Source organism: Patagioenas fasciata, chromosome 13 (assembly GCF_037038585.1).
Source record: "Patagioenas fasciata isolate bPatFas1 chromosome 13, bPatFas1.hap1, whole genome shotgun sequence".
Lineage (NCBI taxonomy): Eukaryota > Metazoa > Chordata > Aves > Columbiformes > Columbidae > Patagioenas > Patagioenas fasciata.
In genome coordinates, this window is record NC_092532.1 from 7,957,478 (window position 1) to 8,029,566 (window position 72,089).

The 72,089-nt window shown below is 44.9% G+C and overlaps 1 protein-coding gene across 3 annotated transcripts; it reads left to right on the forward strand.

The window, feature by feature from the left end:
* Positions 1-10,317: 10,317 nt before the first annotated feature.
* On the forward strand, positions 10,318-15,532 carry IRX6 (iroquois homeobox 6). 3 transcript variants are annotated; one of them, XM_071814494.1, is made up of 8 exons: positions 10,318-11,133; positions 12,242-12,487; positions 12,727-12,836; positions 13,094-13,177; positions 13,286-13,404; positions 13,512-13,991; positions 14,229-14,325; positions 14,503-15,532. In XM_071814494.1, exons 1-8 carry the CDS (start codon positions 11,089-11,091, stop codon positions 14,564-14,566), a joined length of 1,245 nt encoding a protein of 414 aa, XP_071670595.1. In that variant the 5' UTR covers positions 10,318-11,088; the 3' UTR covers positions 14,567-15,532. The 3 variants fall into 3 exon arrangements, with proteins under 3 accessions (XP_071670595.1, XP_071670594.1, XP_071670596.1); XM_071814493.1 differs by having other exon boundaries at positions 10,330-11,133; positions 13,094-13,404; XM_071814495.1 differs by having other exon boundaries at positions 10,331-11,133; positions 11,937-12,487; positions 13,094-13,404.
* Positions 15,533-72,089: the final 56,557 nt, after the last annotated feature.

Below are 72,089 nucleotides of genomic sequence, written 5' to 3' on the forward strand. Positions count from 1 at the left end.
CACTTCACCACTGAGTTAATGGTAAAGCTTTCAATTAACAGAAGCAGTTTTAGGCTAATGCTAAACCAATGAATCTTAGTCACCCGCTCTGCTTCCTTCTACCTTTCCCAAAACACTCTTTGTTTTCTGGTTTAATAATTGAATGTATCCAGGCCTTTATGAAGACTCTGAAGAGAAACCAGGCTGACTGGGGCTTGGTGAGAACAGGTAGCGTTTGTAAGGAAACACTGAGCAGAGGAGAAAGAAAAATATTTTGGAGCAGTCATGACTTGTATTGAACACTAACAGAACTCTTCAAAGTCATCACACCAAACACAGGCAGAGATGGGTCTCTGCTGGGTTGTGTCACTCCATCTGCAGGAAAGCACATCGTGGTGACAGGAACGGCCGATACCCGAGAGCCACAACAGCATCTCCAAGGCAATGGGTCAATAAACAGCCTAATGAAATCTGACAGTAACTTCATTTATGAAATATACGCTAAAGCTATCAGGGCAAAAGTGCTAATAGCAAGGGCAACATTTGCATAATTACACTGACTTTAAGGCTATGGTTTTAAATTCACCTAACAAGTGGGCTCCGCTGTGAGGAGGCAGCACGTTGCCCTGGGTTCTACTGCTCACCACGCCGGGTCACCCGCCCTTGGCTGCCACAGAGCAGAGACTTCCAGTACTGGGGTGTATGGAAACACAGATATAACACTGGGCACTAGGGAGCAAATCTGGTTTATGAAGAATACTGGGTTTTTATATTTTCTGCATCTCTTTGGTGCCCACAATCTTCCAAATAACCCTCACTGCTACCCCTCATCCTCACAGCTCTGCTTCAGCACCACACCATACAGATCAAGCTGGAAGGACAAACACGGAACAAATTAGCAGCCCAGAAGGAATATCAGAGCAGACTAAAGACACAATGTCTTCAAAAAATAACCGTCCTTTGGCTCCACTGGACTTCCGCACCACACCAGTTTGAACCCTTCCCTGTGGGGTTAACTCTCTATACCTACAAACAGTATGGACTTCTTTTTACAAGTTTTTACAATTAATACTAGAGAGTCTAGTTGTGTACAGTCCATATGTGGCACTTAGTCATTCAGAAGGGAATTAATATTTATTAAATAAAACTATATTCCTATCATGGTACATGTTCAACTGAGATTGCCCAGGGCTTGTTTGTCACACATGACCAAGCCAAAGGCACAGAGGAGACAGGAGGCAGCTGCTACAGTCATGGTGCTACCCAGTCCCAAACCAGTGACCTTCTTAGAGGGAGAGACACACACAGCCCCACACACAAGCTGTTTGCGAGTGGAAGCTGCCTGGCCAGGGCTGTAAGGCAGATTTAGGGAGGCTGTTTCCCACTTGTGCCCAGAGTTGTGATGCTCAGGGCACCTCAGGCTCTGCCTGTTCTGTCCCCCCTGAGCACACCAGGCAAGGAGGGCACTCAGTTCTTGCTGCAGTGAAACCCTGTAACAGTCAGGCTACAAGCCATGGAAGGAGGCTGAATAAATATTTAAGTACAACAGAAGACTATGGGTTAAAACTATTTATGGGGCAACATTTTTATTGAACTATTTTGCAGAGTAAAGCTACCCAGAAAGGGATGAGGAGCACAAGCAAGCAGGGCAAGGACCTCACAGCAAGGCTATTCCAATGCTGCTGAGTGCCCACTGCATATTTACTCAGGCTTTTTCTAGCTCTGCATAATCAAAGAGGCACTGGGAGTTGATGCACAAGGAAAAAGAAAACAAGCAGAGGAACAAGCCTCTGGCCATCATTTCGGGTTCAGCCTTGTGAGAGCCTGTGCTTTTACATGCAACTTTGGAGAAGCAGCAGCTCCCAGGGTCACCTTGGGGAGACACTCAGGACACCCACCGCTCACTGCATCAGTAGTTGTTACAACTGACTTACCTTTCCTCCTCAGCAACAGCCAGTTAAATATATACAAGTGTCTCTTCCACCACTACACAGCTCTGGTGCTAAACCCATCCACCCAAAAACCAGTACATATTTCACAAAGATGAAAAGACAAAAATACACAAAATGGCCAAGGTAGCTAGAGCACTTTCCTAGTAGGTACTAAAACATCAGAGGACACCATCCTTACATTAAACTCTTTCTTGAAAATAATATACATTGCAGATCCCCATTCAACCTTGGTTACATTTTGGTCTTCTTTGCTTCACCACCCATTTACAAATCAGGAAGAATTCAGAGATGAATAATAGACTGAGAATAATATGTGCATACTTATAAAAAAACATAAAACCAAGCAGCAGCTAAGAAGAGGATAAACCCTTCCCAGGCACAGTAAATTGATGACTAAAGTAATAAAACTATAATAAAAAAAAAAAAATCAAACTGGTATTGTTAAGTGTTTAAAACCTTTTCCAGTTTCTCTGATGAGCAGTCAGTACTCTGTTCCAGTATAAAGCATGTCATTTCATTGTCCATAGACCCTTCCCATGATATACAAATGAATCATTTTCTCCCCTTTGTCTCCAGAGAATTTATAACACTTTATATTTAGTTCCTATATCTCCTCCAAGATTATATGCTACTCCAGTTACACACTGCTGTGTGCCTGGACCAAAGGAAGAGGTAACTCCCGCGTCTGCTACTGAGTTACTCTGCAGGCTCAGGAAAGCACCTCACCTCTTTGCAGCCCACTCACCACCACCCCAGAAGAGCCTGGGCAGGCACAGCCTCTCCCAAGGTGCCCCCCAGACCCAGCACCAGTGCAGCTGAAGACACAAGCGCAGCAGGGACAGCAGCACATCACTTACCCACCTCAGGCAGTCCTGGTCCATCAGCCGTACAGCCCCCACTCCTGCTCCCAGCCATGTTTCACCCCAAAGCGTGGCCCAGCTCACACCACCCTCCTGCCACAGGTGTAACAAATCCTCTTAACCAAAGCCTTACCAAGCAGTCCTTAATTGGGGCTGCAATTGCTCCCACCTGTGGGCAATCCCCAGTTGAAGTGACAGTGAGCAGGGCTGGCTCCCAGACCCACCTGTGGCTGCCATCACCCACACCAAGACCCGCGTTTTAATATTATTTATAAAATCCACATTATTTATAAAGTGTGATGGATCCTCCAAAGCACACGTCTCAGGTTTTTACTCAGCCCTACTTGGGAGACCAGTTACTGACCCTCCTCCTTAGGTCCTCTCCTTCTTTTTCTTTACCAGCACATTTGAAGAGATGATCGCCACCTGAGAGGTGTGTAGGACCAAGGAATACAAATCCCATTTTCAAAAGTAAAGTAGGTCCCTGGTGTGCAAATTCAATGGACTTCCAGCAAATCTCACACCGTTCGGTCACCCATGGAATGAAACCACCTCAATGATAGGCTTGCTAAAAAATGTTATTCACATTTGGGTTTGTTTTGCTTTGCTTTTTTTTTTTTTAAAGTTCATTGCTGATTATTACTTCCTAGTAGAAATAATAGTGCCTTCTCATTTTGAATGTCCATCAGTGAAAACATATACCTTTTTATGAGTTAAATTGTTTGGAATAACTTTCGAACAATTACTTGACTCCTCTGAAATTTCTTTCATGGGATTGAAGGTTTTTCCTGTATCAAATTATCTGGATTTCTCATGGGTTATGCATTTCTCAAAAACTCACTGTTTGCAGATTAAAGAGAGAAAGGCAAGTTAGAAAGGACACAATAGAAAAAAGATCAGTAAAGAAAAATATTTTAAATATTAATGACCAAGGGGGAAATGGAAACACATTAAAGGCAAATGTGAGAGCTTTTAAATATGTTATTAAAATTGATTTATAAATGAGACTCTTCTTTAACCAAGTGCTTTAGCCTTCACTACTTATTTCCTTCTGCTGTCTCCCCAAGCATTGGTGTCACCACACAAAGCTCATGGCGTTAAGGAAAGATATCAAAAAAATAATTAGGCTGGCAATGACTATGGGCTGTTCACACAGGAAAATGTAATTATATGAAGATATGAATACGAGATGAGAAGTTGGCTATTTGCAAGCACTGCCAAAGCCCAGGCAGGTTCAGGACATCTGTCCCAGGCAGGACAGGCAGAGTGAGGAGGAAAGAGGGACCAGCCAAGTCCACAAATGCAGACACTAATTATTTACACAGGTGGAAAAAGACATTTCCAATTTCTACCCTCCTCCTCACCCTGCCTCTGCACAGACCCCAGCATGGCTGCGCGCCGGCCCAGCCCAGCTCCCAGAGCTCAGCCACACACCGGGAAAACCGAAGCAGCATTTCCATGGAGAAGTGTCTGCAGCTGATGGAGAAGGGCTGGAGACGCACATCATGTGCAGCCTGGCTGGGAACCCGCGCGCAGCGTACAACGTGCCACAATCCCCTTGCTTCCTTCTGCACCGACCTCAAGTACGAATCGATTCCCCCAGGAGGCTGCATTTGTGGGATGTGTCTTCTAGAGTGTCTTCTTCCAGCCTTTAAAACCTTTCCAGCGACGCACCCCGCGACGCAGCGCCCCGTGCACTGCTGGCCTGGCGAAGCACAAGCCCTGCAGCTTCCCAAGGGGGTTCCGCAAACCCAGCCATGGGCAGGACATGAGGCCGCATGACTCCTGGGTCACCTTTTATCAAACGGCACAGTAGCAGACATGTATTGCACAAACTACCCAACTGACGTATCCAAAATTGGGAAATTTATCCTTGAAAGGAACACATTTGGGGCACGAATTTTCATAAATACACAAAATGTGCTAGTACATGTTTAACAAATAAGTCTCATTTTTAGTTTAGATATGCAAAATGTTTTCTTTTAAAGCCGCTATCTGTCAAAAACCACAATAACACTATAGGTAAAAACTCCAAACAGAAATATAAAACACCGCTGAGAACTATAGATCTCATACATTGGATTTTGTGGCGAGAATGGTCCACAAAACTCATTCTGAATGTCCTCATAAGATCCTTTTTATAGCAGGTTATGAATCACCACATGATATCTTTAAATGGATGATCAATACTGTATTTTCCCATAAAACGTTTGGTTTGAAATCCGATTTTAAGTGCATTAGAGTTTTTGTGCACTGAATAAATGAGTGTCATAATAAATTGTCATCAAATATGAAAGAAATACAGCTTATATTAATTGCCATATTTATTTATGAGTCTATAAAATACATTGTGAAAGTCCTGGCACATTTTTGGGATACCAGCTTGAACTTTCAAGAAAGTTAAAAGCATTAAAAGAGACTGAAAGTAGATTTATTATTGGAATGTTTTTAATTGCAGTTTCAACCAGACACAGGTATTAGAATGGCTGTGCCCTTAATGGCCACGTCTCATGTGTTTTTTCTTTTAAAATGATATACTTTCCATATTTTTATTGATTTTGTAAGATTTATTGTAGATTAGTGCTGCTTGTGTGTGAAATCACAAGTGGTCCCAGGTTCCCCAGAGTGGGGGCTGCAGATGGCCCAGCACCGCGGCCCCCCCCAGCACTCGGTGCTGCCTGCAACACCGGCGGGAGGAAAGACCAGAGAAAAACCTGAATTACCTGAAGGAGGAGCAGCAGGAAGACCCTCCAAAACTGCCCAGTGGGTCTTGTTCTGCACTCGTGTCTACAAATGCAAAATGGGCTTAATTCAGACAGGATTTGGAGGGGGGAGGCAAGCTGAGGCCCTTCGTTACTCAGTTGTTAACTAATGAAGAGGCTCAAGGCCAACTGACTTGATGGGGCTGGGACTGACTTGGGTTAAGTATTTTCTGGTTTTGGAATACCCTATAAACTCACTGTGTTTCTAATGTACAACAAACACAACTGGGTTTCTGTAAGTTACAAATGAAAGTAAGGAAGGAAGCAGTTCTGATATCCGTGTTTAATAGTGCACATAACCTGGTGATAACTCTAGGAAAGTAAGACACTGTTGCACATAACCAGCACGCTAATTAAAATACAGATCCCGGAAAGTACAGCAAGCAGACTAGGTAATGGAATAATACTGTAATTTGCTGCTACAGAACAAAAATGAGAGACTATACCTAAGGTGATATTAAATTTGAAACCTTTGGCTTGGCAGCCAAATGACTCCTTCCCACCAGCTGCCCATCAGCTGATCCAAAGGCCATGAGAGCACAGACACAGCCTGGTGGTTAATGGTACCTGGGGAGCCCAACATCCTGCTCAAGTTGTGTCACAAAAGCTATCACTTTTCAACAAAAATAATTATTCAAAAATATTTCTATTGATTTTACTGAATCCACAGAGGGGTCAGCGTGAATGAGAGCTGTGACACTGCCCTGACCCCGCCGCTGTAATCAGCCCAAACCTCAGCAGAGCACAAACAAGTCCTCAGAGGGGAAGTTCTCATGAGTTTTTGTGTAGACATGTCTTCACTAGACGAACTCACATTTTATAGAATCATCTACAGATAACCTTAAGAAAGCTGGTACAGAAGTGTTGGGTTACCTCTTTTAAAAGTACTTATATCATTGGCCAGATATGGTTTCTGAAGTTGGGTTTAGTGATGGCCTCAGATCCACGGGAAGATTCCACCCATGAGCATGGGGAAGTGCCACATCCAGCTTCCACCCACTTGACCACCTCCAAGTACAGAATGGTCCACATTAAAGCCCCAGGTCCAACCATCCTCCAGCTCCAGGAACACTGGAACCCAACTGCAGATTTTACAGCCATATCCTAGAACTTAATCACAGCAAACACAGTGACAGTTCAGGAAAACCGCAGGTTTTGGGAGCCAAGGGAAGCTGCTGATCCCCAGGGCAGAGGCAGGAGGGTGAGGTGAAGGGTCAGGCCACCACAGAGGACTCTTAGGAAGAAGCATCTCATTGTCACATGAAGGAGTCCACACAGACGTGGTGCTTAGGGATCCCTGGGAGTATTATTATTACCCTCGTCTGTCTTTTAACTTCCAGATGAAATTTAGAATGGCTCTTATTTATGCGTCCATCTAAATGAGAGGGTCTGGAGAAGCAAAGTAAACGCCCACCCATCTATTTTTTTTCACTTTGCACATACCAAAGCCAGAGCAAAATTGTGCAGCTTCTTGGATTATCTACCCTACATCCATAACTCTCCAGAATTTCAGTGACATATTTTTTGGATGTTCCCTTTCAGAAGACAAGTGTTCAAAGGCAATTTAAGTTATTCCTGATGTATTTCAAAAGTGATCTAAACCAAAATCTACCTTCAGGTTTAGCCTTCAGCCGACAAGGAACCGCGCGTTATCTCAGCAGTTATACATATCTCTCACCTCCAAAATCAGGGTATGTCCCACGCTCCACTGTGCCAATTCTGCCCTCTGTCCTGAAGACAGTTCTTTCTATTTTCTGCTTGTATGTTAAGCAATTAAAATACTTCATATTCAGCAAGATATTAATCTTAATATTGTCCTAATTTGTTTTGTCTTTTTCTGCCTCTCATGCAGAAATCAGTCTTGACAATAGCCACTGAGATAAGGACAGTAACCAGCAAGCTTCACAATGAACCATCATATACACTATTTTAGTTTGTCAAAACAATTAGTGTTCAGTTTGGCTTTATTCAGTTAAATCTGCAGTGACTGATCAGTATAAATTATGTATTAGGCTGCCCAGCTGTACTTGTTTATTCATGCATGGACTTGAAGAATTTTCATTTTCTCAGTACAAAAAAGCAACCGCCAAAAAATCCCCCCGTGTTCTAAAATATAAAGGCACTTTCTTCTCAGCCACATTTCTGCTTCATGTTTTTGAAGTTGCTTTATCCTTACCCTTCTTAGAACATTATTCTTCTTTTCCAGAATGATACTCCAATGCTTATTTCAATTAACCTATTATTTCATTCGCAGTTATCGGCAGCTCCATTTGCATCGGTGGGAAGCACGTACTGTTACTTTCACCCCTTGCAATTACCTCTCGAGCAAAGCAATATCAGAGCTAAACCAAATGATGTTGATTTTAAAAGCATCCAAAATCCCATTGTAGGCTGCATTTGGACTCCTGCCTTGCTTGAAGAGGAGCTGCTCACAGAAATGTTTACAGTAAAGCCTCACACTCCTCACTCTCAAGAACAAAATTTGGTGAATCAAGAGAGATCGTTTTCCAGTTTTGCTCTTGTTTATAGTCATGCAGTCCTCGCTAGGATGACTGAAGGCAACATGCACCATGGGGGTGGGATGATCCACTTGTATGTGGGGAGAGAGATGACACAGATTTAGATAAAGAAAAGTCCTCAGTGACCACATACAGCATCAGTTGCACTTCTCCAAGATGCAGTGTATGAGCAAAGTGGAAATCTGGCTGTTGAAGCTGTTTGACTGTGATGAAAAGAATGGTAAATCACACACTCCTTCCCCAAAGTTGCCCTCCACCAAGCTGAGTTCAAGAACTTGTTAACAGAAGGTTTATGCCAACATTTACAAATGGCAGAAAGATGTTTCAGCAGCTTTCGCATGGCAAGTCCAGTCGCTCAGTGACAGTCTGACAAGGCAAACGGTGGCATTTCTTGGAAGAACACAAAGACCTAGAGTTTGTGTCCTCCCGGGGAGTTGGGGAGCAACGTAGAACTTGGATTTGTTAATGGGAACACCATTTAATATCCCATGTTATAAGGGCAGTTAAAAGGATCGTCTGGGTGGTTCTTGGGCACGTGTAGAACAAAGTATACTACAGAAACACCTCCACAGGGCCAAGTGTTGAAAGTGGAGAAAGAGCTGGGTCACAAAAGGGTATTTCTCAAAGTTGGGCTCAGCTACAAGGTACCTGACAGGTAACAGATTTGCTTTCATGTTGATTACACACGACAAAGATCGACAAACACAATGTTTGCATTGATCTGCATTATGTCAGTTATAAAAGTGTTTTTGCACAGTGAATTCTGCCGCAGTTTCAGCAGCCACTGTACTCGTCACATCAACGAGGAGGGCAAGAGCCCCATATGCAACTTGCCAGCATACACACAGTGCCAGCAAAAGCTCCCATGAGCAGGATGAGCACACAGCTACTCTTGTTTCTTTCATCAAATAACATAAGAAACGTTCTGGTGAAAAGACAAAATTTTGCTGAATTAAGTGCTTTAGAACAAGTGGGTTTATTACTTTATAATTAGCATAATTTCCCCCATAGGGATTCTTGCAATTAAATAATTAGTAGTAATGTTACCCAAAGGTGTTCTTTAATGAATTTTCTAAAGTTATTGCCCCCATTAGCGACAACAGAAACGGCTGTTTTACACCGCCTGAGCGCTCCTTCTCATCAGGCTCCGGGCGATGTTCGAGGCTTCTGACACCCGACCCGAGCTCCGGGCCACCCTGTCAGCCCGGCGGGGCGGGCACGGCTCGGCCGCCGCGCTGCCCTCCTCGGCCCGGATGCCCCGACGGCGCGGACAGCCCGCTCCGCTGCCGGCCCCGCCGGAGGGACCGCGGCCGAGGAGAAGCCCCGTAAGCGCCCTGCCCCGCCTCGGGCCGCTACATCCCCGAGCCGACCTCCTCCGGGATGTACCGGGGCCCGCCGGCTGGAGGCGGAGCGCGCAGGGGCCGCGGGGGCGGCACCGCGGGCCGGGCACCCCTGGGCCGCCGCGCAGCGCTCGCGGCTCGGCAGCGCCACCCGTCGGGGAGCGCGGCGGCGGGCAGCGGCGGAGCGGGGCCGCGCCGCGGGGATCGGGCAGCGCCACGGCCGCGGGGGCTGCCCGCCCCCCACCCGCCTCCGCAGGGCACAGCCCTGGCCTGCCCGGGACAAGTGCCGCCGGGCCGGGGGGAGTTGCTTTGTTTGTTTTCTTTCTTTTTTTACCCTTTTTTTTTTTCTTAACATTTTTAATTGCCACTGCCAGGATATCGCGGCCGGCCGGGCCCGGGAGAGCCACGGAAGCCCCCGCCGCGGGGGGGGGAAATCCCCATTTACCTCCCGGGGATCTCGCCTCAAAGGCAAATTCGCAATATGTAAGTCGCTGGTTAAACAAGGGCATTTCAATTTGTTAATTGATGCAATTATGCCGTAGCGGTAATGGGCAGGCCGTGCTGCAGGCAGCCATCCATCACCTCCCCACTGACCTGCCACGGCCCCGCCCCCCATCCTCTCCTGTTGGGACCATTTCGGGTCCAAGAGAGAAGAATGGATGCCCCGCTAGCGCTCGTTAGGGAAGGAGGCTGCCGGGCTGCCCGCCGGCGGCTCCCGGCCCGATCTCAGCCGTGCCCCTGCCCGGGTCGGCAGCGCGCTGCGCGGGGCGAGGCCTGACCGCGCTCCCGCGGCTCCGGGCCGCCGCGAAGGGCGAGGGACCCGATGGGCCAGCACAACTAATAGGGTCGATTGCAAAAGCGGTGCCGTGTTGTACAGCAGAGCCCGGCCCCGCGGGTGGGAGCCGTGGTCAGCGGGAAGGGCCGGGGGCTGCGCCGGCCCCGAGCGCTCCTGCCCCAGTGCGCCCAGCGCGGCCGCGGCCCCTGCCCTGCGTTCTGCAGGGCCCCGCACTCCGAGGGTCACACTGCCGATATCCCCTCCTGTTATTTTTTTTCCCTCTTAAGTCAAGATTGCGTTTAAAAAAGAGCGAGAGAGAGGGATGGGGAGAGAGACCAACCGCAACGCACCTCCGGTCCCTGCCTTTGACGTGCATCACAGCACAACATTAAAACAACATGAAACAAGTGCTGGGAGCGGGCGCGGGGCGCTGCCTGCTCCTGCCCGCCGCTGCCTGCTCCTGCCGGCAGGGCCGTGACGTCACCCCGCTCCTCGCCCACCGATGAACGCTAAAGACCTATAGAGCAGAAAATAATACAACAAGCAAGCTCCGTATCTTGCAAGCCCTACGTGATTTTCACCCCCCTCTTTGAAAAAGCCCCTTTGCACTTAAACTCTCTATACATGTGGGGTGGCTTTTTAAACTCTCTCTATACAAACATATTTATTAAGAGCGATGGGAAGTGGGGGGTAGCCTATTTTTTTAATCCAGGCACCAATCCCCCGCCTCAGATGTCTGGCTGCTTTTCTTAAGTGCAATCATCTATAATTGAGGGGGAAAAAAAAAAAAAAAGCCATACGTGGAAATGTGTGTGTGAGAAGGTGCATCCTGAAGCAGGGTTTAGTTACAATCGATCTTGGGGGGAAAATATTGCCTATGGTCCAAAAATAAGGAGCAACTATGTCCTTCTCTCAGTTCGGATACCCCTACAGCACCACTTCACAGGTAAGGCGAGTGAGCAGCACTCACTTTTGTTCAGATTCTGCTGCTGCTGTCCAGATGTCTGTTTCCCCTCCCTTTTTTTCTTCCCTTTCCCTTACTTGGAGTCTTTTTTTAAAAGGGCACATCTGGAGCCTTTTTTTAAAAAATGTGCGTGTGTGTTTATGTCTCGTTTGTGTCGTGTTAGGCTTAAACAAGTAACTCGCAGTGTGCACAGCAAAGGTGTTTAGGAAACCGGTAACTCCCCCTCCCCCCCACCCCTTTCCACTGTTCAAGTGCAACAAACAAATAAATACAAAAATCCCGGCTGCGACTGATCTCCAAGCCCGCGGAGCTGCCCCACGGAGCTGCCCGCGGAGCGGCCGCGCTGCCGCCACCCGAGCACCCGCGGACGGTGCGGGCAGGGGGGACCCGGCGGGCGAGGGATTTCACCAGCGCTTCTGTAGGACCGCGCTGTGCCATTTTCCCCACCCTTCCTTCCCGGGTCGATCCTTTTCCTGTGTTTTATTAAGATCTGTCGGGAGGTTTTTTCCCCCGTACGATTTCCGAAGGACACCCCCCACCCACACCGACACCAATGCACCCTATATTAACTAAGTCGTCGCTATACAGTACCTCGAGTCACGATTTATTTGGATGGAATTATTTATACACCGTAATCACTGCAAGATGTGCCTCCCTCGCTTAGGAAGTTAACTGTCCCCTTGAACTTATTGAAATCAAATGTCTTCGATTGCGTTAGCTGAAATATTTACTGCTTTGTCTATTGTCAAATTAACTGTAATCGCAACTTCTTGCCTTTAAATCAGCACAAGCGGACGGAGCAGGGGGAGAAGGAATGAGCCGTATGGATGGATCTTTTGTCATTTTCGAGAGCAACTATTTCCTTAAAGTTTTGCCTGCTTGATTAATCGTGCCCCCTTCCCAGGGGCTCCCGCTTCCCATTCTGTTTATTTCCCGGTTTCTATAATTAGTTGCTTCAGCCCGGGCTCCCTATTCCCCTCCTCACCCCTCCTCCCCCGCACACAGACAGACGCGCACACGCTCCTAAATTTCCCCCGATGGGGCTGCCTCGACAGTCACTCGGCGCCGTCCCGCTCTCTCTTCTCCGCAGTTTTTCGTGCCCGCCAGCCCCAGCACGACCTGCTGCGAGGCCGCCCCCCGCTCCGGGCCGGATGCCTCCTCGGCGCCGGCCGCCGCCTCCCTCTGCTGCGCCCCGTACGAGAGCCGGCTGCTGGCGCCCGCCCGCGCCGAGCTCAATGCGGCGCTGGGCATGTACGGAGCCCCGTACGCTACCGGCCAGGGCTACGGCAACTACCTGCCCTACAGCGCCGAGCCCGCCGCGCTCTACACCGCGCTGGTGAGTGCCCGCCGGCTGGGGCAGCGCACCGTGTGGGGGGAGAGGAGGGTGCAACAGGCGGCAAATGCTGTGGTTTAGCGGGCGGGACGGGGGGCGGCCGAGGGACGCGGAACCGGCGCCGTCCCCTTGTCGGGACGAGAAGGGACTTGGGTGCCACGGAGAGCCGGGGCGGCGGGAGGACGGTGGGGCGGCAGGGTACTCCTCCTGCTCGACGCCAAACGCTGCCGCTTCCCTTGCAGAGCCCCCAGTACGAGATCAAGGACGGCGCCGGCACGTTGCACTCGGGAATCGCGCAGCCCGGTGCCTACTACTCCTACGATCATTCCTTGGGGCAGTACCAGTACGACAGGTAAAACCCCTTTGATCAGCGCCCGGCAGCATTAGCATCCCCCTGCGAGGCGGCGGCCGACATCAAACGGCGAGGGGCGGGGGGGCTCCGACCTAACAAACGTTGTACAAAAGAAACGAGGCGCCCCGGGAGCACCAGTCAGCTGAAATCAAACTTCGGCGGGCAGGGGCAGGTGGGCAGGGCCACAACGGTCTGTGGCGGGACCAGGCCGGGCCGGGGGTCTCCCGCCGCCCCCCCCATTCCTAACCATCTCCCAGCAGGTACGGGACGGTGGATTTCAGTGGGTCAGCCAGACGCAAAAATGCAACGCGCGAGACGACGAGCACCCTCAAGACCTGGTTGTACGAGCACCGCAAAAACCCCTACCCCACCAAAGGAGAGAAAATCATGTTGGCCATCATCACCAAAATGACCCTGACGCAAGTGTCCACTTGGTTTGCTAACGCCAGACGGAGGCTCAAGAAAGAAAACAAAATGACCTGGTCTCCCAAGAACAAAGCGGGGGAAGAGAGGAAAGAAGAAACCCCACGGGAAGAGGAGGAATACGGCAGGGAGAGCGAAGGTAGAGGTAGGCGGGATGGGCACCTCGAAGTGGCAGCCAAGTGTGGGCCCCGCCAACTTTCCCGCACCCGCACTAACTCCCTGCCACCCCTTCCTCCCCGCTGTGTGTCCAAGTAGAGCAGAAGAGCTGCAAGGAGGACAAGGAGATGCGGTTCAGTGACCTGGACGACCTGGAGGAGGAAGAGGAGGAGGAGGCGGGGAAGCCAGAGAAGGGCCTCTCCAGCTCCCTGCAGGAAGCCCCCAGCCTCGGCGCGGCGCTGCCTGAGGCGCCGCGGAGCGACTGCAGCCTGCCCGACCCCTTCCGCACCTTTCCCTGCGCCAAGGCCGCCGCCGCGGACTTCGTCCCCGCCGCCCTGGCCGGCCCGCTGCCGCCCTACGCGCCCGCGGAGAAGCCGCGCATCTGGTCGCTGGCGCGCACCGCCGGGGCCAGCGCGGCGCGCAGGGGCAGCCCCGAGGGCCGCGGCGCGGAGGGGGAGCTGCCCCTGCCCGCCAAGGCCTTCCGGAGCTCTGCTTTCAATCTGCAGCCGCTCCCGCGGAGCTGCGCTTCCCACCGCGGCCTGGGGGAGTCGTGCCAATACGCGGCGGCGGGCGAAGGTACCCGCGGCGGTGGGGCCGCGGGAACGGGGGGAACCGCGGGCCGGGCCGGGAGACAGGGCACGGCGTGAGCCCGCGTTCGTGCTGACACCCCCCGCCGGGCCCAGGTGTCAGGCGGGCTGCGACTGTGCTGTGACCCCCTCGGCGATGTAGACGCTGAGGCTTCCCCGCTCGAGCGGAACGGGCAGGGGAGAGCGGCGGGGCCGGGCCCACCGCGAGGCGCTTCTGTCTGTGCAGGCTTCGGGGAGGGGGCCAAGGGCGGCCCGGGAGGCGCCGAGCTGGGCGGGACCTGCCTGGACAGGCTGCGGACGGCGTTCCGCCCGGTGATGCGGAGGTGAGGTAGGTGACGGGCCGGCTGCCGGGGCCGACCTCACACGAAACGCAAGCCCGCCCGCCCGGCCCGGGGAGACACCGGGGCGGCAGCACTGCACGACCCCGGGAACGGCCGGCGGGACACAGCGGCCCCGGAGCCCGCACGGGAAACGCTCAACACCGTTTCTCTTTCCCGCAGGGCCGCCCGCCTCTTCTTGAGCGCTGGCGACGGGGCTCCCGCTGCAGAGAGGCTGCCGGCTTGAAACAACGAAAGAAACCTCTCCCCTTCCCGGCGATGACCTCCCCGCCCCGCAGGCATCACCCGCCGCTCTGCTTTCCCTGCCCTCGCCGGGGAAACGTCCCACCGCGGCACAACGTGCTGCTCACATGGGAGCCGGCGGGCGCGGCGGGCGGAGCTGCCGTGCCCGCGGGACCGGAGTGCCCCCCGCCGCCCGTTGGCCATTTGTTCAACACCCCTCATTAACGGTTTTGCCAAAAAAGACTATTACTTGCTCCCGCCCCCCGTCGTGGTTTGTTTTTTCTTTTCCTCCACTCCGCGCCTGCTCCGCCAAGGTGCGTGGGTTCGCGATTGCTCCGCGCCGTCCCGACGAAGATGGAGGACGAAGAGGAGCGGCGCAGGTTACGCCAAGCTGTTTATTTCCCGTGGCTGTACATAGATCTCGCTGAAAGTATTTTTCAGTCTCTAATTAACACGGATGAGCTGAACGCCATGAAGCCGAACCGTGACCCCGGCAGCTCTCCAACTGGGAGCCAGCGCAGCCCGGCCCGCCCCGGGCACCCGCCGCCCGCCCCGGGGCACGGCCGGGGCACCCCCGGGCAGCGAGTGCCGACCGGGTGGCGACGTGGGACGTTGTTAGTGGGTCACCGCCGTCAGTCAGTGAAAAGAGCAGTGCTGCACTTTACAGGACAGACGAGAAAAGGAAACCGTTTCTCTGCATTATTTCTGTTTAATTAAAAGTGTCATCAAACACACTGTGTTCAGACTAATAAACCAAGCAGGGATGAGGAAAGAATGTTTCTTTGTTCCTGTTTCTAGAAGCAGTGGCAATAATTTAAATTAATAACTGTGGTAATTAAGAGGTCATCTATAGATCAACCCGATATCTGCTATTTCCAAGTTCACCAGGGTCAACATTTACATTAAGTCATTTGTGGTCAATAGAGTCCAATAAATTCTGCCTTAATAAATCAGGGAAATCAATCTTGAATATCGAGTAGACCTCTATATGTTTACCAAAGGCTACCAAGACAAGTGGGGCTGCAGAGCTGTGAGTCCTCTGGGCTTGCGACCCGTGCAGCAGCTCGCAGGGGAAAGGAGAGGCTGCAGGTCAACACGGAGAGAGGCGCGGGGACTGCGCCCGGCTTCGGCCCCGCCGACAGCCGCCACCCCTCCCGCGCTGGGAACAGGAGCGGAGCAGCCACGGGCTGCAGGGCACCTGGCAAAACAGGCAAACTTTGTCAGGCTTTGCAGGAGCCGGGCCGGGGTGGGGAGGGAAAAGGTGGTGGGAGGGCGTTAAGTGCACACGAGAGCCAACGGGTAACGGAGCGGCCGGGAGCGGAGCGGGGTCCGGCCAGGAGCGGGGCTGGGCGCTCGGGGGGCCCCGCCGCAGACGCCCGGCCACAGGGCTTTCCCGTGCTCCGGAGGGTCCTGGGCAAGCGGCAGTGCAGAAGCCGCTGTCTGTTGCAGTGACCCGCAGCTTAGAGTAGTGGAAATTAAGCTGCGAAAAGATAAACATTATTTCAAGTCGGATTTGAAGGATTAGGACTTGTAATAAAGAGTATTAGGCCCTTTCGAAAGGTTCTTGCAAGGCGACTTTCCCCCCGCTCCTCGCCCACAGCAGAGGACAGGTACGATCTGCTCCATCAACGGTGCACCAGACCCCCGCGCTTGTTCGCAGGGGCCGGGCCGACCCCGCTCCTGGCCGTGTCCCGGCAGCCTTCACCCAGCGCGCAGGGGAGCGACCCAGCTCCCTCCGGCACCGTCGGAAGAGGCTCCCAGGGGAGGCAGCTCTGCAGCGGCCTTCTGGGTTGCCCACGGGGGCCGAATCCTGCACGGCGCCGCGGCCGGGAGCTGCCCCGAACTGCTGGCTCTGACCCCGGTCCCGGGCCCCGCCGGCCTCCGCGGGAGCGTCCCGAAGAGCCGCGAAGCCCCCGGGGATGGGAGATGCAGGCTTCGGCGTGTTTTTTAAGGCAGGCAGGAAGGTAACCTCCAGCGAGTCTTAGAGACTTTTATTTTTTATTTATTACTTTTACTCCCTTTTTATTAAAGGTCAAGCGAGCGAGATGCAGATTATCCCGCTCGCCCAGGACTCCCCTGCAATCTGTCACGCCAGCAAGATACGTATCGCAAATCTCTCAAAATATAATCTCCGGGAATCATATTCCGAATACTGTTTTGATTAAAAACCAGAGCTGGGATTGATGGAAAACTAATACCGGGAGCGGAGCCTGCAAGCGCCCAGGCACAGAACTAAAATAACGGGCTCGCCCGGGTATCAGAGGAACAAATTCAGCTTCTCCAATGCCATAATAAACATATTTAAACCGTCTTTTGGCTGGGCATTGCTACGAGCTAGGCTTTTTAATGCCGCTGAGCTCGGGAAAGCGAACCCGGGTTGTCGGCCGGAGCGGAGTAGCCCGGCTCTGCGGGCCACCGTTCGCTGGGGAACTCGGAGCCTGCTCCCCGCGGCGGTTCGAGGGTCCCGCAGCCCGTCCCGCCGCAAGCACCAGCACCCCTCGCCCTCAGTCCAAGTCTCCCCCCTTCCCTCAGCCCGCTGGGCCGCGCCTGGCACCGGCTGCTTCCCCCCAGCAGCCCCGCATCGCCCCCCAATTAGCAGCGGCGGGGGCAGGCGGGGGCGGCTGATTGACGCGTCCCCTGCTGGGGTGGGAAGTTTCTCAAACCCCGTTGCCGGGCTAATGGCCCCGAGCGGCTCCGGCGGGGCCGCGCACACTCCACTGCGCCCGCTCAAAGGCAGCGCGACCGCGGGGCCGCCGCCGCTGCCGCCCCGCTCACTAATGAAGTTTTGTCAAAGACAATTACGAGCTCGGCGGGGGCAGGAGGCCGCGATGAAAAGGCGGCTTTGTGCGGCCGAGACGGCGCGGCTCCCCCGGCCACCCCCGGCCCTTCCTGCGCCCCCGCGGTGACCCCCGCGCCCGGTCCCGCTCCCCGCGGGGACAGCGGCCCCAGGGCCCGGCCCACAGGTAACCGCAGAGACGGCCTGGTGCCAGCAATAAGCCTCCCGGAGCTAGACTGTATCATCCTGACGAACGGAGGAGCGAAACAGCCCCAGAAAGCAGGGGGCAGAGACAAGGGGCATCCCCAGCCCGCCCCTCTGCACCCGCACAATTTCGAGTGATGGTTTTCTGCCTCCTCTTCCCTCTGCAGCCGGGCTGCTGCAGTGGATCCCTGCTTTAACATTATTGCATTCAGGAAATATAAGAATTCATTTGAAAACTGGCCACCGAGCTGGGAAAATCTGCTTAAAGACACACCGTGGGGACATGGAGATCTCAGGGGGTGGCTGCCTTCAGCTGCAGCTGTGTGGAAGAACTGGACAATAACCATCTTTCACCACCTTCCCCACACTCCCAACACCAGTGTTGTCCTCCATCTCTGGTCCTCAGTCACCCAGATCCAGCACTTCACCTCTGACCCATCCCCAGCTGACATGAGTGGCACGGAACATGCTGGTTCTCCTGGAGAGCATGGGGAACCATTTGGCAAGTCATGAAAAGGTCTGGACAGCACAAGTAACCACCCAGGTCAGTGCTTCCCAGCCCTCTGAACATGGCACAACCCTCCTGTCAGGGCACAGGACAGAGGAAACCTTCCTTTGGTCCCACACCAGCACATGAGGACCACAGAGTGGCTGTGACACTGAAATGGTTTGGGACCCCTCACCCCCAGCTGGCTGGTACGTGACTGTCCCCTCAGACAGATGGTCTTGTCCCCCTCCAGGCTACCCATCCCACATTAAGGGGATTATTTTTATTGGCCTTGCAGCAACAAAAGCCTTGGAGATCCCTATTTAAAAGTGGGTACCGCATTACTTTTAGCATTACGTGGCTATTGAGATTATGAACCAATGGATTGGAACAATTAATTCAAAATAATTTCAAAGCTGTACGAGCAGCTCTGTGGGCCAGGTGTCATGTCAGGATCAAAGCATCTGTTAGGGGAAAATCATTTTTGCCATTGTAGTGCCTTTTTTTTTTTTTTTTTTTACCTACTGTTCATCTGAAAAGAAATTACAGGCCAGAACAGGTGGATAACATTCTGGAATGATTTAATGATTTATTTAATCTGGATTCTCTTTCAATCTACTTAGCAGGATGAATAATTTTTTTTTTCTTTTTTTTTTTTTTTAAGTCTGAATCCAAAAGCTGGGGTTTTTATCTGAGGAAGAGAAAATACCTTAACACAAGGCTCTGCTGCTGTCAAGGTGTACTCCTCACTGCCATTAGTAACCTGGTGGTAACATTTGCTCTTCTGCAGGGTCTGAGGGGAAAACCTCAAGAAAACTGAGCAGAAGATTTTCATTTTCTTCCTTGCCATCTTCCTGGTGCTTTAGATGTTATAAGCCCTTCTTGGGCCAGTGTCTGGGTAATAAAAGATCTGAGCATAGTGTTCAATTACTACTCCTTGAATCCAAATGTGCATTGGTTTAAGAACTCAGGTGACTGCTCTCTGGCTTTCCCTCTTAGGACAGCTTTGTGTATCCCTCCTTGGGAGCGCAAGTGGGGCTGTGGGGCCTGAGCAGATACACGAGGGACAGGACGAGGCCAGGAGCAATTCCTTCAGGCACATTCACCCTAGGCTGGCACCCTTTTCCTCAGCGAGCAGAGACCAACATGAGACTTTCCTTCTTGAGTAGACATGGTTTTTGCTAAAGACGGATTAGCAAAGTCATTGCCCACTTACTCATATGTGAATTTCTGACATTTGGTTTCAGCCAGAATAAGATATTTTACAGGAAAGATACTCTCAGGACCTGTAACATGCTGAAATTCATGGGATAACTTTCTGGATGGCTGGGTTTGGTGCTATGGTCCCACTGGAGTGGTAACGCAGACATGTAAAGTCTGACAGGAGCAGACTTAATGCTTTTAGATATGGGGGAAGGTTATAGCATGTAAGAGGGGCTGTAGTTATTGCTGCCAAGATGTTTCACACTCGTGTGCCTGTCCACTTTAGCTTAAGGGACCAAATTTAGGTAAACAGGTCTTAAAGTTGCTTTAAATCCATCAGACTCAGAATGTGCACCAGCAAAACTGTGGTGGCTTGGTTTGTTGTTCGTTTTTTTGTTTGGTTGGTGTTTTTTTTTTTTGGGGGGGGGGGGTGTTTTGTTTTGTTTCTGTTTTTGTTTTTTTAACCCAGCACAGCTCTAAGTGTGACTTCACTACCAGGCAAGTCCTGAGTTTATGCCACAGCACCAGCCCATTCATGGAGAGGCATATTTGGAAGAATTTCTGTATTACCAGAGAAGACAGCCAGGCTGGTGAACCTGCCAGCCCTGTCAGACTGCCTGAAGTGGCAGAGAAGGGACTGGACACAGTCACCTCTCAGCTCTCCTGGTGAAGGGCCCACACAAACTGGCCTCCAGAGTAAACACGAAACACATGAAAGCTAACTCAGTTTTTTTAACTGAACATAGCACAGGTTCCTCCATCCAGCTAGGATGACTCGTTCAAGTGGATTCACTTCTGAATTTTACATACACATGTCATCAATGCACAACATCTAAAAGATGCCCTTCACAGCCATCTGCTTAATGGAACATCTTACATCTATTCAACAGCTAAGAAACAAACAGCAACTGGAGCTCCCTCTTGCCACAACCGATCCCACTGTTGCTCACTACACGTAACAAAAAAATCAAGCATCCCCATCACTATGCTCAGGTTTTCTCTACATGAACACATGAGGCACAGTGGTAAGTAATGGGTCAGGTGTACAAGGAACCGGACAGTAAGGAACTCTGAGTCAGCAGCCTGCTGAGGATTCATGCTTCCCAGTTAAATCTTGTTTACATGACCATGTGCTTTGCAGCTCCACAGCCACCAGCTGCGATGTATCCTGGGGAGCCCTGACAACCTGCTCAACTGGTAAGAGAACAAGTGCTCCATGTACTGCAGGAGGGTAACTTGCTGCTAGCAGCACTCACACCTTCCTGCCAATGCTCTCTTGCAGTGTTTGCGGGAGCAGATCTTCCCTGGAGCTTGGTGCTGTGTGTGGAGCATGAGTCTCCCTCACAGTGCAGCTGCAGAGCAGCTCCCCAGAGCGAAAAGTGGGTCATTTGTTACCCCGCAGAACAACATGACAGACAAAGCTCTTTTGAGAAGTGTCACTGGCAGCAGAGCTGCGATCACGGACAATTCTGCTGCAGCACTTGTTCCAGCAGTAAACCAGTCTGCTGGTCCACAATCCAAAACCTGCAGTGACCAAGGCAGGACAGCTGATTTTCCCTCAAATAAGTACCCCAGAAGAACAGAAGCAGAAAAAACTGTGAGACATGTGGCATCAGCCCTGGGTACCACAGCCTGAGCATCACGTCACTGACACCCGGGACCCTTGCTGTTCTCAGGGCACTGCTTTATATTTACGAGTTTTCTCCTTTGTACATACAGGAAGATAATTCTGAAATGGCCCAAAGCCACTCGGGGAGAGAGGAGATGAATGAAGGAATCACTGCAGTATGAAGAAAAGACCTGAAACATGAACAGCCTGTACTGCCAAGAAATTAAGTGTCGAAGTTTACCCAGAGCAGCAGCAGTTCTGCTGCCCAGCCACCCCCTCAGCGTTTACTTGCCTGTTCCTTCCAAAAGAGGGGCCCAAAGCACTGCAGAGTAACCCCACTGTCAGAGGGGAAGGTGCTACCACCGACTCATGTATTTTCAGCTCTTTTACACTGCCGTTACTATGACTTCAGCAACTTCAATTTCAGCAAAATGTTTCTGTGATGTTACCGTTTAAAGAAAGAAAAGGGATAACACAGCAACCACATTGTGCATGTCGTATCAGCGGGTTCCTATTAAGCAAGTGGTTTTGTACTGAACCCCGACACACCACAGCCTCTGTGACTACGCGATGCGAAGCAGTGGCACACTGCGGCACACTTATCATCCGGAGCATGTAAAACCAACAGCGTAAAAATCTGTTTGCTAATTTGCTTACAAAACCAAGCACCACTGAAAGCAGGTGGGCTCCCATTGGTAGGGTCAGTCCCTTCTCCTCCTTTGACTCCAAGGCTGCAGTGACCACCCAGAGCTCCCCCAGCAAAGGGACATCGTTGTTGCAGACAGAGCTGTCTCCTCCTCAAATGATCTGAGCTCATGGGTTCTTCCAAGGGCTGCGCAAGCAAGGGTGTCCCACAGAGCCTTCTGCAAAGGCCTGTCAGCTCAGGAGCTCAGCAGCATTTACCAGTGCTGAACATCACATGTGATTTTTAAATCTTCGACTGATAGTGCACAGAGACACAGAAAGCTAGAGACTTAGAAAAACATAGCACAATTAGGGACTGACAGAATACAATGGTTCGTAAAAGTTAGAACAGGAGTAAGTTGTGTCTATCAAGAGAAATAATTTCTTAAAACACATGTCAAATTACTGGTTTTTAAACCAGATACTCACATGCTAAATATTTCAGCATTCAGAGTAATGTAGGTAATGCAGTAAGAGCTGCCGGAGCTGAGGGAAAGGTGGCTGCTACAGGTAGGATTTCCAGTTTCTCACCACCTGTCAGAGCAGAGCTGATACACCTTCTGCTTCCATCTCATCGTACCCTTGGCGAGTGCATCTCCGTGGAGACACTATATTCAGGGGTACATCTGCCTATCAAGGATTACAATTTACCTGTAGAAAAATCAATTGCCAGTAAAACTCTTCAAGTATCCTCCGGAATTCAGAAATATAACATATATTATTCTTCTCCCTGAACTTTCCCATAAAATATTGGCTTACTCAGTATTCTGTGGCAGGAAATGAATAAAACTTGTCCTAGTTCCTCTCAATTACAGCAATAATATAACCTCATTTTGTCTTCATACACATTTAAAACTCAGGCTACAAATATAAGACACGGTATTCCCTAAATGAAGTAGATGTAATTATAGTGTGGGAGTGTAGTCTCAGGGACAATAGTACTTAGAGCACAACTCCTAAAGATAATGACAAAGATGGTCTCTAGGTCACTTTTCACCCCAAATCCTGAGGCTGACCAAGGGCTGCACCAGGCTTCCAGCATGGCATTAAGATTGGTTCAACTTGCAAAGGCTCACAAATGGGATTTTAAGGGCTAAGAAGAACGAGGACACAGCAATGACTCAGTGATCCCCACTTCTTGGTAGAACTACACGCCCTCTTTGTAGAGAGATGCCCAAGTCTGGATGTGAAGGCTCCCTGGAGTGCAATGCAGTGCTTATGCACACCGCACCCTTCACTGCCAACCGGGGGGTCAGGCTGACACAGCCCATGAATCAAACCTGGAAGAATGATTACAAAATTAGCACCTCTTGAATTGTTATGAAATTCAGTGCAATATTTTTACGCACTGCAGTTTTCTAAGCTTCACTGATAAGCAGTGTTTTTCCCTCCTGGGAAAACTGTGACACAGTCTAGTGTTTTTTTTCTAGACTACTGTATGGATGTCACCAGAATTTCATTGCATGGACCTAAATTTCAGGTCTGTGCTTTGCTTATGGCAGCCCCGACAGCCCGGCCATGAGTGCAGCAGTCTGTGGAGGGATCTTGAACATCATCTGTCGCATGGTTAGTTCGCTCAGCTGCTCCCCAGAGACAACTCTGTGCACACTGTTTTCAGAACGTGCTGGTTTTTGTTCTCCAGAATAAAACTTTTGGCCTGATTTCTTATGGAAACAAAGCTCCTGTAATTGCTGTGGGAGAACACAGACATCTGCCCAGCATTGCATAAGTTCTTAAAATGAGTGGCATACCTCAGCCAGTCCACAGCATGAGGATGTGTGCGCTCTGGCCTCCATCTCAAATAAATAGAGAAAAAGGTTTCTCCCATCAACAACCAGAACAGTTTCAGAGCTGCCTACCTCTCTAGAGGAGCCCGGAGCAGCCATGCTCCTGACTTAGGCAAGATGCTGAAATGCCTGAAGTCCAGCGGGATTAATCCCAGCCTTGGGGTTCTACTGCGGCCACTTGAGCTGGTTAGGAACAGCTTGTTTGTTTCTTTTTTCTCTTACGCGCAACTGCTATGACTGATCACGCAAATCACAGCAGTGATGTGCACCATTGAAAACACAACCCAAAAGACATTTTTATACAAACTTGTGATGTGCGATATCAGGGAGGAAAGTATACTTGAAAGGACTAAAGTGATTTTTCAACAAGAACTGTTTGAGATAGAAAGTAGAGGAAAGACAGAGGAGAGCAAGAAATGAAGTCCCCCAAAACCAGCCGGTTTAACGAAATCTCTACTAGAGCTCACTCATTTTCTTTCAGCCTTCCAGCTGGGTATACCAACATGTCCACAAAGCTCTGCTAGGGATGGTTTTTAGTCCAAAGCCTGGATCACAATTTTACCCTATATAAAGTGGACCAAAAATCTAGGTATTTTCCTCTGCAAGATGGCAAGAGAAGGTAGCACGACCTGGCGAATTCCCCACCGTGCCTCTCAGCAGGTTCAATCGTGCGCTGGCAGCTCCGGGGCCAGTTGCACTGCCTGAAGAAAGCAGCACTGCAAAGAGGACATTGCACAGGCTGGGGGTTGTTGCTCCGAGGTGCGGTTTCAGGGGAGCTGTTTGGGTTTAGGAACGATATACCTGTTTATTATATCGATAAATGACACATTTTTCCTGTTTGATTTGTTGGGGACTGAGTGACCTGGCAGTAAAACTGACTTGATATTGCCACTTAACTCTTATTGATGTCTTTTCCGGTTCACCTTTTATTTGCATAAATGAGAACCAGAAAGAAAGCCCTGTTCTTTAACAGAATCGCATGGGATTCCCTGAGGAAGGTTGATGGATGTTGCAGACACACGTCTCCCCGGGTACCAAACCGGTAACAACTTTTGTCCCCACACTGAGTGACCCCTGGCCCCACGCTGAGCTGGCAGCCCGGCAGCGTTTGCTCTGACACGGCTTCCACACTTTAACACATGCAGTTTGTGGGGAGGAACACGGGAGAGAGCATTACATTGTAATTTTTGTAATTCACCTTTCAAAAAATGGGACCTATAAATATGTAACTATAAACCTAAATATACACCTATGCCTATAAATAGGCATTTTCATAAATTCGAAGATCTGTGAAGCTTTCTTATGATGGAAGGGACAAGAATAATTGTTTCTAAAAGAAAAAGCAGAAGCACTGCAAGCACTCACATATCACAAGGTTACAGCTTGGGGTTTTTCTCACTGTTGCAAAGACTACAACAATGTTCCACAGCTGCATTTCACTTTACCATATCTTAAAATAATAGTCAAAAGCAGAACAAAACAAAATTGAGGACCATTTTTCATTGCTTAATTTCACAAGGAAAAACCCCAGTGGATACATTAGCATGACCTTCACATAAATGAGACTTCCACCAGGAGGGGACTTTGCCAGAGTCAAAACAAAACCTTCAGAAACTCTTTCCCAGAAACCCGATCACCACCATAAAATTCCGGTAGCTGACCCCAAATACTCCAGAATTTCAGATGCAGATCCATAGCGCTCACATCTTTGCAGAAAAATCTTGTGGAGTTAAATGGAGGATGAAGATTACAGATTAATTTATATTAATCTTTGAGATCCATGTTTTCCTGTTCTGTGTGCTCCACAGTAGTGTTATGTGTATGCTTCTGTTTAATTTTATCAGACAGTTCAAAATCTTAAAAGAAATTATAAGTGTCTTTATAATTCATAAGATTTTTTCCCCATAAGACATTTCTCTTCCTTCTGTTTACATTTTGGGAGGAAACATCGATAGTACAAAGAAATGGTGCTGCACAACAAAACCTACCCCAAAAGAGATGCTGCAAAACAACAAAAGAAATGAAAACAACCGGGAGGAGAAAGCTCTACAAGGGGGTCCCCGGTGGAAAGAAGTAAAAGGAGTTTTACACACACGGACTCTTACATTTTTTTGATAAACAGCAATCTATTCTTTTACTGTTTCTTTCAATTTGAGTCCTCTCATCTCGGAATCCTCTTTTTTTGTTTTATACCAGCATTTGGAGCAAGTTTATTGTTTTTCTTTGCCAGCTGCTGGAGTGGGACCTGGGGAAGGTGGGCTCTGCCAGTCCTGCACTCCTTGTGTTCTGAAGTTCACCTGGTTTAAAAATCAAACCAGGATTTGAAAGAAAACACCAAGGACAATAAACCCCAAAGTTGGTGCATGTCTTTCCATGACATTAGCTTTCTCCTGACCCATTTCTCTGTGTCTGTGCATCATGTACCTATGGGACAGACAAGTAATGAGCATTGTGACCTATAAAACCAGCAGAAGACGAGGGGGAAAACAAAACCTGCATTTACTTTCAGATTTATAAAAAAATAGTATTTATGGATAAACCAGAATGGAAGGGACTGGGCCAGTACAGAAGTTTGGGCTGTTTATAACTCCTGTCCCTGTAAAGTTCACAATGAGGTGAAAAAGATTCAGAAGCCAGAGCATTCCCCCACTGCCAGCTCCCCGTGCACAAGCAGAAGCTGTGCACAGCTTCTCACAGACAGCTCTTGGTGGCAGGATGGCCAGATTTATTATTTTAACATTCTCCACAAATTTGTTTGGTCCTTTTTGATGACACCTAACCATGTCAGGCACTGATATACCAGGGGGAATGAAACCAATGGACCCTTGCTCACCCCCAATTTTTTTTTTCCTCCTTTAAACAAACCAACCAACCCCACAAACCACTGGGTGACGTGGAACATGTTTCTCCCTTGTCACAGGCAGCCTAACACACACCTGAACACTCACAAACTGCGTATCGCTGGTGGACCAGACCCCTTTGGGCTCAGAGGTATCTCCAATGCCTGCCAATGAGACAGTGTGTCCTACCACATTGAGGACATGGTCTCCTCCACAGCAGCAGATTGTCCTGGCGACACACCAGCTCTCAGCCTCTCCAGCCTAAAATCCCTCCTAACAAGTCTCCAAGTGAGAAAGAACAACCAGCCAATAGTAGAGCACCACAACAAGGACATCAGCAGAGTGCCAGGCACCTATTTTGGATTAAAAGAGCACAAACACCCTCCTCTCCAAACAGCCTAAGCAAAAAAGAGATGAAAATGGCTCGCTTCAGCCTGTGCTGCAGCAAGGAGGCAGGATTTTGTCTAGTTTGGCTTGGTAACACCAAGAGAGATGTCACGGCTGCAGGAGGGTTCAGCATTAACTATATAAACCCTCCCACCACGTGACCAGCTTCATCCTGTAGTTGTTCTTTTGCTGTCTCCATCGCTTTTGTTACCAAGTGAACAGGATTAAATCCAGCACAGATGCACCACAGCTGCACCACAGCTGCACTGATGGCTCCTGGAACTGAGGATCAGGTTGACTAAACTGAAAAGGAGACAGAGGCAGCACAGTGCATCACGGCCAGGTACCAGAACAAAACTCAACAGGTTGGAGGTAAAACAGGAAAATATGAACAATGAGGAACACACGTGGACAGAAGAGTAATTAAACACTAGATCAGATGCTGAAAGGAAATGGTCAGTTCTCCATTTCTTGATACCTCCAAATCAAGACTTGGTGTCTGTCTACAGGACATATTCCAGTTGTTCCATCCAGCTGCCAGAGCATCATCTGTCCCACAATGTATACAGGGAGCAGAAGCAGAGATTCTGATTGTCCTTCCTTGCCTTGAAAAAGCAGCATTATCAACCCTCTTTGGGAGACTGACTTTCCTGAATCCCAGGGTACATAGTTTTTAGGACTTTTTTCTTTTTGACCTCTCATTCAGAGATCCACATGCATATTACACAAGAGCAGCACTCCACGCTCATGAGAGTTAACTGAAGACTATTCTGGAGGGCAAATATTGCGGAGTATTTTCCAGTTTAACCTGTGCATGCAGCCTGACAGACACCTTCGCAAGCATTGTAGCAAAGCAAAGAAATGGCAGGAATATCTGTGGAAACAGTGATGCTCACACACATAATCAAAAACCTGAAGGAAAGCAAGTTTTGACTGCGTACTTTTGCCTATAAGCCCTGGAGTCATATTTAGCCATGCGAAGAACCAAAAAAAAAAAAAGATCTAAACCAATAGTTTACTGCTCAGCCAACAGCCTATTAAAATCACCCTCATTACTACAGCAATAGTACGTATTTGCAGGGATTGTGGCTGATTTTGATCAGCCATACCAAGCCATGCCTCAACCCATTTCATACTGATTAAAGTCTGGTCATATTTTAAGTGTCTATGAAATTATGCAAATGGAATCTGTACCAGAAAATCAGATTGCCAGATAATTGACCATTAATCTTTGATAAAAGTTTAAAAAAATTAAAGCAATCAGAAATCAGCTTAGCGTACAGTCTCTTGGGCCTTATTTTGGTCTAGTAAGTCGGTACACTAAGCTGATTTTTGATTGCTTTAAGTTGTAAAAATTGCTTTTTAACCCACGGATATCAATGAGATTGCACCTGGTGTAAGTCGGGGCTGAATTTGATCCGCTGTGTGCCTTAATCACAGTATATTTTTGTTAAAACCCAGTATTTGTGTGGATCTGTGGATACTGATTTGTTCAAGCGCACGATAATCTCCCCCTAAGCCCGTCAGAATACAGCAGGTTAATAATGCTGTAAGTAGAATCCAATTTATTCATAAAACACCGGAATGCTTTAACCAAACTGTTCTTTTATGGCAAGCCCCCTCCTGCCTGGCTGCAGCAGACAAAGGCTCCTGACGCAGCCAGCGGGAAAGAGGCAGGATAACAATAGCCCGGCGTCTGTCACACCGTCCATCCGTCTGTCTGGCCACCCATCGGGCAACCAGTACCCTCTCCATCCACCGCTTCACACAGCCAAAGGCACTGTTGTTCCCCATCCTGTAGCCCGTGGTACCTGCTTTGGGAACTAACTACGGCTCCACATCCATAACTGGTAATTTGAGAAGTGTCACAACATTTTTGGTGGCAGCAGGAGAGCGTAATCCTGTGACAACATTCCAGCCCATTAACATTATCTCTTAATTAGCATACATAACACTTGCTGGGTGTTTATCGGAATTCCATGAGCACTCGCTGTAGAACTTCCTTTCCTCTGTCACCAACCAAGTAAATATAAATCCCACACGCTTTAGTATGAAGATTGGCTTTGCACGGACTTAAGAAAAGCAAAGTGTTTTCTATTTAAAGACTCCCTGTGCAAACAGTTACAGACCAAGAACTTTGGGAACATGTCTCCCCGATTTTTGATCCCCTCTCTGTCAGCATGAGGAGCTCTCACCAGGAATCACAGGACAGAGATGGTCTCACAGCCAAGGGCACTACAGTCCGAGTAAGGAAGGGAAGACAGAATGACATCAATTGTCATGAGGAAAGAATAAAACCATACTGGCCACAATGACAGAACCACCCAAACCACCACAAAGGGATTAGAGTCGAAGGGGACACTCAGGGTACTTCTGATTAAATTAGATTATTATGGAACTTTGATTTTTCATTAAGCTGGATTTTAAGATATTAACCAAATGTGCGTGTCCAATCCTGTGCTGCTCTTTCATATGCAGGGCCAGGGAGCTGCTCACAAGCTGGGGGCACATCCCATTTTTGTGCCCCCCCTCTTCCCCATGAGGGCTGGTGGCGGCTGGAAACAGCCGCACAATAGAGAGGGTTGTTGCTCACTTCTTCAGGCCATTCACTTGTGCAAAGCCCCAAGATCACTCCTCTTTCTAAAGTTCCCCTCTGCAGTTCTGCTCACAAACACCATTACAAAGCTGGCGGGTATCAGAGTTGCCCATGTCCCCACCCTCCAGGGACAGGTACTGGATCTGCGCGAGTTCCCCTTGCAAGAACACGTGCAGGCTGCTGTGTACGGCCCTTCCACGATCCCTGGGAATGGGAAAACCAACTGGCCAGATTCATCCAAAATTAAAAGCTTTTGATAAAATTACTGGTTCAGATAATAAGATTGTTGGGGAAGCATTCTTGGATTAGCAATGTGATTTGAGCTGAATGTTTCCAACTTTCACCATTTTCACAAGAAAGTTCCCTCTTGCTTGGTTGTTTGCATGAACACACTTGCCCATCCCTTTCCTTTGCCAGCAACCCAGAGGCGCTTGGGATTGGAGTTTCTCCCCACCTGCTACAGCAAAACCATGGAAGCAGCAGAGCTATTGGCAGAAAGCTTTGTTAGAGGGTAGGGAAAACGCGCAACTATAAAGTGAAATTTTACAGTCATAGGAAAAGGTTCTCTGGATTTACATAAATCTACTTGGCACTGAATATGTTAACAGTTGAGTGTAGCTGTTTGGAGAGAAACAAGCTGCTTGGATGCTGGCAGTAAAAATGCTGCTTTCTCCAATTCCTGCTGTGCCAAGCTCCTCCACCCTCTCTCAGAGCAGCATTTAGACAAATGCCAACATTTTAAAATTAAGTGGCTCCATCATTATTAATTCATTTGGTATTCATTGTAACATCATTAATCACAGTAAACTGCAGCAGCTTTATTACACATGTAATGTGTACTTTCCTAGAATTTCCCTGTAAAATCTCTGACATTGCTAACAATGTAAAGACAATGAGATATTACAACCAAGCAAAACAATAATAAACGCACAACTTAATAAATCATTATTCTGCCCACAAGTATGCTAAAAAATAAACTCGTTTCAAACCCAGAGGAAAAACCAACATGCAATAAGTGACATCAGTGAGTTTGAGGCTTTTGGTTGCAACAAAGAAACAAAACAGCATGCTAATATGACATTTACAAATAATACCTAACCGCAGCCTAATTAACTTATTGTGTGCTTACTAAACTAGCATACATATTATATTAGAAAAAAACCCACTTATTTGTTCTGTTGCTAAGAAACTTCAGACATTTGCATATTTAACAAATTGTTAGAGTGTTTTTAACCAGAACCCATCACTATTTATAAAAGACAAATTTAAAACATAAGATCAAAGACACAACATTAATTTTTCTTTTGTCAACTGTCTTTGTTCAATGGCTCAAAGAAGCAGTTTTATAGCTGGCTGATACATAATGAAACATCTGGTATTATTCTGAATTAGAGCGGAACCCACTAATAGTCAAGGGCTTCTCTTTATTTCTCATGCACCAGCCAACGCACTACAGGGACCAATCCAGCAGCACTTGAGAACGTGCCTTTGAAATCACTGCAAGGTTTTTCTGAGTGAGGAGTTCAGGATCTGTCTCTAGAACAGGAATAGCACTAACTGCTTTTCTTTCAGGGGCTCCAGATGTCAGCTGATTTTAATTGGTCTCATAAGTTGTGCAAGAGCCAGAAACAAAAGCACAATATTAGGGAGTGAGGCAGTGACTAAAGCCCAAGGTTCTCCGTGAACCGGGAGGTCACGGTGGCGGCCAGTGCGGTGACACTGCTGCTCACGGTGCCCCCAGACCCCCTGCAGCCCACGGACTCAGAGACTCCCTGGACATTGACCCAGAGCAGTGCTGGGGTCACTATTTTACACACTGTGAGCAAGGTTGTTTGCCAGCTCACGGGGGATCAGTGTAATGATGATCAGAGCTCGGATCCCCCTCTCCTGTCCCATCTACACAAGACAGTGACAGGGTGGGAGGCCCAGGGCAAGGCACTGTGTGTGCGGTACCTCCGGCATGTCTGCACCCCACTGAGCCCTGTGCCAACCTACCCAGATCCTCAGCTGCTCTTGGTGTCTCTCCACCCTGCTCTGCCACCTCCAGCACAGACATTTTCTAGGAGAAGTAAAACAAAAAAGGAAAGCAAAGAGACACTGGAAGGAAATCTGAGCAGTCAAGGAGCTGTAACAAACCCAAAATTTGGTATCTTGAGGCTACTTAAAGTGGAAAGGATGTCATATGGAGTTAAAGCTCTCCAGAAAGCTACCACAGGGATTGTCATCCTAGCGCTGCTTTTTCCAGCCAGCAAAGGTACGGGGTAGTCAGACAGCTCCTCCCTCCCATACCCTCCCTGCTCTGTCTCTCTTGCTAAGAATCCAGATCCAGGGAATTCCCGTGGCAGGACAATATCCTACTACACTCTTATAAACAAGCTTATAAAATTTGTACTTCCTCCTCATTCAGCTAAATAATTGAAACAAATAACTCCAAAGGAAAACTTCTTGTGACAGTCAAAATCCTTATTTATGAGAGTAAACACTGAAAAAAATAATAATTGTGATAAACTGTAGCATTAAGCAAAAGAAAGTAATAGTTTACCTAGTCATCAACAGAGGTTTTTGGAGGACTTTAAAGAGTGACAAGACAAAATCTCCTTGCAAGGGAAAACAGTAACAACTTCAGTAACAATAATGTACAGACTTATTAACTGGAAGTAGCGGGTGGGCAGAGCACAGGCAGCAGTTCAAGCTGTGCAAGGCTGAAGACAACTTTGCTGTTGAGAAGAGCCGGTGCGATCGCAGCACCAGCCCCGGGTTTGGATGTGACCAACTGCAGCTCTTCCCTTTGCCCAAACAGCTCTTGCCTTTGGCATACAGGGTGGAGGCTGCTGAAAAACACTGATTTTTGGCAAGACTGGGTGGGTCCCGCTGGCGCTCTCCCTTGGGGAGCAGCGGCTCATTCCGGCAGCTCTCCCAGCCCCTGCCGCATCGCACAAACTCCCTGGCAGCAGGGAACACGTTCTTTCAGCAGTTTCCACCACAGGAATATGCTACTTCACACTAAGGGGTAGAGTTGGAAGAACACATACAAGAGATTGTTCACATTTTTAAAACCTTTGTGGGTTCAAAACATACACATGATTCTATGGCCTGCCGTGACATTTCTCTGTTAAAATTTCAGGCAGAGGCTGCGTATGACATGACTTCCTCTGTGGCTCTGCTGACTGGTTAAAAAGTCATTTTTTCCATGAGAACATCCTCTGTGCTTCCAGCTCAGCACCTATCCGTATTGGTAAAGATGAAGCAAACTTTGCCCCCAAAAGCTTACTGTGCTAGAAGGTGTCCCTAGGGGACACTGACGTCAGGATGTAGCCCAGCTGGGCCCATTCATGTTGTCTTTAATCTGCTCAGTCGATGGCCCGTGGCTCCATGCCTGCACTGTGAATAACTCACCTCGCTGTCACCCCTGTTGCCACCCTTGCATTGCAGCAGCAGGTACCTTTCACCCTCAGCAGGCAGCCCATGGTACAAGTACACCTGGATGTGCTGCACTGATGTGCCGAACAGGACGAGATGGCAATGGCCAGCGAGGCAGGACAGTGCTGCCCACAGTCTTCTCATTACAAGTAAACAGCTGAACTTCAGCTATATCATAAACAACTGAAAACTGGACATGCAATGGGAAGTGGGTAGCCTTATAGAAAGCAGTGCCAACAGTCTCTGTACTCAGAAAACACAAAGATTTTGCTAATAACGGCAAGTGCTACAGTTTCTATTTGAGGCAGAGGACTCTGGTTGTAGCCAAAACTATTTCTTACATTCTAGGATGCAAAAGGAGGCTGATGGAGGAAAGATTATCTAGGGGAAGTTCTGCTGAATGTAGCAGTAATAATAATATGTTGGTATGTAAAGGTATTTCCATAAGACAGTCCCTAAAGCACCAAAGCTCTTCCAGTGGAATGCGCCAAGGCTCTGCAGTCGGTTGTTATGGGACATCTAAGTGTTCCTGCTCCGGCAGGGGGATTGGACTAGATGATCTTTTGAGGTCCCTTCCAATCCCTGACATTCTGTGATGCTGTGATCCTGTGACAGGCTGAAGCAAAGCCTGGCTGAACCCCAAAAAAAGCGTTTGCCGCTCCCCTCGGTTCCGCCTGGTGGCAGGTCCGGAGCTGCGGCTCCTGCAGGTCCCTGTTGCTCTCTGGCAGCGCAGCCCAAGAGGAGCACAGGGAGGTTCAGGAGACACCCAAATCCCAGTCATGTGTTGGACATTCAGCCAAGTTCTACCAGCCATCCTTAATGGGGATGCTACCCACCTCTCAAAGTGACATAATCCACATTTTATGTTAGGCAACACCTCTCCGCTGGAGCACAACAGCTTTTCTAATCTGGATACTATCTGCTTTGCTTTCTTCAGAAGCATAAAGCAAGTAAAAGGTACATTTTAGGCTTGTTGGATGGCTGCAGCAGGCCATGGCAACACCGCCAGCATCACAGTAACCAGGAGGGAACAGAGCACCAAGAGAATAAATACAGTAAGTTTCCAAGCATTTAATTTTGCACTTTCAATACACAGTATTCAACACTCAAACATATTTTTAAAAAAGAAAATAAACCAGATCTATTTCAAGCACGTAGATACAGACGTAATAATCTCCCAATCATTTGGTAGGGAAAGCAGGGTTTCATTTTTCAAAGAGCTCTAATTCCTACTAATTTCTGAGTGCTGTGATCTTGGGTACAGTTCTGTACCTGTTCAGTACCTTACCTGAGAGGATAAATTTCTCTTCTTAAAAAGTTACTAGATCCTCATCAGTACAAAAAACCCACATGTAACTACTGACTTGGAAGCAGCCTATGGCTTTACCTGTCAATAATCCACCAGACTTTGAATAGAGAATATACATTTCACAGACCTCAAAAATATACATTCCCTAAAATGACCATAATGGCACTTTTATGATAGGCCATTTCAGGTTGTGTTACCTGCTTTGTCAGGATTCCAACCTTCCAGCTAGATTTAAAAAAAAAAAAAAAAAAAAAACACCTTTTCTAAAGCTCCCATCCAGTCACAGGAATAAAGGTATAAAAGAGCTTCATGATATTTTCGCTTTTTCTCCCTCCCTCAAAGAATATTTCTATGATCCAACTTCATCTGGGTCATGGGTTTGCAGGTCTTTATGGCAAACACGATAAACCTTGTTCATGTAACCTGTGTGACTGCACACCCGGTCAGGGACACTGATACAAGGGACAGGCAAACTGTCAGCCAAAGCTCTTGTTTACTACTTACATCCCCAGCCCCTGTATTCCTTATCATCCTGTACTGGTTAAGCCACATCTCTCTCGCAAGCTTCTAATTATTATAGGGTATTTATTAGTAGTAGTATTAGTATTATTAGTATTATTATGCACGCTTCTAGTTATGATTAGACTTTTTTTGCACTAGCTCTTGCAACCCTTAGGTAGAACGAGTGCTTGGGTACAACGCTGCCCCAGCGGCGGAAGGAGCTCTGAGAGATGCTGTCCTTGTGAAGCAGAGCAGTGTGATGCTTCTCAAAAAAGGAGTGGGATGACAAGCTGTATTTAATCAACTTTCAAAGAAAGCCAAAACCAGAACGTCTCTAAGATTAGTATCAAATACTTGGATCCTTTCCTCCTAGGGTAAGACAGTGTCCAATAGAGTGCCTCTCAGAGAGAACACCAGAAATTCTGGGGGCACATTGAGACGGCGATATTGAGATGTACTCTGTCCGTTTAGTGCTTATGCGGGGAGCAGGCTGGGTCCATGGAGGGCTTGTGTGCAGGTGTTGTCAGCTCCAGAGGAGCGTGGTCCTTCACAGACAATTCTTACCATGACAAAAATTCATCACTGCACCCACTGATGGGTAAAGAGGGCGAGACCACAAGAAAGCAACAGGAGAAAGCCTCCCGCAGGATGCAGTTTGGATAGGTAGGACCCAGACTCCACCAAACAGCAAGAAGAAAGAATGATTAGTGACTGTGGCTGTGAGCAGGAGGATGGTATTACCTTGCTCCCAACACGTGTATTCAAGATCGTACCCAGCCTCCGCAACAGCCCAGCTCCCCACCAGCTGGATTCAACACTCAAATGCACAACCTAAAACTGTCTGGGTGGTTTTAATTTATCCCCTCAGTGCTAGCGCGTAATGTGTTTTTAATGGGGGGCAGTGCTGCAGGGGCAGAGGAAAGTGGTGCTGATGGGTTTTTCCTAGAACTCTCCCTCTTTCCTAGAACTCCATCAGCTCCGGGGTAACGGCTCTAAGGGCTGTGCACAGCGTTACCAGAAAAATCACTAAATACTATTTGAACTTTCACATTCTGATGCCACACAAAACTGGGTCACCAAAGTCCTTCTTGCATTTGCAGGGTGACGTTTACAGTGGCAGAGAGGGAGGTTTAAGGAGATGAGGAGACTTTTATATTGCACACATATGAGCAAATTGAAGTAAAAAAACCCAAAACCCTTGGGAGAGTGTGGAATGAAGGAAAGGTGGAAAATGGTTAACATGAAATCGAATCGGTAATTGCAGGAAAATCACTGGGCAATTTTACCGAGGTTCCCTTTTCTCCCATTTAGGGCACTGTCAGAACAGCTCCCCCAGATGCCACTTCCCAGGGGACTGCGCTGTCCCTGTCACCTCAGGCAGCTGCCACTCGCGGGCAGAACCCCTCTGCCAGGCTGTAGGTATTTTCCACAGTGCCTCATTTCCCTCAAATAAAGATTAACCTTTCCACACACGACCAATTGCACAGACAGTCCAGGTTTCCCGGGAGAATATGTTTGGCTTTAAATGCTTTGTGACAGCCTTCCTGCGACTCTCCGTCAACCCCAACAGGCACTAGATTTGGCCAACACGAAAAATGGTGATTATGCAATTTGCAGTCCATATACAAGGCACAGCAAGTGTTGCTGCTCATCAGCCATTATCATATCTATACAATACAGGAAATTTTTATTGCAATTGGGAAAACTCACTGCTCTGGAGTGCATAAAGAGTTCTTTTTTTATTTTAAACAATGAGTAGCTTCTAAACATTCTTTACTTAAACTTGCTTTCTGTAAGTGTATGAGTCAAGACAATTTGATTACTTGGCAGCAGGGCATCACCAAGACAGAGACAAACCAGTTAAAAACCTTCTTGAATACTTGCAAGCAAACAATGCCACTGATCATTTCTCTCTAATCTCCTTATGATTACCCCTCTCTTTTTTTATTTATGCAGTTTATTATGTCATTCAAGTTTTCTGGAGCTTTGCAGTAAAACTGTATGATATATAACTTTATATTAAATCAATATATTCAGTGGTTATTTGATCATTTCCTTTGGCAACATCACACGTATTGAATCTAGGAGCTACAAGCAGGAGGATTGCACTTCTTGTTTTGAAATGAAGAGCCATGTTGCACATTTAAAAAAAAAAAATCGTAATGAAACCTTCATTATAGAGACATATTTCTCCCCATCCATCATCTCCAAACACGCAGGCTTGGAAATGAAAACCTGTGCACGTTTAATCTGATGGGCCGAGCGTACAGCGTTCCCATGCTGCCAGGGGGAGGGGAGCAGCACTTTATTTATTCAGACACCTGAAAATAGACAGGTAAATTTGGGAGCATCATCTCGCCTCCAAATCCTGAAACCACGGATTTGAAAACAGCCCGAACCACATGCCCTTGTTGCCCATCGCACCGCGGGCTCCCCATTTGCTCCCATTGGCGCAGTGGGGGGTTCAGCGCTGTGCTTCCCTCCCAAGTTGCACAGCATCTGCCACAATGGGCTTAGTTCCTTTAGTTAGTTACTTATTTCCCCAATTTTGTTCCTAATCTCTGTTTCTTTGTGGTTTCCTGAAGTCGTCTTGACAAAGCCACATATTCTGTTCCTGTCCTTTATAGCACTGGAGGGCACTGCAAAACACATGAAATTTGTTTCTAATTTTACATCTGCCAAAGAGCATTCCTGGGTTACAAATACACGCCAGCAAAATTGGTAGGGCCTGTCCCACTAGTGCCACAAGACAAACAAAGCCAAAAGGAAACAAAAGAGACTAAAATGCAGCACAAATATTTTCACACTTCTTTTAGCTTGTGAAACCCTTCCTTTTTCCCTTCCTTCTCCCACATTTTACCCAAGTTAAGCTTTCTGGAACTATGTATGTATGTGCTTATATTTAGAAAAAAATTACTGCAATACAAGAAAAAGAAGGAACAATTTAGTTTTTCCTCTTCTGCAAGTCCCATCTGTAAGGGGATGGCTAGAAACACTTTCATCCAGAAGCACATGGAGGATGAGTCCCTTTGGACGTATCACTGAAACACTGACTCTTGCAAGCAACTGCCCACAACCCTGAGGCTCCAAAATCAGTTTAAACTCAAAGACTGATCTCAGCTACATTGCTTCCATTTACATACGCAACATGCTTTACAGCAGCTATTTCTTCTCATCATCACAGTTTCCTAAATAATATTTTAGCTAAATGATCCTAAACTTGGTATCCACGGCAGAGCAAGCCCTGTGGCAGACCCTAAGGCAGTGGGAGCAGCAACCGCTGCCCCACCAGTATCTGCCACAGGTCTGAAGTTCGGGTTGTGCTGCTGTGTCTCACTGGGGTCTGAATTTGCTGCGCCAAAGTTTCACCTACACATAAGCAGCAGCTCCCAGCCTGGCTCAGACTTAACGGCTGTAAATGTCAGCAGACCAATGAACACAACTCTGGGTTTATTTTCATCAGTAGTAGCACAGTGTCATGGTATTTCAATGCTCTGCAAGTGCTAATTAAAGACCTTGCCATAAGCAACCTGAAAGAACATTTCAGAGCCATATCCAGCTCTGTGGCTTGGGTTTATCAGATAAAATGTAATAGCACAGATATTCCAGCACTTCCTACCAACCACAGAGGGGACTCGTGCATTTTCACACTTGCAGAATTTTGCACTAGGTAAAAATATACAGCTCCCGATGGAGAACATCAGACCTCGGCTGGCCTGGCGGTGCTGCTGCTTTTTAGGGGCTGGGGGTGTGTTCAGTCGGAAGGCCAGAGCGGATCGGCCGCATACAGACAGGAGCTGGAGGAGTTGTGTCCATCTGATCCACAAAAGCCCTTGTCACAAAATTAAGAATCTGCTCCTTCCACTACAACATAGGGGTCAAAACTGAGCCTGAACTACACAGAATTCATCAGCTTGTACATGACTCTCATTCAAAACTTTAGCCATTCCCGCAAAAGTTCACTAGACACCACTGTATACAATCCAACATCTCCATTTAGGACCAGATCTGAAGAGTGTACTACTTTTCAAACTGCATTACAGACATTTTACATACATTTTTTTCAGTTGAGTTTGGCCCCTCCTGTTCGATATCAACCCCCCCAGCCATCACTCGATGAGAATTCTCAACTATGCAGACTTGCTAGAGATTAATCTGCCTGCGTCCGCACATGCACAGTGTGTCTTGTACTGTACAAATGTCTTTTCCAATATGGATTATTGGGTAATAAGCTCTATGGTTCTGCAAATCTTCCTGGCCTTTCCCTTTTAGCTGTTATATAAGAGTCATATTTCCTAAAAGGAGAAACACATGGATTGTATCTATCCAGCACTAGATGATCAGAGAGTCTGCTGTTGAAACTTATTTGGAGAAAAATAAAGCCATGTACAGAACTGTGAGAAGGGGGTTTCTCTTGTCTGGAGTGAAAATTATTAAATCAAAAAAATTAAAAGGGGTTTGTGTTGGAATAAGGTGACCCTAGACATTCAATGTTTGTGGTTTTCTATCATTTTAAAAATATTTGTATTGAACTCGTAAGGTTCTGAAGTGAAAGTGTTATTTCAAAATTACTTGTCTTGGAAAATACTTCAGGCTTTTGGGAAAAGGAACTTTTTGCTCAAAACAGTTCAACATGTTTCAGCCCAAGCATTTCTCTCTTCCCTTTCCATCACCACTGCATTTCCAGTTATCTTACACATTGTTTACTGTAAATACCAGGGAAGAAAACCCAAAACAACCCACAAGCAAGTCTAATTCAAGTCTCCAAAAAGGCAGATTTTAAAAAGATGCAAATACGAAGACTTTATTTTAATTTTTATCAGTAACTACCCATTATATGGAAAGCTTTGCTGGTTTAGACTTTTTATCCTAAATTTGACATAAATTTATGCCCTTCTGCTAACTATTCCTCTCAATTTTCTTACCTGTAACAGAGGGATAATAACACTGCCTGTACTTGCCTCAGTGGAGGGGATTAGTTGGTATCTACACGGATCCTGCCTGTGTAAAGCACAATGATTTTTGCCTGCATGTTGATATCTTTTCCGCTAGCCTTGGAAAGTATCATATGCCTTCCCACCTCAAAATTAAAAAATAACTTTAATATTTTAAATATTTCAGTTTTGCCACATCAGAAAGAAAATCTACAGTCAAGTGGAAAGTTTGCAGAGCGGCCAGTGCCGAAGGACTCAGCATCCTAAGGATCACAGATGATGAGTCCAGATACACACTTTGCTTCGTTTCTTAAGTGATCGGTGCCAGAGCACCGGCACACAAAGCAGTATCTTTGCCATATTTCAGTGATATCACAATGTCCGTCCTGCCTGTTCAGAAAATAGAAGTAAAAAAATAAAATAGAGAAAAAAAAACACGCATTTCTTCCCATACTTGCCTACTCATCCAACTTACTCCAAGTCTTCTCAAACAATTTGCTTAGAAATAATATATATATATATATTTTAATAACATGCAAGTTATCAGAGTCTGTATTTTCTCATCTGCAGCTGGAGTTCCAGCCTCAATTCTGGATGCCTAGCTTTTTGTCAGTTTATTGCAGGAATGAGATGTGAAATATATATAAATATATATATTTATTGATAAAGATTAACATGATTTGTAAGGAGTCAAATTAACAATCAATTACACACTAATGGGCTCTAATCAATACATTAATTTAACTAAAAGTGGGGAAGGGGAGGAAAGATGGAGGAATAATTTAAAATAGCAGGACTGTTCCGTTAGTGTGTATATATATATTAAAAAAAAAAAAAAACCCAGCGTATAAAATAAAACCGAGCAGCCCTTTGTGGAAGAACGCAATATCCTCTCTCTCGTTCTCCCACCTTGTTTCTCTGTATGATGTGGCGTGTGTTTATTAAAGAATAAAAGCGCAATTACGGCATTCCCAGGGCCGGCAGGCGGGGTGAGCGGTTCGGCGGTGCCAGCCTGCTCTCTAGCGTTGCTGAGCTGAGCGGCACCCGCCGAGCGCCGGCTGCGCTTCCAGCTGCACCCGCTCACAACCGGCCCAGACCCCAAAGAATTCCCTGCTGCCTCCTGGGTGGTAAGGAAATCTCAATTATGCACACAAGGGATGTGGTTAGGGGAAAGAAAAAAAAGGAGAAAGAATGTTTAAATTGTATACGTAAACTGTTTTGTTTTACAAGCTGGAGTAAATCAGCACATTTGTAGGCCATATTTATCTGATCCACTCAATAATAATCTCTCTCAACGAACGCCATTGATGTGGCATTTATGCCATTGCAAAACATAACCAATCCCTTAAATTCAATTAAAGCATTAGTGAAAAAATAAGAATTTTTGCTTCTGGGCAAGTCAGTAGTGCAGAATGGCACAGATCTTTGCCACGTTGCTGTCAGGGATCAGGATGAGAGAATACGCTGGGAACAGAGGTAAATGCAGAATCCCCCCTGCTCTCCCTGCCTTCTGAATTCAGTCCTCACACACAGCCCCCCCGCTAAAAAATATACCGACTCCTCTAACAGAGGGATCGAGAAAGGAATCCAGTCCTTTAAGCACCGTTTTCCTAAAGGGAGCGCAGGCTGATGGGAATGGAGCCTCGCACAGACCTGGGTGAGAATTCGGGTATAAAGAGGGGGCACAAGCAGATGTGCAGCTCTATCGCCTGGTTTTGCTTTGGATAACACAGTTCAAGGCTTGGGTGTTCAGCCCTTCTCAGCCCATGTAACACAGGGCCTGCGCGCTCCCAAGCCTTGTTACGCATGCAGAGAGCAGAAAGGGACGTGGTCCCTATTCATGTCAAGTAATTCCAAGAAAATTCAAACAGAAGCAATGGAGCTAATACAACAGCGCATAAAGTTGAAATCTCCTAGCAAAAACTTAGAGAAAAGGCAGCAAGTGCATGTTATTATGCTTTGGTAGAAAGAGCCCTTTCAACTCTTTGAAAAAGGGATGCTGAACTTAGTTACACTTGTTTAAATCAGGAAAAATACAAATTGAGCTAGTCCCGTTTGCTCAAATTAAAGCTTAATGTCCAAGGCTCCAGTGCAATCACAATAATGCAGCGTATTCTCTGCAGGAAACAAGAGTAGATCAGAAAAGCCCTCTCGGTCTCTTTGAAAATTAATCCACTGATTCACTCTAAAACACTTTACTTTGAATATAGTCAATGTTTCTAGCAAAAGCATTTTGTCAGCTCAGGTGTGGGGTTCAGCAGAGTCCAGCGAAGCCACTGAGCGAGCCGGTGCTGGGGAATTCATCCTCCCGATGAGGACGTGTTCGATGGGAAACTCCTCTCTCAGCAGCCCGAGAGCTGCGTGCACCTACAGCACATTATCAACACTGACGAGAATTATCAACACTAACGAGAATTATAGCTCCTGGGCTGAAGGCTGGTGACCAAAATGGAACAGATGGCAATATAGTACATCTGCAACCAGAGGTGCTCCTGTGAGTAGCATTTCTCAGTTATTCAGAATGAACTCTGGAACTTGCGAAATGAAAAGGTGAAGATCATGTGGAAAAATCTACTAATCCAAATGGCAAGAACAATATGATGTTAGAACTACAGATATTGAAGATACTAGTTTTGATTAAGCCACAAAGTATTCCCAGCAAAATATTTACAGCCATGTTCTAAGAACAAACAAAAGTAACTTTGCTATGTAGTAACAACTGTCCTGATATATAAATGCACCATTTTTATGAATCACTTCAATTGTTTGTTGACAAGAGGTGATCAGATTCACAAACTAAATTTAGCAATGGGTGGGCTAGTTTAAATTAACTTTTCTTGTTAGTTTCAGTTATTATAAAAGGTACTGAAACCTACACAGACTGACAGCCACACAAGCGAAACAGGCTGTGCGGTCACAGTGTCTCCAGCAGATCAGCCCCCGGCTGTCCTGGCAATTCCCTGCCTGGCGCCAGCCCTGCTCGCTGGGCACCCTGGGCAGAACTTGTTTTCACAACTGCAAATATGAGAGTTTTAGAAGCAGGGAGCAGAAGCCTCTTGTTTAGTTTGCTTTACTGTGAGACCTATGGGGCATTATTTTGGTTTCTCTGACATTGGATAAACTTGGATTGATGTCAGTGAACTCTGAACCCGTACTCACGAGTATTCTCAAAATAATCACTCTGTATGGAAAGCAAGACCAGTTGGGATCAAGTGGAACACTATGGCATAAATGTAATGTGTCTTTTAAAAACATCTCCAACTAGCAGGAGAAAACATTTACATTCTGCTGTTTGGAAACAAATCACTAGTGTTTGAATTTTGAAGATAATCAACTTTCTATTGAATACTATTTTATTAACTCATCTACATTTACCCTTTTACTAAATTTATTAAGCTTTTTGTAGTTTACCTGGAAGAGAGGCTTCCATGACAGCTCAGGCCTAGCAAGCAGTTCACAGTCTAGCAGCGGCCATGCGCTACAGAAAGCCCCCCACACGGTGCCTGAAACCCCCCAGGTCTATTATCAGGTAGGGAAGGCCAAAAACAACCTTGCGTATATATCCTACTTTTATGGCAGTACCAGAAAGTTAACCTGCACACCTTAGCTAGGTGTCTGGGATATGCTGATTATTTTTCCTAAATCAATTAGTACTGTGTAACACCACTTTAAAGCACTTTTATCATTATTTCCTACTGGCATCTGCCTTCTGGATTGTGTACTCTGACGACCTCTGTGCCTTGTACGCATTATCTCAAACCCCCTAGGCCTCTGAAATCTCAGGAGTATCTTCACCTGCTGTTTATGATGGAGATTCCTCCAGTTTTATTTTATTAAGCAGAGCAGAGCTGAGCTTGGGGCCAACAGCAAAGGAGAGCTCCAGAGCAGTGACAGATCCCAGGTACCAGGCTCCAGCTGAAGCAAAGCAGCTGCTTTATTCTGCAGCTCCCTCTACTTGCTGCATCCCACCATGGCAACGTGGCAATTTGCCTCTGTAACCTCCCAATCGCTCTTTCATAGGTCAGATCACAAGATCAATATAAACAAGAAAAAAAAGAGACATGTACTCTTGTAAGAAAAGCCAGGAAGTTCAAAGTTATAGCTGACAGTCTGGATTTAACTCTGACTGATCTGGGAAACAAAACCAAAGTAAAGCAGTAACATGAATGATGAAGTGTCAGACTGTAAAGCACTTGTTTTTTATCAATCTAAGTCAAGCCCTTACAATGATTAACCCCAAATTTCTCATACTATGTAGAAAAACAAAAATACACACACTAGTAAAAGGGAAGAAATAATAATTTCATAGATGTTTACACAAGAGAACCCCGCAGCTCTCGAATACATTGGTAATTCACCCATTTAAAAAAAAAATGAGCCATGTGTTCTGTACATGAAAGACATTTCTCTGAGAATGTGATCACACCCAAACAATGTCACTTACACCAACAGACCAGCTCTTCCCTTCCAGGTCTGCATGATTTGCTTGAGCATCCACCGCATTTCACAACTACAAACTAAGCAGTACGGTAACAAGTCAGAAGGACAGGACCCAAACCCACACTGCACAGCCACCCCAGCAGAGGAGGGCTGCCTCATCAAATACTGTAATTAGCACCAGTGATAGATGGGCTCACGGACACATACGGCTTCCCTGATCCCTGCGGCACCGAGTCCAACAAGCCCACCAGCAGAAAACACCTCCTTAACTGTTACTTTGACAAAGTAGATGATGATCAGAAGTTTGGGATTCAATTACTGCACCAGGATTTAGGGGAAAGCCTGGCTGAGCTCACCGAGTTTAGAAGCAGATCCCTTATTACTTGCCTGCAGGAGGGCAGCAGATCTGCCCCCCCAGTGACGCCAGGCTGGGGCTGCACGCAGCCTCCGGGCACAGCTCTGGCTCCACCTCACGGGACTGACTGATTACAGCTCACTGTGTTCAGGTGGTGATTCCGCCCAAACCCACACCCTCAAACTTTCAGAAAATGCAGCCACTGATCCCTACAGCTGAATTTGTTATTTGGTTTTCCAGAGGCAGCTTCTGGGCATTTCACAAACATTTGGATCGTATATTCATTACTTAGCAAATAAAGTCCTTTACTATACTGACAGGAAGAGATAAAAAAATCATACAAGTTTCTAATGCAGCTGCCTCAATTTCACGTGGCTAAAGGAGTCTCCTGAAAAGGTCCATTGAGTTTCATGACTCAAAGAATTGTTTTAAAGAAATATTGTTTTAAAGAAAAATAAAACTGGAGAGCCTTATTTTGGAAGATTAAGCAACAAATGTCTTATATTTCAAATGAACTGGTAAAACTTAATCCCACAATTCTTCTCTAATCCAAGCAGTCCTAAAGACTACCATGAGATCAAGGACTCCTGACAGGAGTGTGTTTGCAGGGTCAGGGCTTTCATCTGTGTAGAACACATGCAGCCAGGCACCACGTGAACTCATTTTGCAGAATTTCAGGTTCACTTGAGTATCGCAGGTTTTAAAGTTCAGATAAAACTAAAGTCTAAAAAAAAAAGAAAAATAAATAAATTAATCAAACTTTATTGAATTTCCTTTCTACTTAGACAATGAAATAGAGATGGAGAAGATGAAAAACACATTCAACAAGAATGTGATGAAAGACATAATAGGACTCAGAAATGGGGATGCTGGTTTTGAAAGTAAAGCAAGTACAAATTGCCCCCCTTGTAAGTTTCCCCCTTAAACAGAACATAGATATCCATGTCTAGTCACACACACACATGTGAAATTCCACTGACCTACACAGGAACTGTCAGCAGCCACCTTCCCTGCCATGATACCAGTAATTATTCTTCTCCTGCTGTGAGGGCAGCCCTTCCAGAAAAGGAGCGATGCAGCGGAGAAAGACAGGGCTGCTCTGCCCTGCGCTTGTGTTTCCCTTACTGCATCAGGGTGCCGGCCAGATGAGAGCAAAGGAAGAAATTAAGCAGCTGTATCTAGTTCTACCTTTGTTTCTACCACAAGCAGCAACCATGCAGCATTGATGAGAGGCCCTGGCCAGAGCCCACCCCAGGTGCCCTCCAAGGAGGACCAGAACACCTCGTGAGGAACTGAGAATACGTTCTGTGCTTCCACGATGCTGATGGAAGTGCAGGGCAAGACAAGCATCTCTGAGCAGAGACTTGTACAGAAATCAAGATTTGTAATGGGGCTGCAAAGCCTCTCCTTGGGGGTGGAGGCAGGAGCACCCGGTGGGGACTGACAGGGTCAACCTTGCATCTCTACAAGTTGCTCCAGATTTGAAGTCTATGTAACTTACCAGACTTCTTTTTTTTCTTGACAGTTCATATCAAATTTGTTCATCCAGCTACAACATTTTATTTTAAACCTATCATTTGTATATTCCTATCAGTTTCAGCTACTTGTTCCTAAACTGAAATAAAAAGTATACTGTGGCCAAGTGTAATAAAGATGTTTTGGTGACTGTTAGAAAACTTACTAGATTATTTGAAAGGTTTGTTCTGAATTTAAATAATTACAACTTTTATGAAATCAGCAGAACTGTGACAATTTCTGAGGTTTTTGTGTCACTTAAAGTCTTTTGAAATGTAAGAAGAATTCATAGGTTCCTTAGTCTGAACACAGCACCTGAGTCTCTTAAGTACTGCTCCTCTATCTGCAGGCTTATACTGAACACACAGTTGTGACTGCAGCTGGGTCACAGGGTAAATTCATTAATTAGAGTACCCAATAAATGGTTATTGATATTGTTCAGTTGTTTGTCACCACCCAAAATCGTCAATAATGTCAACAACAGAAAACAGAACACGGCAAAAGCCAAGCTAGGCTCACATAAATTAGGTGAGAAAAAAAGCACAGGTGAAGATAGTGGCAGCCATGGAGTGAATGAGGGGAAAGCAAAGAGCTGATGGGGGGATTTGTGCGTCCTAAGACACGACCTCCAGCTCATATCTCAAATGGCACTTCCTGGGTTCCTGCCCCACAGTGGCAGGAGGGAACAGATGCTGGCTTTTCTCCTTAGTGCCTGCATAAGAAGCCAATATTTACTGCGAGCTGAAGGAGAACTGGGCCTTTCCGCAATACCCTGGGTAGGCTGGACTTGGTGTAAAATGAAGAGCTCAGTGTAGCTGGAAAACATTTTTCCATTTGATTTTGCAGATGTGGCTGGGGGAGAATGCTCCTTTGGAACATCAAAGCCTTCCATGAATACATGTTATTTTGGTAAAGCTCCTTCTGTAGTCTAAAAAGTTTAAAACAATGATTTTGGGGAGGCTTCATTTTTCTTTTACTTTTCTTTACAAGTGCTTGCTGAAATGAAACATTGGTTTAAATTCTATGTATTCATAGGTCTATTTTCCCCCATAATCCACCTCACCTTTTTTAAACCCAAGGGTTTTTCCTCTGAACCAGAATTGCACAGAATTCTTTAGACTGCTGCTGAGCAGGACAAAACCCAGTTTCCAGCCATTAGCAGCAATGAGTCACAATTCAAACTATGTCGCCCTTTTTTCAACATGGAGTGTGACACCTATGTCTGCTTTTATTGAATGTTTGTACCACCTTCCTCCATAAACACTTGAAGTGGTTCTCTTACTGAGGTTGCGCCACGCAACTCCTGTTGCAAGGAGAATCCCACCTGCTCTGCACTGCCTTCCCTCCCACCCCGCATCCACCAGCACGGCCCAAAATGGAACGCGGGCTGTTGAGAGACCCAGCGCTCCTGGGCTGGTCCAGGGCTGAGCTCTTGAAGGTTCGTGTCCCTTACTGTGGTATCTGGGCACTTGCCACTGCTGCTCAGGCAAAAGGGACGAGAAGCAGGGAGGGGGCTGCAGGGAGCTGGGGCAGCCGAGGTGCCAGGAAAGCTGGGGCTGGAGCGGGGCTGCTCCTGTAGGATTTTGAAATTTTAAAGAAACAGGTACTATCAATGCCTAAGTTTATGTGATTAAAAATTACCACAACCGACATTACAGTAAGAAAATTTGATTTATGCATTTTAAGTTTACCAAGAAGAGGTTCCCTCTCCATCAGTTGCATTCCTTATGGCTCCCAGAAGCAAATGATCTTCCATTGGCAGAACTAGAAGAGCCTGTCATAATCACTCATACCTAATGATGGATATTTATTGCTGTCACCAGAGACTTAAGGTTTAACAATCCCATCGTATAAAAATAAAAAAAAATCCTAATGTAATGACTTCACTGATCCATTGCTGCTAGACCAGAAGTACGTGGAGAATTTGGATTAATTCACACATTAAAATTGATTAAATATGTTGGATTGACCTCGGTGGCTGCAGCGTGGAATATCTGGAATACTGGATGGATACACAAGCATGCACTTGACTATAATTTTTCTAACTCGCTGTCAGTTTGTTTCAATTTGTTTCCAGTGAGCTGATGCAAGGTTCAGAACGGTGTTAAGCGGGAAGATCATTAGGTCAAACATCGGGCATGTGAAACCCTGCCTGTGCACTGCAAATGCAGCCAAAGTTTGGGGCTACTGAGTGACAAAAAGACAGTGCGTTTGGAAATACAGGTCTGAATATATGAAATAAGAAAAGAAGTAGAAAGCAGGTATGTGCACATAACAAGGAAAAAAGTAAAACAGTTCTGCTTTGTACTTTTTCTTAACAGTAGTAACAACACCTCTAAGGTGCATATTTCACCTGCTTTCACTTCTTTTTTCTCTTTATGTTGTACTTCATTAGCAACATTTTACTGATACATTATTTTAGATGATACCTTATTTTGTCCTGGGGAAAACCAATGGGATGCCTCTATCCATTTTAAAAGCTTTAACTCAGGTATACAGAGACACGCACATAAAGACTAAGGGTTTTTTATCCTCTGAAATTTCAGGATGCAGTGAAAGACTTTCTACACTCTTACCCTTGCCAAGGTTTATCCATGGAAGTAATGAAATCATAGAATCATTTCAGCTGGAAGAGACCCTCAGGATCATCGAGTCCAACCATAACCTAACCAACTCTAGCACTAAACCACATCCCTAAGAACCTCATCTAAACACCTTTTAAACCCCTCCAGGGTTGGCGACTCCACCACTGCCCTGGGCAGCCTGTCCTAATGCCCAACAATGCTTTCTGTGAAGAATTTTTTCCTAATATCCAATCTAAGCCTCCCCTGGTGCAACTTGAGGCCATTTCCTCTTGTCCCATCACTAGTCAAAGGACTTCGGATCAGGGCAATAATTTACTTTACAAGTCAGTGACTCTGGTGGACTTGCACTGAATTTCCTATTGTTCCAGTGATGTTAGACCCTGACATACAGACACAGCCCTCAAGTCCCTGTCATCTCTTGAGGAGCAGAACAACGTGTGAACTCTTTTCATCCTTTTACCATACATGTAATTCCCTTTTATCTCTAGGAAAATAGTTTCCCGTTATTTTTAGCTCAAATCACAGCTTCATTTTGCAAAAAAAAATCCAGGCTCTACATTGTTTCTTAGTAGTCCCTCAAACTTAATTTCCTGGGCTGCAAAATAAAGCTGGAAAAGGTGAAACACCATTGACTTTTGATCTGTTTTAGCTAAGAGCATGCCAGGCTCCTCAGATCCAGTTCATAGTCCTCCTTTAAGCACCTTCAGGTAAAGGATGCAAGTCACAGCTATGTCAGAACATGCTTTGCTCACCTCTTCTCCCCCCCTCAAACCATTTCTGACCCTGCTTTGGGGGACAATATTGAAAACAGTGAAAATATAACCCTGCTAAAAACATGAATCAAAAAGTCACTGCTCGTGGACATGTTTTTAAAATTGCTTAGTTGCATGAAAGTCCCTTTAGTGCTTGAAGGACTTTAATAAAATTGATTTTCTGAGTATAGCCTTTTAGCAGCTACTGTATAAGCTTGAAATATGAACCCTTCATTGTTGAAAGTGTTTCATTTTTGCCCTGTAACTAATGATCAAGGGAAAGAATGTGTTCAGAATTCTCCATGGTTGCCATTTTCATAATTAAATCGTGCTAATAATAAAGCTTTGCAGACTTAAAACAAACTGGCACTGGAGTGGAATGTGGTTTGTGGTGTTTCATTTAGAGACCTCTGCAATTAGCCCTTAATGAATAAGCATACCACAGTGATAAGTAAGACATCTCTGTGAACGGGTTATTTACCAAAGCACAAAACTGTGACATTTTCATTCCAATGACTGAAAATGACTCTCCAGATTTCTTCTGAAGGCTCTTAAGTAATTTGGGAAGTTAAAGCCCATTAATTGTCTTTAATGCCTGATGTGTAATGCCAGCAATACAGCAGCAGTTTCTCCATTGTTTATCCTCAGTACAATGGCTCAAAAATAAGCAGCCAAGTCAGGACACATGTAGCTGAATACAAGCTGCACAGTGCATATCTACTATTTTTGGTAGACTACGCAGAACTTCAAAATACTAGAATCACATCCATTGCAGAAACATAGCTGCAGGTTATACTTTGTCCTCCTGTACTTCACATTAACTTAAACCAAGACTCACATTAAAATATTTTTTCTTATAGTTGCTCATTCATAAAATATCTTTTTTAAAAACAACCCGCGTCATACATATCTCAGGAAATTTTATCATAGAGTAGGGCTGGGAACAATGCTGATGTACACCAGTGAGGAATCCAGCCCTTGGTGACTGAACGCACAGAATTAGGAGATTTGGGTTAGTTCACTAACTGTGCCTTTCTTACAAATGTAACACACTGCCTATAGGAGGGAGTCGTTACTTTCTGGCAAAACTGATTTCAGCATCTAATGAACCAGATGTAGTGGACTCTCAAACACACGCTTTGGCTCATATAGCACAGTGGGCTATGGAATCCTGGGATTTTTTCCATGGACTGCAGTGGGTGTTGGTTCTGGTCGTAGAAAGAGCAACGTGGTGACTGCTGATAAAAGGGGGTGTCAAGAAGAACAGACAGACAACCCCCTTGACTGTCCACAGACCCTTCTCTCCTGTAGCTATCAGGAGGCAATAGGAACATCATACGGTCTCTCCAAAAGCAGCTGCGCTTCAGCCCAGGTTATCGATCCAAAGGTTTCCCAAGTTGTGTTTTCCTGACAGGATCACAGCCACTACTGATCATCTAAGCACATTTCTTGCCTCTCAAATAGACAACTTTGTACTATCACATTTCAATTCTACTTGAGAATTTTCCTTTGTTCAATAGATCCGGGGTGCCAGTAGGCTTGGGATAGAGACTGTCTCAGGAACAGAACTTTTAATCACAGTGCAGCTATTTCTGAGACTACTACCAGAGATTATTCAGTCATTATTCCTCCAGGTGCTGCCTTTTTAAAAATTTGTGTAAGAAAGGAATAGATTTTGGGAAGTAATGAAAACTTAGAACTTGAAAGTAACTTTCCCATCACAAAACTAGCAGAGCATGGACAGAAACGTTTACACACACAGCTCTTCCAGGCAGCAACTCATGCAGCCCATGTGGAACAGCCCCCTGAGGCTGCACTGCACTCAGCTTTCGGGCGTCTCCTGCCCAAAACTGATATCCCTTAACTGAAACCCCAAAAAATGAGTGAAGTGCTGCACCTTGTCACCAGGATAGCTGTTCTGTTTGCTTTTATTCATAGCAGAGTCCCATAGATGCCTGAAAGTATTCCTGCAAATAGCAGTTCTATGACTATGCAAAGCAGCAAGAGGCACTAACCTGTAAAGTAACTTCTTCATCCCTGTCATAATGTACAGACTCTTTTCTATTTAAACTTCATACATCAGATGAAAATATTAAGCACATAGAAATGGGACAAGCAGAAGTGCTTTTCTTAAACAGAAACCTCATACCGTTATTCATAAAGCCGATCAATTGAGGCAGCAAAGAGAATACACCTTAGATGGGCCCGGGTGAAAAAAGAAGTAACACATTGTGTTCATTAAAGCAATATCAAAATTAAATTTAATACAAAGTACCTGAGACAAAAACCCAAAACTATTAACCCCAAAGCCACTAACTATTCATTAGCCAAGTCAATTTTGCATCCCATTATGATTCACAATGCGTAAATTCCCATTGAAATTGATTTAGTAAACCAGCTCTTTGATGGGCCTGAAATTAAAAGGATAGAAGAAAAGATACAACTAATTGAAGAACATAATTTGATGCTTGTACAGGGTGTGAAATTTAGTGAGAGCAGACTGGAGCTTTAATTAAAGACAACAGGCCAAATTCACACCTGGGATAATGATTGAGGAATTTTGCTGAGGTCAGAAGAATTGCAGCCACTCGTGGCCAGCCTGAATGCTGCTCCTGGTAGCAGTCCCTTTGAAAAAGGAGAAAATAGCCTTAAAAAGATGAGAAGAATGTATTTCCCTATCTGGAAGTTACCCAACTGGCTTCAACCTTGCCCTACATTGAGCAACACGGAGAATTTCTTCTGGCTAACTGCAGCTGAGGGGAACAAAACATTAGATGAGAACACTCCTGCTTGGAGTCCAAAATTAAGAGTCATGACAAGAGCTGAAGCATCACAGGAGAACTGCCAGAAAGGTACCCGACTTCTGCAGAGCAGAGAAATAAGACCACATGGTAGACCAGAGCCTTTTGAATAAACCCTTTCCATTCCCATATCAGGGATGTTCAAGCCATTTGAAACAATTTCATTACTTCTGTTTTGTCTTGTAAAACGGAGCATTTGAGCACATCAAGCTTCACAACTCTTCTGTGATGATCATTTCTTAGAATACTCACACTTGATTTTACATCATTGCGTTTCGTTCTGTGAAAGGTCTCACCTCTATGAAAGACAGAACCGGTGAAGAAAAGATGATGTTCTGCATGTTTTTGTAGAAAAATACACATCAGGGCAGGGAGATATTTTACATTATTTTCCAATGAATGTTAGGACAGAGGACAATATTTTAACTCGTAATTTTAGAGTATGAAGGCCAGGCCTAAACATTATCTTTGGGTTGCTTCCTTATTAAGAAATAGAGGCTTAAGCCACATGCATTAATTTCAATGTATAGCTGCCTAAATTATTCATCGTAGATCTAGATTATTAATTCCACTTATTTTTGTTACTGCAGATAGACTGTCAATAAGCCACCATTATCTGTTAACTTGTTTACTTAATGAAATCATGTATCTGAGTTCAAAATTGGTCCATATTAAAAATGGCCACCAGCGGAAACCACTAATTATTAATCAGTGGTTACCTGGCTGTTGAATTCTCTGCGTGGATACCGCTGTTCCCAGAAATCGTCTGAACCTAAACGTTCTCAGTGAGGAAGCTGTGAGCAAATCGTTGCTCGTAGCATCAAAAGGGAGAATCTGCGGTTAACAAAGCCTTTCATATAGTAAAGCAAAATAATACCATATTTAAAGTTAAGCAGAAAAAATTAACACTTGCTATTTGCAATGGCTCTTCAGTATGAAGCTAAGGAGTAAGCGTCAAAAATTGCAGGAGGAGAGCCAGGAGAGAAGTGTTAAGTTCTGTTTTACCAGCAGAAATGTTTTGTGTCAGTTCTTTGGTTCACTGTTTGGTCCTTCAGCTGCTTTAACACTGAGCTTTCCCTTGCCACAAGGTCGATTACATACTCTGGCACTGGGTCTGTCTTGCTCAGCAAACTGGAATGCTCATGTACAGACCTGTGGAATCACTTGCTCAAGAAGGAGATTCTTTTTTTTTAAGTAATTGTAAATAGAAAGAGGATTACAATGTTTAGCCTCAAAATTTGAGGAATATTCCACGTCTGACATACTATCTACAATCATTGTCATGGAGATTGCTGTCAAGGGGCTGAAGGATCCAAACCCATGTGAGGGGAAAAACACATAGTTTAAAAATCTTCACCTACCATAAATTTCACATGAAGTTTTGGTTCTTGGTGTCCAACCCTCAGACAGACTGGGATGATCCAGAGACGCAACCTAAGCCCACCCCTGCATGCATGTCCTGTGCAGGAACGGTACAAGCTGGTTTGGATTCAGTTTTGCCCACATTATTTGAGCACTGACACTGGAATCTGCAAGAGGCCTTAAGCAGGTGCAATCTGTGGCTGCACAAATACACTCTTTACCTGTCCTACATAGCTCTAAAATACAGAACCCAAGTTTAAAAGCTGAGGTATTTGGAGCACAGCTCACTGGCCAGCATCTTTGCAGCATAAATCTGCGCTGCCATGGCTGCGGTTCTCCCCTTATCTGCTGCCGAAGACTCATCTCCACAGACAGGATCGCCCGAGTTAGGAAGGGGCTGAACGGCAGGCAAATTCAGTACTAAGCAATATCTGTTTGAGCTCCATCAACAACATCTACATAAAAGCTGTTGTGCAGGAGCAAATAAGAAAAGTTGAATTCTTTGCCTAGTGTAATTCGCTTCATTTATTGACTTTTTTCCCTTGCGTTTGTCAGTGGTTCTGAGATGCCTGGCATTCAGGATGATTTGTAATGTAAATTATATAATTGTACTTTCACATATTTTAACATCAAATGGAATGATTGACTACAGAATTTGAGCTGTCTACAGGTGGGGGTCAATTATCATCTGAATAATCACACTGCCACACAAGAATAGCATGGCCATGGAGTGTGACATATTTTTATCTCTATGCATTTCAATGAAGTCAGGCTGGTACATAAAAGGTTATCACCTAGGAAACATATTTTCCTAAGCACAAGTTAAACATGCAAGCAAGATCAGCATAGATATTCAATTTAGCCAGTCAACCCTAACCTATTAATATTTTAACAAAATCCAGTGAGGATAATTTTTTTTCTTTGATCCCATTTCATTTGAGCAGCCTGGAAAGGGAAGAAAAATTAAAAACAAAATAGTCAAGCATACAGAATGAGGTTATGTATTAAGTGGGCTATTTAATGTTTTTGGCATATTATAGCCCTAGGGAAAGTGTGGATGGATTTAACAATCAAGATCTGTGTTCCCTGGGCCCACAAAGTTCGAGAAACATAAAATAATCTATACTTCCGAGCTGACAAATCTTACCTGACACTCTGCTTCATCTCACTGGGACTCTCTAGCTCAGCATTAATCATATGTTACAGGGAGTAAAAAGAAAAGTAAATCACACTAAGCTGGAAAGTGAGATGGAAGGTCTTTGGGCAAAGCTTTTAATCAATAATATGTGGGATAATAACCAGGAGCTATTGTTTGAATCTTCAAATATGAAAAGGTAGCAATGCAAAATACAAAGCAACTACAAACTGCTGCTACTTCAAAGGGGTCTGATGCCAACAAAATCCCCTTGGTTTTCCCTAAACCCCACTCTCCCCCCTTCTCGGTCCATTAGCAAAATTCGGTATTCATGGCTCACCAGTATTTTGATCTTACTCCAAAACTGCAATTAAAAGTGTCTATCTGATCCTCGAGACAGATTCAGAGAACGCAGGGTATCATGTGCATTAATTTTTGGGTGTCTAATCCGAGATCCTTCGCTAGCCATTGAGATTCAGAGAATGTTTCAAAAAAGGTCTTATTTCTCCCATCAGACAATTTCCCTCTTTCCCTACCAGCTTCTCTTCACACAATTACCGCTAAGACACAGAACAGGTATTATTTTGCCCTGAGTTCTACCTCATTTCCAAGCACTACACCTACCCTCATGTTTGTGGCTTCCCTTCCCTTCACTTCTCCCCGTACTTTAATAAAAACTTGAAAAATAATGGATTTGTTACTTGTCTACTAAACATTGAAAAACTCTTTAGTTTATGTATTTCTTAGCTATTTAATTAATTTGTGGTTCAAATTGGAATACATGATGAGCTGGTAGAAGGCAGTAGAACTAACCCGGTCTCTACACACTGAAGCCTCAGCCCTGAAATACGTGGCTGTGACTGATCTGACCTCCAGCTATTCATACAGTGCAGTTCATGACCTCCAACTTTCCTCACCCCTTCAATAATGTATGTAATAATATTTGGTTTGCTCAGTTATGAACAGGAGGTGGAGATGCTAGACCTATCTCATACTTTTGTAATTATTATTATTATTTTAGGGGGTGGAGAGAGAGAGTCGCAGCTCAGAGTGAAACCTGACCCAAATCCAGTTCAGGCTGCCCATTAATGCAAAACAGTTTGGAAACTGTGAATGGAGCTGCAGTGATTTCTCCACCAGTGCTCAGCAGGAGCTCAGCGACACAGAGCTTGCATGACTGCAGTTAAAAGAAAAGTCTCAACCATGAAAACATTCAGGGACCATTTTCACAAGCAACCCTATCAGTGAGGCAATATTTTTTTACCTCTGTGTGGCCACGTTCTCTTTTACTCTATTTCTTTTTCAGAACACAAATACATTTTTTATACCTTTATGTTTACTATTTTTTTATATATATAACTAAAATGAAAGATACTTCATAATGCTCCTGTTCTGCAATAAAAGAGATTTTTCTGCTTTAGACACAAGTGATATCTGTAGAATTTATTTTTTAAATAGCTCGTTTGCTAAAGTCAGAAAAATCTTTCAGTGTTATCATTTCAACACATTTTAAACTTTTCAACATCCTGAGAATTTCTTACTCGAAATAAATAAAGCAATAACTAGAATTTTTTTAAAGTTTCAGTTCATCAAGTTACTTGAAGGGTTAAGATTAACTACTGGGGGAAAAACCTGTTGCCATTTTTAAGGAGACTTTTTTAGGCTTATCAGTGACATCTTCTTTGTTTCAAAGCTCCCCTGTCAGCTCCCTCTCACCACAGCCAGCGAAAACAGACTCAGTCCCACTGAATTCACACATTCTTAAAATAAAACTAGTTTAATGGCCTAATTAACCCACAATTTTTCATTAGTGGTTTAAAATAATTTGTAACAAATCATTTCTCTGATGGCTGTGGACTTTTTCTCTGCGTATCATAAATTTATAAGAAAAATGAATCGCCATTTGCTACTACATTGTCTAACACATATTTGGGACTGGTTTATCATCCAGCACCTGCTGGCTGCAAATACCCCTGGGGAGAGTTTGTCCTTCCCAGCGTGCACGTCCCTGACAAACTCAGCCTCTGCGTTACCTACGGCCGGAGCACATCCCGCTTGTCGGCATTAGCAAAGGCCAAGGGGCTCCTTCTCCACCTTTTGGGAATTCCCAATGTGCCAACATTTCTGCTTTTCGGCCAAGTAGGTGGACCATTGCTATATATTCATAAATGCAAACACACATGTCCCTGGAGTTTGATTTGCCAGGTATCACCAAAGCAGCAGGAGCAGCCATGCTCTGCGAGGAGTCAGCGCTGGGCTTGCCTGCTGCCGGGCTTTCTCCGTGTGGGCTCCCCACGTGACACAGATTTTGTGGTTTCAGTTCTGCAACACCAGACAAGTTTCCAGTTCCCTTGCATACAGCTGACACAGCTCTTCCTGAGACCCGAGTTCAAGAAGGATTTGGGTTCTACACACTTTACTGTTCTTCTGTAAAATAAGGATAACAATCTCCTTCAAGTGTTTTTCTACTGATGATAAGCAAGGAGAATTTGCATGCATCCCAAAATTACCATGTGAAACAAGAATTTTGTTAATGTGGGTCAATTATAACGAGACACAAAGATGTCAGAGATGTTGTGACAGTTCAGAAGCCTCCATTTTTCAACCGCACTCGCACAGCATCACCCACAGTGATGGTTTATGTGTCTGCTCTTACCCCAAAATGATGACCCCACCTTTTTCATTTCCTGGGGCTTTAACTGCAGAATAAGTGACAGGCAGGAGACAATGCAGTAATTTCTTAATACCTGCAGACCTTGATCTGCCCGTGCTGCTTTCTGTGTCAGGAGACAGAGTGGGGGTGGCAGGGGGGCAGGCGCCCTCCTGTACGTGTCCCTTCCATCCACCTGCCCAGGCCCCGCACACGGGCTGTGCCAGGCTGCGCTCACCCTCTGTAAGCGTCGCCGAAGCACCGCTGTTGCTGATAGTGTTTTTCAAAGACTATACAAAAAGGACACAGTTTTGAAAACAAACAGCAAGTTCTTGGCCTCTTCTCCCTCCCTTGTATTTGCACACATTTTACAGCGGTTCCTATTATAGAGTCAGAATTTGTTAACAGCTACCTACAGAAATCCCCTGTAAAAAAGGAGCCATCATTCTCTGATGCTACGTTATCACAAGAGCTGGCATTTTCATGATGATTACTATATATTCAACGCCACCATTTCTTAATTTGCTAATAGATATCATTCCCCTGCAGCCTCAGTCCCATTTGTAAGACCTCCAGTCTGCAAGTAACCAGGCGGGAACGCACAGACGGGCAGAGGATGCCATCAGAAAACTCGTCAGGGATTTCTGACAATTTTTATTCTACATAGAGAAATATCTAAACCCACTAATGTCTCTGAAACCAGAATGAACTGCTTGCATTGAGTAAATATGAAAAAAGAAAACAGTTTCTTCATAATACAATAGGCTTTTATATATCTTTTGAGGAAAGTGATAGTGTTGTCTGAATTTAGGCTCAGTGAAATGCTGAAACGGTTAAATGTAATGGTGTTTCCTGTTCTAATCTCTACAGAACTGGACTTGGTAAAGACTAATGACCAACCCTTTGAACCTCCAAGTCTCCTAAGGTTTGTTATTTCTGAAGAGGAAAAAAAAAAAGCATGAATAAATAATGAGAATAAGGGACACAGCGACCAGAGACAATTCACCAGTGTCATTTACATATGTGGCAGGGTTCCCAATTCCTAGAATTACTCATTACCACAATACTACTGAAAAAATTAACTCAAGTCCAGGGTGACAGCTAGAATCAAGGGCTACTCTATTCCAAAGTTATCTTGAAAGGTTCACAAAATTCTCCGATGCTATTTAAACTCTGTGACATTTGGAACACGGAGAGTTAACATAGACTGGAGAAACCAACACAAGTACTGAAGCCTGTAGTGTGTTATGAGTCAAAATTCACTTGGCTAAAGGAAAAGAAATAGCTGAACAAAATAACCTGTAATAGTTTTCAGAAAATACCTATTTGCAGGAAATAAAACTTTTACAAGAACACACCAGTTCAGACAGACCCTTCTGCAGGAGAGTTTTGTCAGGTATTCAATTGAATTGCTTTTTCAAACTCAGGAAGCACAGCACTGTTGTAGCATTTAGAAGAACTGTTCAAAGCGTGACAAATGTGGGTTTAAGTCCTTCATTCAGAGCAGGGACTTCAACCCGGATCTTTCCCATTGTACACAACTGCACCGGCAATTAGGTTTTTGCATATTCTGGGTTGGATCTATGCATCACTTTTGTTTTGTTTTGTTGATTTTATTATATACCTTGTTTCATCCTTAGAAGAAATTTTTGCTAGAGCAAAATTGTTTGAAGATGGAAAAAGCTTTTTGCAGGAAGAGGGAGCAGTGCCGTAAATGCAGTGCTAGAGCTTACTTTGCTTTTATTTAAGTGCTTTGTGAGGCAGTGAAAAACCAGAAAATTACTATAGTGTAGGAAAAAGGCTTTGCTCACAACGCAAATTTTCTTCCTGAAGAGCAGTTTATTGCTATGCAGAAAGCCCACTAATTGGATTTACGACAGGCGAGTAGTGACGGTAAAAAGCAATAATGTGGACAGAGAAAAATAAACGCATATTAAATCCTACAGACACCTACACATTTCCTGTGCTTGCCTGAACAGGTACCAAGTAGCCAGTGCTTCCAGATTTCTGTTGATTCTTAGTTTACTTGGCAAAAAAAGGAGGAATATGGTTACACGTGAAGCAAATAACCACACAGAATTGTCTACAATCAGCAGGAACGCTTAGCCAAGCTAATATGGAGATTGCTGTGTTGACCTCTAGAATATGTAGCCGATGGAGACAAGAAACGCTTTGTGCTCATGTGTCGTACTGACTTTTCTGGAGCTTAAGCATTTGCTGAACTGCTTTGCTGAACCAGGTGAAATGAGGGATGTAAGAAATCCCTAATTGAAATACTTTAGCAATTTTAACAAGGCCCTCTTTAGATAGTATTCTGCAAATCTGGTATTTATTTGCCTTGCATACCAAGTCATCTATATATTTTATCCTCCTTTAGACACTCTGGCAGAACTGCATCATTTTCTAAAATTTCGCTTTTCAGTTTGAGGGTTGCTGTAGTTTTACTGTTCAATGTAGAGCTGAATGAACAGCACAGCCAGGGCAGTTCTGTATTATCTTGAGTTGCAGTGAAACCTATCTAATCTTGGCAGGCATAAATGTTTTAAAACATAGCTGAAATTCTGCAAAGGGTGCTACTGAAAGAGTGTGACTGCACTAGTCACCTCGAAATCCGGCACTTACTTCTCACTTTCATTTGGTGTCATAAAAGACCTCAGCATCAATCATTAACAAGCTATTAACACATGCAGCTGATAAAAGTGTTCGAAGTCTGGTCAATAACAATGACAGAAATTCCTGCTCTACAGCTGGTTTAATCTAAGTCTATGGAGCCCACGCTGGTTATTTTCTTAGCTAAAAAGTGTTTTTCCGTGTGCTTTCATCTCTGCCTGTCTAACACACACAGGGGCTGCATTTTCTCATCTCTGCCCTGCAAAACCGGCTGTGTCCCTCTGCCGCCTTCCCCCTCATTCTTAAAAGCAGTTTGCAAGTGAACGGAGCCAGGAAATTATTTCATTCAAATGCCATATGATTTTAATGCATTGTTACCTTGTAGCGAAGGTGCTATCAAAGGAATGAGAAAGCTCAATTTGCAATTTGTAAACACAATAAAACAGTGCTTATTAACAATAATGAACAAACAGGCTGTATTTTAGACAGCATCCTTCCAATTCTCTAAATTCTGCAAAAACTCAGCCATGCTTCTAGAATGAATAAAGCCAGAAACAGCTTTGGCTACCCGAACAAATATATATTTAGCATTTTGTAATTCACTGTTTTTAATCATTCATTCTGTTTGGTAAAATCTCTGATGTCGTGAAACCCAAACAGCTTCTCAATTAGCTCATTACTCCATGTGTTACAAATGCCACTCCGACTTTTGCGTGTGTGTGTGTCAGTGATGATTTTGTCATTGCCCCCTGCTGCTAGTAAACACTTGCCAATAATTTTTACTTGGTGATAGTTTCTTGCCCCTATGCAAAGGAACTTAAGGGTAGAATATATAGAAAATGACATCACAAACTAATCATAGGCTCAGAAAAACATGAAAACACCTACCCTCCATCTGCTCTAGTGATACACTTCAGAGCTCCCATTTCACATGTAAAACAGAATATGATTTATAATTCATACCTAGTTGGTGCTATCCTTCTTTAAAAAAAAGAAAATCCTTGATGAAACACCGGCTTTTTATGTTATCATAAAACTATTGAGAAAATCACAGCACATTAGGCAATTTACCCCTACTACGGCATCTTTGAAGTTTGGCTATTTTTATTTTATGCACTTTTCAAATGAACTGTACTGCTGAACACAGACACAAAAAAGCCAAAGTGTGAGTCAGTGCTGAAACGGAATTACAGTAGTAGCAGCACTAAACTACTGCAGATATTTACAGAGCTCCAGGTAACAGTTCAGGTCGAGTTCTAAAAAGATTTTAAATATTCTGTGTAGCGTGGAATTTGTACATTTTCCTTGATTTATTTAAAACCTGTAACACATGAAAAAAAAAATGAAAGAACAAAGGCAGAAGTGGTGCAGCTCCTGGATTCTGCAGAACCACCGCTCTTGCTTGTAGCTCTGGTGCTTTTTACTAACAAAATTACAGATTTTGGAGAGCATACCTGGGAACTGATTCTGTATCCCTCATACCTGCAAATCACCTCAACGATTAGCAGTGATTATGCGCAACAGGGTGAATTTCACTTGTGAATAAAATAACCTTTAAACGGTTTAGATTAGACTTATGCTGGGTCACAGCACAGACTGCACAGAAATGAATTATTACTTATGTGGAAAGCCATTTCAAATATACAGGATGATTTATTAACACAAAACACAAATCATCAAGGAGCAAATGAGGATGTAGGGTGTTGAAATCTGCAAGGATCAACCTCTTGATCACATAGGAAAGCTGCACGATCCTTTACTTAAATTCTGCAACTTCCAAAGCACCTGCCCTGGTCTCAGCTGCAACCCCGGCTGCCGTGCTCCGACAGGCAGACGAGTCAGAGCGCTTTGTCTTTGCTCTGACAGGTTCATCAACAAACTACAACAGAGAGGAATCCTGCACTCCTACTTTATTTTCAGGCCATTTACTACAGAAATGCATCACTCCAGAGCGGTGGGCAGAACTTAAGGAAAGGACCAGGCTGAGGTGATTCTTACATCTCTTTCATTTTGCTTGTGACAGAACTAGTCAGAAGAGCTATTTGAAAAATGTCAAAATATTGTGGGTTGGTTGATTTGACGAAAAGTGTTATTTTTATGCCAATGGCACTTTTGAAAAGCATCAATTAATTTTCCTTCACTGAATCAGCAGATTTGTGACGACGTTGAGACCTCACCTTTTAATATGCTCATAGAATGAAGAGATTTGAATTTGCTTCCTTTCACAACTGCCCAAAATAAATTATATATTTGCAGTGAAGAAAACAAACACAAAAGGAAAAATGTCAGAAGCAAAATCCAAAAGGCTTTTGAAATCTGACTTTTTAGGATTTTCTAATTTTTATTTTAAAAGAAAGGCCTCTTCGGGCTTGGGAAAAAAAAATATTACAAGTGGATCTTATACAACTTAACTGGACAGAGATGCACCCCCCTCCTCACTTACCTAAAGGAGGGGTGAGGACAGCACGGGTCCAGACCAGGCTGCAGCAACAGCTGAGCTGACAACGATTACATTCCATTAAATTGTAGCCTGTTCATATTTTACAAAAACATCCCTTTATTGATATAAGGAGTCTGGTAGTAGCATACAAATTCCGGCTACATCTGGCCGGACTTCGATTTTCCCACACTGACGCCAACCTTCCAGTACGGGATGAGATTTCCAAAGGGTCCTGGAGGACCCAGGAACCCACATACTGTTGATGCTCAGTGACACCTGTGAGCCAGGTCATGACAAGCAATCAAATTAGGGTGTCCTAAAGCTTTTTTACTCTCCATTTGGAAGCTGCCACCTGCTCAGCTGGGAGAGTGCTTTTCAGGCTCTCCCAGTCCATTGCTACATGAAGTAAAACAGATTCACAAGTGCTTTCATTATGCTTTGAAATCTTATCCACAGTGCAAACTACTATGGTCCCTGCAATCGGTGAAACTCCTCAGAGGTGTATTAACCTAGTAGTATTAAGTGTTGTAAGTTCAGTCAGTCTGGAAAATGAGAAGGTGAATAACTCTCATAACCAAGGATTTTATACAGAACCTTTGTAAGTGTTTCAGCTTTTGCTTTGTGAGTCAGCACGCCCGCTTTCATGAAGACTGAAGACCACAACAGGAGCCTGGCTCTCCAGATGAGAGGTCTCTGCAGCAAGGTACAGAAGCGATCCATTGCCTGGTGAAATTGTGATGTTCAAAACTAAGCAAAAGCAATGCCAAATTCATTCATTTGGTTGGTACCATTGCAAGAGGAAAGAGACTGCACATGAAAATGCTGCAGCTTCACCTTTTTTTAAGTTTTTGAATATTAAACCCCTCATTCACGCACTTGCAGCTGTTCCTACTGAATGTTTCAGCCTCACAGAGCAGCATCTTCTGGAGCACCCCGGGACAGGCGCAGCACCTGTATCTGGGCAGGCCAAACCCTGTCCTGGGGCTGATGTCCTCGTGGGAGATCGGAGTAATTCCTGAGGGGTCAGGAAAGGATGGCACAAGGGTTGGACCCCTGTACTGCAGGAGAGCCTTTCAGGCAGGTGATGCACTTACACTGTCATTTTTGGTCTATGTCAAACAAGCATTTTTTCTTTATCAAGCGGCTCTGGCTCAAAAAATATCTTCACATGATACTGGCAGCTTTTAGCTGAGTGCTTGGCAGCTGGGCTTATATGTAAATGGGACCTGGAAGAACTATGAAAGGAGCCAATGTGCTCCCATTAGCAGGTAATGGTTTTGGAAGCCTTGCAAGGGGGTGTATTTGTTTACAGATTATTATTTCTCTAAAAAGCAAGAATTTATTGACTAATTTAAAGGACCTAAGTGCTAAAGGACTTGTCTGGAATAACTCATTTCAATAGAAAACGCAAGGATTTTCTCAGATTCCCTATGCACTTCATACCGAGAATTTAGTGACAACTCTTCAAGGCTTTTTTCACTTAACGCTCTCCAAAATGTCACTCTTGAGTATGACACCTCCACCCAAAACAATGTCGCCAATCCACTACCTCCTAATTCAGGTAAACCTATGATATAACCTGATAATTTACTGAATGCAAAGTCTGGTCCTGTCCAGCCTCTGCTCCTCCACTTCCCAACAAAGGAGTTCATTAATTCCTTCTGAATTAACCTTTTGAATCCACCTGCAATCATGCTCAAGATGGAGGGGTTTTTAGCAAGTTTTTGAAAAGCCATCCAAAACCACCATTAACTTTAAAACAGTAAGACAATGTTAACATCAAAGACAACTTTTGTACAGCACAGCATTATTTAAATATTGTTTGGTTTTCTATTTCATGGAGAAGGTAGCATTCAACATTTTAAAATTGTGGGGAGCAGTGGGTTTTAAAATCCCCATCCCCTTCAAAGCTTTCGTGGTTTCAGCTTCCTGAGAACTTGACGTTGCTATCCAGAGATGTGCAAAACTTTCATGCGGAAACCCTAAACCAGGAAATGCTCATTTAAGTCAATTTAGATGCAATTTTAATTGAACCTGGGTTGATTTGTGCTTTCAAGCAGAAGTCATAAAGAACTCATCAGTTACAATACAATTTCTTTTTGAAAATTACCATCTCCATCTTTCATCTCTCTTCCTGCTCCACTCAGCTGGTCTATGTGGTCTATTTAGACCTTAAAACAGAACCAAAGTCCCAGGGAAATAAAAGCAGCAGTTACCATAGTTGAGGTTGCCAGCCCTGCTCGGAGACCCTCCCGTGAGTTTTAACAGAAGCTTGGTAGCCTCTTGTGCATCAGGGAGAGAGCTCAGCATATGCACCTCAACACTTCCCACTTAAAAGAGGTGTTTTATTCAGGTGCAGAAGAGTGCTGCAGTTCTGCCACTTCATTTCAAAATAAATCCAATATCCAGAGTAAAAACATAATTTTTCTTACACTGCTAAAAGCAAAGCGACATCTGAAAAATATTACTAGCTAAGGCCAGATTCTTTAAATATTTTGTGAGAGCTAATACTATTATAGTTACTTACAAGAGCGTTCTTGTCACAAGGGTGACAAGTTTAACCCACCCAGATGTATTTCGGGGGAACTCTCTGCTAACGGTCACACACGACAAAAGATGAAGCACAAAACCTGGTCTCTCGTATCTCCAGCTTTCATTGATTTTAAACGAGTGCACGTGCCACTGGAGCGAGGATTTGCCCCTAGCTGAGGACAACTATAATCCAGACACTAAGATGCTTAAATCATTTAGATCTTGAGTTTAAGCAGCCTCTTCCATCCACACAGATCCATGCTGCTTTATCAGCTCGTTGCTGCTCTTTTCAGGATTGTAATTTCAAAGAACACGAGTTCTCCTTTGTACCCATTTCAACGTCTCTAATTTTTTACATTACCTTCTTTGCTTTCATTTTATCCTCCACCTACAGTCTACCTGGCAACTTCTGTGACAGAAACACCCCGCTAAAACTGATTTCATATGCTCGGACAAGGAAACTGAATATTACCCTCTCCCTCCCCCCCAGAAAAATCTGAGAAACATAGGGTGTGCATAAACAAAGACAAGTGATCTAAGTCAGTTCTTCTGATGTTAATCTTGCTGCGAATAATATGCAGCATACATGAGAAAATGTCAAATCCACGCTACCTCACAATTGCTGGCTTTCACTCCAACTTGAAAGTAATCCAAGGGAAAAATACAAGGGAAAGGCTGAAAGTTCGATCGTTACTTAGAAAGTTTAAAAGAAATAAAAATGTAGCTCCCTTGAAACTACATTAGGTGAATAATCTCACAAACTCCCAAAATAATATCAGTGTCTGTGGCTATTAAAGTTTATAGGTGCACAAAGAATGCAATTAAAACAGGTTATACTGAAATCAAATAATTCCTTCTAATTAAAGTGCAGAGAAATACCTTATACGACATGGAATGTTCCACGTAATTATTCTTCAAAACTAGAATTTTGTGATTAATAAAATAAACCCAGACTTTCACTGAAAAAGGAACATTTCAGACTTGCATCCAAATATCTTGTCAGAGCAAAGTATCAATATTTTTAACGCAATTCTATTCCATTGAAGTTAAAGCAAGGTGAGTGTCTCCATTAAAAAGAATCATAGCACATAAAACACTTTCAGTTTTAGCATCAAAGACGCATTTACTGCAAACACAGAAACGTAAGGGAAATGAAATGCTGAAAAGGGTTGCAACAGTTTTACGGATTTATTTTTAGAACGTTTACACCGGAGACCTACTAGCCATAAAGTCTGGCTTTCATACCCAGCACACATCAGTGTTTCATCTCCTCTGCCAACTGGATGTTGTGGCATGTTTCCAATCCCTAGAAAGTTTTATAAAGGCAAAATGAACTCTACATGACTGCTCTCCTCTGCTTGCCTTTCCTCGTCAGGTCTCATCCTGCGAACCCCCCCAGCGCCCATCAGCTCCATTCCGCAGGGCCAGGGGTGCGCAGGGTCCCACCGTCGGGCGCGCTCAGCGCGGAGCCGCGGGCAGGGCGGGAGCGCGGCTCGCCGACCCGCACAGGATGGGGCCCTTAATCACTAACAGCTCCTCTGGAAACTCTAGCGGAGATAAAAAGTACAAAGACACTGTTGGTTCCAGTCCCCTTATTGAATTTTCATTGCTCCTTTTATTGTAACTATGAATTCAGTCCATAATGTCACGTGTTCTTTGTTCTCCAGCCTGACATACATTTTAATACCCAGCGCAATATCTATGCAAAGACGAAGTGTGTTCATGTGTAGGAGAGTTAACACTTCACTACAAACATGGTTATAGTTACAGATTAAAAGCAACACTTTCAATGATTCTACAGCTTAATATTTGCAATTCCCATCGCCTTCTGAAGGTCCTCCGCCCCTCCGCTCCCCCCTACAAAAAATCTCCGCATAAGAAATGCTGAGCATACAAATTATGTCACTGACATCTGGAAAGAGACACGACTACCCGAGTAAAAAATAAACCCAACGGAGGTCATGGCTTTAACAGACTGTCGCTCTGTATTTAAACTGATTGATTCATACAAAGACATAATTATAGAGAACATTGGAATCAGCAGCTCCCAGCACTCAGGATTGCAGGCACAATTGTGTTTACAGGAAATATATTTTAAAGGCTACATCTGGCATAAGCTAATTGATACATGCAATATTATGATACACAATAATTTAAACTTAAATTGTGAATAAAGCCTACTTATTTTCCTACCTAGAACACAACAACTTTCTTTCAACTAGACATGATCATGTATCATTTTCCAGGATATTCTTTGCATAAAATCTATTGGTTATGCAAATAAAAAGCTTTGGAGAATAATGTACAGTAACTAATTTGTATAATCAGTTTCCCTCAATTCAGCGTGATAATGATATGTAAAGCACATCACTACAGACTGTCTGTGAAATGAATTCTGTCTTAATATGCTAGTCAACTAGCCACTCGACCTTTGCACAGGCTCACTGTAAGAGGAGCAGAAAAACCCACACACATTCTTTCAATTTCTAAAGGGAAATTCGACTCTAGCCGTAGAACAAAGAAAGAAGAAATAGAAGTAAAAGAAAATCAAAGAAAAAGTGATTTGAATTCAAGGGGATCAGATGTTTCATTTATTGCAGGTTGGAGACCTTCAATCAGTCAAATGAAAGACACATTTGTATTAAAATACCTACAAGGCAGAGAGAAAGCCTTGATCAGGTGTATTAGATTTAAGTTACAGCTCTCTTGCTGAGAGATATGAACCTACCTTCCAGTCTATCTGTTCTCAATATTGAAGGTTTTCTGTGTTACAAACATTAGATGAAAGGTAGCTTGCTTGCCTTCCCACGTATCTGCTGGATATTAACTGTACATTTGAAGCACACGCTACGAGGCGCCGTGAACTTCGTGTGCACCACAAAGAGCCCCCCATGGAAAGGGACGTTGTGACCGTGTCAGGAGCTGCAGCGGGATGCTCGCCAGCAGCGAGGCCGCAGCTCCACTGGACACCAAAATCCAGGTGTTTCCGAAAGCAACCCTCCTCTTGGCTTTACTGGGATAGGGTCATATGTCTCATGACAGGGCTCTAAGCCCCAGTACACAGGTGGAAAAAGCATCACCACGGCAGGAGCCCCTGCCCTTGTTCCCGCTGAGAACAGCAGCCTTTGCCTTGACTTCTCATTACAAACTGTGCAGGGGGTAACAAGCTGAGCCCTGACCTCATTCTGCACGCTCCACACCAGCCGTTCCTCACAAAACCTTCTTGAACCCACTGTGCTTGCCCAGACACACAGAAAAGCACCAACACTGATGGCAGAAGTCTGGTCTTCCACACCTGCACCCCCAGGATGACAGCTCTGTTTAGCTTGTCTGGAGGAAGGTCCCAAAGTGCTTTATAAATTGACTATTGTTGCTTGTAAAATACTGGATTGACATTATTCAAAAATATTTTATCTGAATAATGGGTTATGCTCAGAGTAATTATTGGTTTTGATTAAAGTTTGGTCCAGAGCAAATTTTCTGCAGAGAGACAGAGGCTTCGTTACTGCTGGTAACATCATTCATTTTGATTTGGGAAACCCAAGTCCAACCCTTGTGCTGACTTACACAGAGCAAGGATTTATACCTGGATCCCTTCTAGGCGAGTCAGTAATTCCTGTCACCGCGGCACTGCCTCTTTTGACAGGGCAGCACCTTCCCTCTTTGACTTTGTCCCAACGGAAGGGACTTACACAGACCACGCACGCAGGAGAACCGTCCCCCAGCCTGCTGAGAGCTCGCACAGCCCCCGCACCAGCACACTGACAGCCAGAGCGCATTTGCATATAGGCTTCCGATCTAAGTATTGATCAACTCAACGACAAGTTCCTTCTGCCATTATACAGAGCATTTCAGTGATTTATTAATAAGATTAATCCCTCAGGTGCCTAAACTAGGTCCTTTGGGAAAAGAAATGAATTACACAAAGAAATGGCAGTTTCCCTGGGAAGCCAGCTCCTGGGTGCTGCTTCTCAGGCTTCACCCTGATGTACCCGAAAGTAAACCCTGCATTCCCGAAAGTAAACCACCCAAAACACAGCCTTAACTCAGGCCCCAATTTTAAATATTAGTTTCTGATATCCGACTGCCGTTCTAAACAACCCACTATAACACTGATCTCTGCATTCATGTATGCATATCTGCAAATACTGCATAGTGGCGTGAAAATTTTAAAGCTATCCTGCTTGCTAAACAAAATCTGTGCCATTGTAAAGTTTAGCTGATATTTTCATTTATATACCCATAAGTTCTCCATCAGTCCAGAAGAGAGGTTATTTTTCTTTTATTTCCTTATTTTTAATATTTTCTATTGAAATAAAAATAACTATTCCCCCAATAACATCTGAATAATGCAGCATGTCAGTGACATGTAGTGTCTGTTTTGGGGCTGGTCAAGGATGAACAGGCATAAATAGACAGAGGATTTGAATAAAGTTCCGTTTCCTCTTATTACAGCTGTATATTTTTGGGTTAAACAGTAGGACTTCCATGGCTGAATGGGGGAAAGCTAAGGACAGTAAGGGCAGCACCTGTCATCAGAGCATGGGGTGCTGGAAGGAGGCCTTAGCAGCCTGTTTTCTGCTGTGCCTTTTCATAGCATCTCCAAAGAAGAGCTACTACCCATAGCTGGGTAACAAATGGAGCATCGCCAATGCTCCCCCAAATTATACTACAGACAGCGGTGAAATGCCACCTAGAGCAGAAGGAAACAGCCCAGCGCAGGAGAGCCAGCTCGCTCTCCCTAGCCATCCAGTGGGCAGCTCCTGGTATGATAGGGCAAAACTCTTGCTTGGAAATAAATAGGAAAAAAAATGTGTTCTGCTACGAAGCAACGCAGATTTCTCTAGAAGCCCACTGACCTCAATGGTGCACAGCCAAGCCCCAATATTGCATTATTACACAAGCACCATTCTTTGAAATCTTTTGCAGTAGCACCCACTGTCACATCATTTACAGCTCTTGCCGTTTGACTTCTGAACAATTCTGACCCAAGCAACAACAAAAGCAGCAAGACTAGAGCTGCATAAAGCACCCCAAAATAGGCTTAATATTTCTTGAGTAGATAATTTATTTTCACTCCGTTTTCTGAATATCTTACTTAACATATTTCAAAAATATCTGAACACCTTATGAAGCTGTTGTCCAGGAAAGATCAGACTATCTGCCTGCTGAACACCCTGTGGGGCAACTATTTGCTGTTGGCCCAGAAACCTCATGCCCTGAGAAACTCCGACAGCCACCCTGGCTGCTCACCCTGCGGATGGCTCCATGTTTCAAACCTTGACCTTCAGTCACACTTCAGCAACACATATGCAGCTATTTTGATGTAGTACTCGTTTCACCTGGGGATCGCCATGTAATATTTAAAGCACTTCAGATTCATCACAGCAAGCAAAACCTGCTTTCTGTGTGGCAGCCACCTAAAGATGGGTAAGTGATTAGTTAATTCAACAAGTGAAAGATCTCCTGTGGTAGCATCTATAATTGAGTACAGATCAACAGCAACCACTGTCAGGAAATCCTAAATTTATAAGGAGGGCTTGTGAAAGCCTCATTTCTGAATTACAGGCAAGCAGCTCCCAAATGGGAGCCTCAGCCAGCACTCCCTGTTGAAGGCTGCAGGAACTGTGACCTCCCCTTACAGGCAGGAGGGCAGAAAAGCAGGTACAAGTGTTTTCTAATGACCTTCTGGGTTTAAGCATGGCCTTTCAAAACTCTGTTAGGTGATCAGGGTTTTACATTGCTCCTGAGCTTTTAGCATGTAATATGAAATCCTGACTCAAGATCCATTTAAAAATATAAGGAAATCAAAGAAAAGGAAAGGCGGAAACTCAGGGTTTTACTCTACATTTGGACTTCTTTCAATTCGCACTCAGTGCAGTGAAAACAAGATTGTTCTCAACAGTTCTTAGTGGTGTAACCTACATTTTGTATCAGTTCACTTCACACATGAGAACACTGTGAACTTGCAATGAATAGACAGAGACGTACGGACACGGGCGGTCATGAAGGGGAAAGCGCTGCTGTGCTTTGCCAGTGCTGCCTCCAAGGTGCAGCCTGGCTCCCAGCCTGAGCTTCAGGGTTCATTGCCATCGCCTCCTCCCTCCCTCGACAAGCACAGCCACCCACCTCCCGCCTTTGGAAGCAGCAGCGTGTTTGAAAGGAAGATTATGCGTTTGGCAACTTTGCTTGATTCTCATCTCAAGGGGGGAAATCTGCTTCCACCCCACACGGACATCGATCGCTAGAAGGATGCTCTCATAAACAAAACGCTGGAGGCCACGTCATCTTCAGCTTCCCCTTGCTCCCCAGCAAGCCAAATGTAATGCATGAAAGAGCACGGATGTGAGTTGGCAAAATGTCCTTGAGTGCCAAGGAGATGTGTGAAAACTTATCATCTACACCAACATGAACAAGCAACTCTTGCTAATCCACCCACATTGTTTCAGGGACCTAGTTAAACATTAAGGACAGAATAATCATTTTCTAACCACAGTCTGCTAAAACAGGGCAGAATGACAGCTCAAACAAACAGAATCTACCATCTAATCCAAGGTGAATCCAATTTATTTTTTTTATCGAATATTAGAGATTTTTAGGAGACTGTAACCTACCCTGACATATGCCTCTAATTTCTGGTAAATAATCACAGTCCTCTTTGCTTTGATATAGAGATATGTGATAAGTAAGGAATATTTTCCAATTCTAGTTTGTAAAAGTGGAGGCCAGACTTTCATCCATGTCAAATCATTGTATCAGAAGATCACCTCAAAAATATCTAGAACTTCTTAATAATCTAAAGGCTTCAGCTAGATAACATTATCATCTCAGTTATAGTCATTTCAAAACCAGAATAAAATGAAAATTAAATAATGGTATCAGAACCTATGACATAAGGGGTTTTAGGCCAAAGCAAATTAATTTATATCTTAAAAGTAAATAAAGGCCTTACTACTGCAGAAGAACATTGCCACCACACTGCAGAAAAGAGCTATCAGATGCTGTCACGTCACTGCCACTTCCACGTAGAATGTCACGTCTCCTGTACGTAAGAGACATATTGCATAATGTTACAGATGGCACAGCTCATACAAGTCAGGATTACATTTATTAAAATCAGCTGAAATGCTTATTACTAGATCAAATGATTTTCCACGCAAGGTGACCTGAGCTGCTTTTTTCTGACCAGTACCATGCTAAGATTTTCCTGCTGCAGAAAACAGCTACAGGTAGAGGGTAACCATTCCTGTGAATTGATACCAATAACTACAGACACCTGCTCTAAATTACATTCACAAACATTTAAGTTTACATACAAACTGGATCCTCAGTGTCACTGTTTTATAAACTTTCACCATGATTATACACACAACTACCTTTTTTTAACAGGAGGGCTGGAGGAATGGCTGCTATTAGGTTGGTGCAAAAGTAATGGCAGTTTTGCACCATGAATTTTAAATCATTATATTATAGCTTCACAAATCATTATCTGCATAAGAACTGTAGTACATGAGTGTCAGGCATGCCCCCCTTGCTTTTACACTATCTCCAGTTCAAATGTGGACAAGGTGGGGAAACTAAGAAAAACCACCAACCAACCCCCAGCAACACCA

Excerpts from the sequence above, each read along its gene's own strand:
- IRX6 (XM_071814493.1), top strand. The coding sequence starts at position 11,089 with ATGTCCTTCTCTCAGTTCGGATACCCCTACAGCACCACTTCACAG. Across the intron at positions 12,488-12,726 it reads CCGCGCTCTACACCGCGCTG|AGCCCCCAGTACGAGATCAA; the intron begins GTGAGTGCCCGC and ends CTTCCCTTGCAG. Across the intron at positions 12,837-13,093 it reads GGGCAGTACCAGTACGACAG|CAGGTACGGGACGGTGGATT; the intron begins GTAAAACCCCTT and ends ACCATCTCCCAG.